At 30.4% G+C, this 70,933-nt stretch overlaps 9 protein-coding genes, 1 non-coding gene and 1 pseudogene across 15 annotated transcripts; 5 read left to right on the forward strand and 6 right to left on the reverse strand.

Annotated features, from left to right (window-relative positions):
* The first annotated feature begins 682 nt into the window (after positions 1-682).
* LOC130891849 (uncharacterized) lies at positions 683-30,000 on the forward strand. 2 transcript variants are annotated; one of them, XM_057796884.1, is made up of 5 exons: positions 683-912; positions 6,666-6,809; positions 26,683-26,939; positions 27,004-27,322; positions 27,382-30,000. In XM_057796884.1, exons 2-5 carry the CDS (start codon positions 6,666-6,668, stop codon positions 27,697-27,699), a joined length of 1,038 nt encoding a protein of 345 aa, XP_057652867.1. In that variant the 5' UTR covers positions 683-912; the 3' UTR covers positions 27,700-30,000. The 2 variants fall into 2 exon arrangements, with proteins under 2 accessions (XP_057652867.1, XP_057652868.1); XM_057796885.1 differs by having other exon boundaries at positions 700-903.
* Positions 20,450-20,521, forward strand: Trnae-cuc (transfer RNA glutamic acid (anticodon CUC)). Its single transcript has one exon. It is a non-coding gene; the product is annotated as a tRNA-Glu (tRNA).
* A 1,027-nt stretch (positions 30,001-31,027) lies between the features above and the next one.
* On the forward strand, positions 31,028-31,894 carry LOC130891851 (protein Dr1). 2 transcript variants are annotated; one of them, XM_057796888.1, is made up of 2 exons: positions 31,028-31,356; positions 31,448-31,894. In XM_057796888.1, exons 1-2 carry the CDS (start codon positions 31,110-31,112, stop codon positions 31,696-31,698), a joined length of 498 nt encoding a protein of 165 aa, XP_057652871.1. In that variant the 5' UTR covers positions 31,028-31,109; the 3' UTR covers positions 31,699-31,894. The 2 variants fall into 2 exon arrangements, with proteins under 2 accessions (XP_057652871.1, XP_057652870.1); XM_057796887.1 differs by having other exon boundaries at positions 31,036-31,356; positions 31,415-31,894.
* Positions 31,895-32,453: 559 nt separating this feature from the next.
* LOC130891532 (putative autophagy-related protein 11) lies at positions 32,454-34,010 on the reverse strand. Its single transcript, XM_057796353.1, has 3 exons — positions 33,848-34,010; positions 33,700-33,785; positions 32,454-32,750 (listed from the first exon to the last, which is right to left on the reverse strand). The coding sequence occupies exons 1-3, from the start codon at positions 34,008-34,010 to the stop codon at positions 32,454-32,456; spliced, it is 546 nt and encodes a 181-aa protein (XP_057652336.1).
* Positions 34,011-34,519: 509 nt separating this feature from the next.
* Positions 34,520-35,057, reverse strand: LOC130891853 (uncharacterized). Its single transcript, XM_057796891.1, has 2 exons — positions 34,848-35,057; positions 34,520-34,797 (listed from the first exon to the last, which is right to left on the reverse strand). The coding sequence occupies exons 1-2, from the start codon at positions 34,974-34,976 to the stop codon at positions 34,585-34,587; spliced, it is 342 nt and encodes a 113-aa protein (XP_057652874.1). The 5' UTR covers positions 34,977-35,057; the 3' UTR covers positions 34,520-34,584.
* Positions 35,058-35,255: 198 nt separating this feature from the next.
* Positions 35,256-36,284, reverse strand: LOC130891852 (uncharacterized). 2 transcript variants are annotated; one of them, XM_057796889.1, is made up of 3 exons: positions 35,991-36,284; positions 35,465-35,671; positions 35,256-35,401 (listed from the first exon to the last, which is right to left on the reverse strand). In XM_057796889.1, exons 2-3 carry the CDS (start codon positions 35,667-35,669, stop codon positions 35,256-35,258), a joined length of 351 nt encoding a protein of 116 aa, XP_057652872.1. In that variant the 5' UTR covers positions 35,670-35,671; positions 35,991-36,284. The 2 variants fall into 2 exon arrangements, with proteins under 2 accessions (XP_057652872.1, XP_057652873.1); XM_057796890.1 differs by lacking the exon at positions 35,991-36,284 and adding an exon at positions 35,742-35,832.
* A 3,653-nt stretch (positions 36,285-39,937) lies between these two features.
* LOC130891850 (uncharacterized) lies at positions 39,938-42,608 on the reverse strand. Its single transcript, XM_057796886.1, has 4 exons — positions 42,533-42,608; positions 42,230-42,419; positions 41,270-41,424; positions 39,938-41,061 (listed from the first exon to the last, which is right to left on the reverse strand). The coding sequence occupies exons 1-4, from the start codon at positions 42,572-42,574 to the stop codon at positions 40,546-40,548; spliced, it is 903 nt and encodes a 300-aa protein (XP_057652869.1). The 5' UTR covers positions 42,575-42,608; the 3' UTR covers positions 39,938-40,545.
* An 11,535-nt stretch (positions 42,609-54,143) lies between these two features.
* On the reverse strand, positions 54,144-56,936 carry LOC130891856 (uncharacterized). Of its 3 annotated transcripts, XM_057796895.1 has the most exons (6): positions 56,715-56,936; positions 56,447-56,603; positions 55,064-55,542; positions 54,708-54,882; positions 54,584-54,652; positions 54,144-54,487 (listed from the first exon to the last, which is right to left on the reverse strand). In XM_057796895.1, the coding sequence occupies exons 3-6, from the start codon at positions 55,138-55,140 to the stop codon at positions 54,254-54,256; spliced, it is 555 nt and encodes a 184-aa protein (XP_057652878.1). In that variant the 5' UTR covers positions 55,141-55,542; positions 56,447-56,603; positions 56,715-56,936; the 3' UTR covers positions 54,144-54,253. The 3 variants fall into 3 exon arrangements, with proteins under 3 accessions (XP_057652878.1, XP_057652875.1, XP_057652876.1); XM_057796892.1 differs by lacking the exon at positions 55,064-55,542; XM_057796893.1 differs by having other exon boundaries at positions 55,064-56,936.
* Positions 56,937-57,266: 330 nt separating this feature from the next.
* Positions 57,267-58,589, forward strand: LOC130891855 (protein SEC13 homolog; annotated as a pseudogene).
* Positions 58,590-61,705: 3,116 nt separating this feature from the next.
* LOC130891533 (uncharacterized) lies at positions 61,706-63,074 on the reverse strand. Its single transcript, XM_057796354.1, has 4 exons — positions 62,921-63,074; positions 62,459-62,654; positions 62,108-62,317; positions 61,706-61,881 (listed from the first exon to the last, which is right to left on the reverse strand). Exons 1-4 carry the CDS (start codon positions 62,999-63,001, stop codon positions 61,706-61,708), a joined length of 663 nt encoding a protein of 220 aa, XP_057652337.1. The 5' UTR covers positions 63,002-63,074.
* Positions 63,075-63,311: 237 nt separating this feature from the next.
* Positions 63,312-64,543, forward strand: LOC130891628 (uncharacterized). The gene is made up of 4 exons (XM_057796470.1): positions 63,312-63,623; positions 63,805-63,979; positions 64,035-64,103; positions 64,200-64,543. Exons 1-4 carry the CDS (start codon positions 63,547-63,549, stop codon positions 64,431-64,433), a joined length of 555 nt encoding a protein of 184 aa, XP_057652453.1. The 5' UTR covers positions 63,312-63,546; the 3' UTR covers positions 64,434-64,543.
* The last annotated feature ends 6,390 nt before the right edge of the window (positions 64,544-70,933 follow it).

The raw sequence follows: 70,933 nt of genomic DNA on the forward strand, positions 1-70,933 counted from the left end.
TAATTCGAAATACCAAAAACGCTTATTGTTGTAGAAGGACCCACAGTTTATATTTAAGAGTGAATTAAATATATAAACTCAACAAAAATAGTTTTTGTCGATTCCTCGTATTTTTTCGTGTTATTCATGTAATAAACATTAAAATTCTTTGCTTACTTATTCTCATATTTAGTAACGTCGCCGTCAAGAGAAACGAATAGACGTTCTTTTTTTAAGAAGATTTTATTCCGAAATTCAATACCTTGCTGCCATCTTCGCAATTTTTTTTATTAAATTTAATGAATGAATGAATGATAAAATATTTTTTTCGGTAAAAGATTTACTAAATTCTATTGAGATTACGTATATTTTATTAGCTATTTAAATATTTACAATCAAATTCGATAGAAAACTTGTTTGGGGAATTTTAAAATAAATTAGTTGGTATCACTGGAACAGTTGTGTAGATACCAACTCTAAAAGTAGTTAAGTCAATGAACATTATTTCTTGCTAATTTAATATATTCTGTTATGACACATTTATCAAATTTCCCACATAAAAATGCATTATTTAAAATAAAAATTATTATTCAAGGAAATGAAAGTGTGAGAATCACCTCCGAATCAAAACAATCCCTTCGGATAAAATAATAAAGTCGAGCATAAACCACGTTTGTTATATTCTGCAGCGTTCTTAGCTGTCATTACGTCAAAATAACCATACGCCAGCTTGATGTGTACTGCGTAACACGACAACGATTTACAGCAGTAGTTCAGTTGAGTCGACAAAGAATTGTTGTGAGAGAATGCGAGATTAAGTTTGTGCGTACTTTGATATGTTTTTTTCATTGTGAACAGTTTTTTTTGGTCTATTAGTATGAAACTTTTTTGTTCGTTTTGGATTATCGTTTTTTATTAAACAAGGTAAACAAGGTGAGTTTGTTATTTTATCATTTCTTAATTTAAAAACAATGTTAGATAAAAATATTAAATTATATCGATAAAATATTAGATTCTGAACTAAATTGAGATAAGAAACAAAAAACTGATTTATATGTATTTATTATCAATCCGTTAAAATTATTAAAAAACTTTTTTTATTATTGTTTAAAAAAAACGAACTGGAGTCAGATCTGGTAAAATAATGGGCGATTTTACACTATTTATCGAATAGAATTTGTAATTACTGGAACTACGAGGGTTGTTCGAAATTTTTTTTTATCTCTTTAAACTTCTTCCAATGCTGCTTCAGTGCCATTTGATGAACGTTTTAGATAATATCGTCTCATATAACCTTTACCATCTCTCAATTTCTCAATTATACTATTGTTAAACTGACACTGAGCAATTAAAACGACTGAAATATTAATATTGATAAATTTTGATATCTCCAAGTCAAGATTAGAAACTTTTCATACCACCCTTGTATTTATGCCAAAAATGCGACACAGCTTTTTAAATACGGGGGTAGAAATTGATTTTAGATATTTAAATTGAAAATAAAATTCATTGATAAAGTTCCGTAGAAACTATATATACGAGGGAAGTACTACAAGTATCAATCTATATATTTATTAAATAAAATTATGAGGTATAAAAGTTACAGAACACTTTATATGTCAGTTTTTAAATAATATGTGAAATATTTTTGTGATAGGAATCGTTCTGACCCAGTGGCGTTGTAATTTTTTTTTATTTTGGAAATTATTAATTTTTTGATCCCCACTGGTAAACTGCTTATTAGATAGCACATCAGTTTCATTTAACAATTTTTTTTATTTGGATAAAAGAAGAAGACGGACGTTTTTAATGATTACGTCGAAAAGAAGAGTGAAAGTACTCAATTAAATTTACAGGAGTGGTCATTAAGTCCCTATAATCTCATTAACAACGAAATTAATTAAAAATAAATGGCAACAATAAATTAGGGTTCAGTATTTTTTTATTGTAGTTTTTTCAATACGACGTAGTATACAGGGTGGACATATTGTAGTTTTTTCATTACTACGTAGTATACAGGGTGGACTTTTTGTCTATATTAATATTAATAATAAATTGAGTAATGTGTTTATAGTTCAATATACGTTACAGATCATGCGGGGATGATAAATATTTTACTTATAAGGGTGACTACCCTATGTGTTTGTTTAATTTCTATATTGTATGCAGTATCAGGCCGCTCCTTAGTTAGAATGAAAGTATCGATCACTAAATCAAATTTTTGACGCACCTATTTACGAAAAAAATGAATTTTTTACACAAATTTCGGGTTTTAATATTATTAATCTACACCTATGGTAGTTTGAATACTGTGGGTCGATTCTATTCGAATCATCGTTTGATTCGTTTTAAATTTTTTATCAGTTTTATTACTTCCTGTAGTACAACGAAGTCTTTATTTCCAATGTATACATTTCACACTGAAAATTGTGTCATTAGCCTCGAAATCTCACAAAATTCGATATATTATAAATATATACGTGGTGCATTCCATAAGTTCTTAGAAAAAAACGTCGTAAAAAAATATTTCCATACAATAAATCTTGTTCCTACATCGTTGCTAATGAATTTTACCACTCGGGGTGATTAATCTCTGTACAATAACCTTAGAAAACTAAGCAATTCGAACTGGATCATATCACGAAACAATTTCACATTTAAGTTGCTTTTCTGCCAATTTTCTAACTATTTTCGTCAAAACTAAACTGATTTACACTTTATAAAGTACCAGATTTCACTCAAGGCAAATTTCATTTTTATTCGTTGTTGGTTTGATTAATTTCAATGTGTTCGTATAGACATCGATGGTTATGGACGTTTTGTGATAGCTGAGATCTTAAAGATATCAGAAGGCAGTGTGTTTTCAATTATGCATAGACATTTGACGATGAAAATCGATCAAAAACAACAAATTATTGATGATTGATGGGTGAAACATGAATCCATCCACCGTATAATCCAGATTTGGTACCCTGTGATTATTTATCTCAAAAAAAACGCTCAACGGTCAGAAATTCGGCTTTATATCGTTTCTGAACATCACCGAAGCTCCTCTGTAAGATTCCATCTGATCATTTAGTTATTTATTCAGTTTTTTTAATGGTGAACGTTCTGGTGGTCCAATTGAGATTGCATTCATCCACCGTATACTCCAGATCTGGTCCCCTGTGATGTGATTACTAATTTCAAAAAATAGCTTCACGTCTTGTTTAGTTTTTTCTTCTTTTTCTTAACAAAAACTTTTGTTTTGGAAAAATTCGTGTTTATTAACTTACGTGTAGGTATTAATTTACATTTCTAACAACTAGAAAAACCACCTACGCGGCTTTCGATTGTTCTCTACGGAAAGGGCACGTCAGATACAGTTGAAAAAAAACTTGAATTAAATTTAAATATTTAGTAGTACGTCCCTGTTTGTTTAGACGATATTTTGATCACAATTCAAATTATTTGATGTAAATTTTGGTCATATCTTCAATCCACTTCCTACGTTTCGTATCCTACACACCTTCTATACGTAATAAATTTTAATTTGAATATACAGGATGTCTTAAAAAATTATTTCCATGCAACTGTTGACAGTATAGTAATAACTATTGATTTCAATTTCGATATTATTTATTTTGAAATAAGAAGAAAAATTACGTAAATACATAGTGGAATATAAACAATTAAAATATAATTTATTTTTAAATCGATTGGAAACTAAAAATAAAACGGGAAATTATATCTTTAATGATTTTCACCCACTGTAAACTTTTGATTTTTTTTTTTCGAATTATTTATCGTACTGACAATAAAAAATACAGGATGTTCAATTATATTTACAGTTCATTATCGATACCCGTTTGTTTTTGGACCATTTTCCGCTCTTCGCAATACGTTAATTGTCTCTAAAACAAATCAGTGTTTCCGGTGGATGCCACAGATATTAGGAAGGGTTAATTTATCTAATTGAATATACAGGGTGTTTCTAAATTAATGCGATAATAATAGTGGTGAAATTACCTCGTGAATTTTATCGTATTAATTTAGAAACACTCTGTATATGTGGAAGTCTTTTTGCTTGGAATATACAGCTCAACCGAATTATAGTGTTCCAAAAAAATAACACCAATAAATAAATTAAATTTATAATTTTCCTCAATTAATTCACGTAAATTGAATTTTGTTTTAAACATTTTTTGGTTTTGGTCTTTTTTTTATTTTCAAATAAAAAAAAATTAGCTCGTCATTTTTGTAAATATATATACAAGGTGATTACGTAAATTACGTTCCTTCGAAATAACCACCTCCCCTTCCCTTTGATGTCTTTAATAAGTCAAAATGTGTTACTTTTGGGTCGTTTCTGATTATTGAGATAGAAATAAATCGCAAGGTGATAGATCTGGCGAATAGAGTGGTTGAAATTTTTATTAGAGTTGAGCTAGTTTATAGAAGGTGAATTTGAAGTTAAAAAAGCAAAATTTACCTTCTTAAGTGGCATTTTCTTTTTCGAAGTTTTTTCTTCTATATTAAATTTCTATTTGTTTCTTATTAAATATTTCACGTTACAACAACAAAATAAAACTATAAAAGCCACGTGCCGTCTACGAGATTTATTAAATTTATTTTTATACGTCCAGAATCGTTTTTTTTCTCGATGTTTTCAGTTTTATCTATGTCGAGAGTCAAAATTGGGGTTATCTGTAGAAGAATCTCCTCGTTATTAAACTGACAGTTATCTCTTTCGACAGTTTTGTCTTTTAAATTTATTTCGTTTCTTTCATCTGCACCGAAAAACGTTAAAAATTACAATACAAAATTGGATAAATCACCTTGTAAATCATTTTGAAAATGTTTGAAATTTTATTTTTTGTTTAAACCACGTATAAATCGTTATTTTCACTTTCCTCTTATATATATATTTTTTGATTTTGGGGCTTAACGCAACGTTTCGATCTCATAGGTTTATTCAAAATACGAGGGTGGATAGAACAATATCCATAACTTAATTTACGATAATCAACTCTTTTATTAAGGTTAAATTCTCAAAAAAAAAAAACTGAAATATGGAGTTATTTTTCCAACTTCTAGCCTGAACATAAATTAGTTTTTATTTTATGCTTAACGAATTTTCATTCATGTTTTCGTCCCTTATTTGATCTTATTGGGGTTGAAAATAAATTAGCTGTTGTTGGTTCTGTCGATTTCAATCGTTTTTTATCCATTTCTGTTGATTTCAACCGATTTTTTTTCGTATTTGTCGAATTCAATCGATTTTTCAGGATTTCGGTCGATTTCAATCGATTTTTGTTTGTTTCCCCCAAGTTTTTACATCATAATTAATTTTCATACAAATTTTCGTCCCTTATTTGATCTTATTGGGGTTGAAAATCTTTTTAGTCGAAGATTTTATTATAAAATTGATCTACTGACAAAATTTGGCAATGCGTTGATGAATTCCTTTTTCATCGAATTATTTACTTGAAAGTAACATTTTATTACATATTTATTAGAAATAATCTCTAATAATTTAGACAGAAACCGATTTTTGACGATTTTTCTTTGGTTTGTGGCTGTTTTTTATTGTTTTTTCACGAATTTTCTTAAGTTTGTGTGGGTTTATATTGTTTTTTGAAGATTTTTCTTTGGTTTGTGTGGGTTTTTATTGTTTTTTGACGGTTTTTCTTTAGTTTGGTCGGTTGTTATTGTTTTTTGACGATGTTTCTTTGGTTTGTATAGGTTTTTATTGTTTTTTTTTACGATTTTTCTTTGGTTTGTGTCGGTTTTTTTCGTTTTTTGTCGATTTTAATTATTTCTTGGGTTTCAATCGATTTTTCTGGATTTTTCTCGATTTAAATTGATTTTTGTTTGTTTTCGTCAATTTTTGTTGATTTCTATGGGTTTTTGTCGATTTCAATCTATTCTTCTAGATTTTTGTGGATTTATATTATTTTTCTAGGTTTGTGTCTGTTTTCATCGATATTACTGGATTTCAAACGTTTTTCTGGATTTCAAGCGATATTTCTCGATATTTGTCGGTATCGAACGATTTTCATTGATTGTTGTCGATTTCAATCGGTTTTTGTTGATTTTTATCGGTTTTGTTGTTTTTTTTTTCGATTAAGTCAATTTACATCAATTTTTTTAATGGATTTTGTTGATTTCAATCGATTTTTTCTGATATTTTTCGTTTGCATTTTGTCGAGTTCAATTGATTTTTGTTGGTTTCTGTTGATTTCAATCGATTCTTTTTCGTATTTGTCAAATTCAATTGATTTTTCTGGATTTCTGTTGATTTCAATCGATTTTTGTTGATTTCTGTCAATTTCAATTGATTATTTTTGGTTTTTGTCGAATTCAATAGAATTTTATGGATTTTTGTCGATTTCAATCGATTTTTCTGGACTTCTGTCAATTTCAATCGATTTTTGTTTGTTTCTTTCAGTTTTTGTCGATTTTTGTTGATTTTTATCAGTTTAGGTTGGATTTGTCGTTTTTCGTTGGTTTTCTTCAATTTTTGTCCCCCCTATTAGGATGAAATTCTCAGATATTTTTCCAATTTCTAACCTCAACACAAATTAGTTTCTACATCACACTCGACGAACTCACAAATTTTCATCCCCTATTTGATCTTATTGGTAGCAAAATCCAAAATTTTTTTTCTGAGCAGGAAATTTTCGACCCTTTTTATTTTGTTCTAGATGATGAAACACGTACAACTTTCACCTTATCGGAGTAGAGCTGATACAGTGTCTCTCAGTTCAACGGTTTCTTATGGAAGCTTAAGTCCCGAACCACTAGGAAGCAGATCTTCGAGTTATTCTTCATTAAACGACTCAGTTCAGGTAAGAATTCGATACAAATATATAAATTGTACATTAATTCGAACAAATTTATAAAAAGTTAACGAAACGTTATGCTGACGAGGGTCAAGAAAAACGAAATTGGATCTTGGATTATTAAATTACTCGAAAGAATTAATTCTACGAAAATTTTGATGAATATTTTGATATCTATATGAGATTATGGTTCAATCTGACATAGAAACGACCTTGTTTGACCTTTACATCTAATTTCCCATTCTAATTTCCCATTCTAATTCAACATTTTTCGAAATTCAGTTGTGAAATTTTATATTTTTTACATTATTTTCTTCGTTGGTTGTTTTTGACGTAGTCATTACGCAATTTTGAAAAATGATCGTATTCAGAACGTGTTGATTGATTTGAATGCATTCAATCGTTTCTTCGATTATAAAAAAACGTTGACCCCGCGATTAACGATTAATTGGGTGTCGAACAAGGACTATAACGGGGATGGACCATTAATGGTCATTGGTTTTTGTCAAGTTTCGTCAGTTTCAATCGATTTTTCCGGATTTCTGGCGATTTTCAGTCGATTTTTGTTGGTTTTCATGGAACCCTACCGATTTTCATTGGTTTTTGTCAATTTTTGTCGATTTCAATTGATTTTCTGAATTTTTGCTTATTGTAATTGATTTTTGTCGATTTCAATAGATTTTTTAGGATTTTTGGGTGATTTTTGTCCCTATCGATTTTCATAAATATTTGTCAATTTTTGTCGAATACAATCGATTTTTCTGTATTTTTGCCGATTATTGTCAATTTCAATAAAATTTCGGTGGCATTTGGCGATTGAAATCGATTTTTGTTGGTTTTGTCGATCCCTATTGATTTCTTGTTAAGTTTCGTTGATTTCAATCGATTTTTCCAGATTTTAGGCGATTTTCAATCGATTTTTGTTGGTTTTCGTGGATCCCTATCGATTTTCATTAGTTTTTGTCAATTTTTATCGATTACAATAGATTTTTCTGGATTTTTAGCGACTTTTGCCAATTTCAATCAAATTTTGTTGGCATTTGGCGATTGCAACCGATTTTTATTGGTTTTCGTGGATCCCTATCGGTTTTCATCAGTTTTTGTCGATTTTTCTCCATTTTTGCCGATTGCAATAGATTTTTCTGAATTTTTGTCAATTTCAATCAAAATTTTTTGGTTTTGTTTATTTCAATCGAATTTTGTTGGTTTCCTTCAATTTTTGTCGATTTCAATAGGTTTTTGTTAATTTGAATCAACTTTTGTTGATTATTGTCGATTTCAATCGAATTTAGTTGATTTTTGTCGAATTCAATCGGTATTTCTTGGTTTCAATCAGTTTTCATTGGTTTTTGTCAAAATCATTCGATTTTTGTTGGTTTTTTCAATCAATTTTTGATGGTTTCCGTCAATTTATGTCGATTTCAAACAAATTTTGTTGGTTTTCTTCAATTTTTGTTGATTCAATAGGTTTTTGTTGATTCCAATCACCTTTTGTTGATTATTGTCGATTTCAATCGATTTTAGTTGGTTTTTGTCGATTTCAATCGATTATAGTTGGTTTTTTATCTGTTTCAAGCGATTTTCATAGGTTTTTCGTCAAATTCATTCGATTTTTCTTGATTTTTTCCAATTTTTGTCGATTTCAAACAATTTCTGTTGATTTTTATCGGTTTTTCTTGGTTTTATTTGATTTCAATAAGCTTTTGTTGATTATTGTCGATTTTTATCTGTTTCAATCGATTTTCATTGGTTTTTGTCAAATTCATTCCATTTTTGTTGATTTTTTGTCGATTTCAATCAATTTTTGTTGGTTTTTATCTATTTTTATATGTTTCAATCGAATTTAGTTGGTTTTTGTCGATGTTTATCTGTTTCAATTGATTTTGTCGGCTTTTGTCGAATTCATTCGATTTTTGTTGTTTTTTTTCCAATTGCACCAGTAATTCGATGTTTAGACTGTTCGAAAACGTTTTTTGAGAATAATTCGTCTCCTACGATCCTTATATATGAATTTGTTGCTGATAACGCGCGTTTATCGTAAAAAAAATTGACTAAATTACGTAAAAACCTTGTAAAAAATTAGAAGCCGACCTTTTGCGCACGAGTTTTTATATAATTATGTTTCAATAACGATTCGAATTGTTACATCTAGATATCTTAACTCGCATTTACTGAAAATAAATTCCCTTTAGTTGTACTATTGAAAACAATCGAAACAAAAGGTGATTCTGCCAAGGTCGAAGTCCTACGATTATTGTTGTAAGTACGTTTTGCGTCAATGGCAGCGTTACGACTATATACCAGGTTGGTTCCAGAAGTATCTGGTCCAATAAAGGGAACACAAAAATTTTGGAAAAAAATTTATTTTTCTTGTTGGGTTTTGTCGATTCCAATCGATTTTTGTTGGTTTTTATGTTGGTCTGTCGATTTCATTCAATCCATTTTTCGTTGATTTTTGTTGAATTTAATCGATTTCAGTTGTTTTTTTCCATTTTTATTGATTCTAATCGATTTCAATTGGTTTTCGACAATTTAGTGAACGTATTTAATTTCTATTGGAGATTATCACAGAGTTTTAGTTGTAAAAAGTCGAAAAATAAATATTTTTTATATTAGCTTAGCACCTTTCTTCAACGGCTTCGATAAATTTTTTGACATTCCAACATTTCAATAATTACTTTTTCATTATCACCTGTATCTGTATTTTTTTCCGTGCGCCTATGGGATTCTCTACGCTTGCGTGCTTACGAAATATTTAACTGTCTCGTAGAAAATTAGTGACGTGAGAAAAACTCGATTTTTTTTTCTTTTTATTAAATCCCTTCCAACAAATTGGTAAAAAAGGTTGAATTTAGTCAACGAAGTCTTCCTGGGAAAATTCTTAAATAACAATAGTTAATTCAACTTCGAGGTTTAAGTGTATATATCTCAGAAGAATTAGTGAGAAATGTTTTAACGACATTAATTACATCAAGACTTGTGAATACGAGGGCGGTATGAAGATATAAAAAAAGCTTTCAAAAAAATGCGATTTTACCAAGCTTAACCCTAGTTCGGAGATAAGTGAAAATAATTTTTTTTTTAGATTTTTGTCGATTTCAATCAAATTTAGTCGATTTTTTTGTTTTTGTCCCTACAATGCAATGTAATTAACTGGAAATATATAAATTTTCCAGAAATTTCACTTCCATTGAATATAATTGCCACCCGTATTTGGTCTGACCTTCATTCGTAACAATCGATCATAAATTAACATTAACCACAATTTCACTAACACCTGCTACAGTTAACTTTAAGTTTAAAGTAGATCATTCAATTATTTCGACGTTTAAAGTAAATCATTTTCAATTATAATGTAATCAAATATACCCGATGATAGATGAAAAAAAAAATCGTTGCAGTTATTCCAAGATATCCAATTAACGATATCGAATTATTTTACTTAAAAGTAACATTTTATTACATATTTATTAGAAATAATCTCAAAAAATTTAGGCAGAAAGCGGTTTTTGTCAATTTTACTTTGGTTTGTGTTGGTTTTTATTGTTTTTTGTTGATTTTCATTATATTCTGAGTTTTGTATCAATTTCAATCGGTTTTTCTGGACTTTTGTCGATTTTTGTTGGTTTTCATCAATTTTTGTAGATTTCTATTGGTTTTTGTCGATTTAAATCTATTTTTCTAGATTTTTGAGAATTTTAATTATTTTCAAATGATTTTTCTAGATATTTGTGGATATCAAACGATTTTCGTTGGTTTTTGTCGATTTTTCTGATTTTAATCAGTTCTTGTCGCTATTCATTTCAATAAGCTTTTGTTGATTGTTGTCGATTTCAATCGGTTTTTGTGAACTTTTATCGGTTTTCGTCAATTTTAATCGTTTTTTGGTTAGATTTAGTCGATTCCAATCGATTTTTTCTGATAATTTTCGATTGACTAATTTCGACAAAACGAACAAAAAGTGTCAAAAACTAAAAAAATTAAATGAAATCGATCATTATAGATTTCAATTAATTGTTTTGGTTTTTGTCGATTTTTGTATTTGTCGATATCATTCTGGATTTTTCTCAATTTAAATCAACTTTTGTTGAATTCCGTCAATTTCTTGCGGTTTTAATATATTTTTGTGGATTTTCGTCAATTTTTATCGATTTCCATAGATTTTTATTGATTTCAATCGATTTTTTTTGGTATTTTTCGATTTCAATCGATTTTTTTTGGTATTTTTCGATTTCAATCCATTACTCTGGATTTCTGCCGATTTCAATAGATTTTTGTTGGTTTTGATTGATTATTTTGGGTTTTGTCGTAATTAATCGATTTTTCAGAAATTTTATCGATTTCATCCAATTTAGTCGATCTTAATCGATTTTTGATGGTTTCTGTCGATTTTAATAGATTTTTGTTGGTTTTTGATGATTCCAATCGATTTTTCTGGATTTTTAGCGATCGCAATCGAATTATGTTGATATCCCTCAATTATTATTGTTTCCATTTTCATAAAATCACTTTTTCTACATACGCAAATTCTTCATTTTTGTTAATAAGTTAAAATATTTTGGGCTTTGTATACAACAAAAACTGTTTGTGAAATTAACAGAAGAATTTGTCTCCTACGTGAGAAACTCGATAAGATAAGCCGACTATCACATAACAATTTATACATGAAGCTGTTAGTGCTAAGTCAAGAAACGATAAATCGTGTTCGCTGTCACTGACATATCTCGTTAAATCAGCTCTTATTCGACTGAACGAAAATCGATTTCCGTTTCGCAAAATCTCATTTTCGAACATACCGTAATCGATAGTCCCGACCATCGAAAAACTGCCAAGCACCGTATGGCCAGCAGATGCTACATGATACCATGAGAACATCCTACATTCACTATGGGAATATGAATTTTACTTTTTACCATCATATAATCTCATAGTTTCTTCTTTTATTGTTTATTTGTTACCATTATTATATTTTTAACTATAAAAACCAGTGGCGTATCAAAAATAAAAGCGGTTGATATTTCGACGATAACTTGATCAATTTTTAAAGCTAGAAACTTTTTAAAAAAACATTTTGTAGGGGATTTTAAGTACTTCAACGTCGTATCAATTAAAACTTGTTTCAACCCCCGATTTCGATAAGGGTGCAGCTCAAAGTATAAGTCAAATTTGGTTACGCAATTGAAAACTTTGATTAAAAGTATCTGCTTTAATTTTTATGATACAAAAATTTTAAAAAGTTCAAAACTTTTAGGAAGAAAAACCCTACAAATAACATTTGAAATTTTTTTTAATAACTTGATTAGTTTTTGGTTTATTTAATAAAATTAATTATATAATTCAAGATTACGTAAAAATAAATTTAATCAATTATTTTTTCTAAAATAAGCATTCGAAATCGGTCAAATTACATGGATCACATGGATAATATATGAATAAAGTTAAATGCAAAAGGATTACGAATAATTTCAATTGGGGTGGTAATAGCGAGGCTGTAAATATTATTTTTTAAAAAAAGAAAAGACAAAAAAAAATTTATTTTTATTATAACTCAGTCAATTCTAATGCAAAAAACTTTTAACGATGTTCATTTTGAAGATTTTTCTGTGTACTTCGAAAACGATTTCTTGAATTTTTTCCAAAAATTTCATCAATTTCGAATTATTCGACGTTGAAGGTTAGGTTTTCCAAAAATGTTATTAATGTATTTACAGATGAATCTATTCTAATCGATTTCTATGGATTTCATTGGATTGTTGTTGGTTTTTGATGATTTCAATCTAATTTTATTGGTGTTAATTGATTTTTCGAGTGTTTGTCGTAATCAATCGATTTTTATGGATTTCAATCAATTTTTTTGTCAATTTCCATCGATTTTGTAGGTTTCGATCTATCTGTCGATTCCAATCAATTTTTATGGTTTATGTCGATTTCAATCTAATTTTATTGGTTTTAGTCGATTTCTATGGATATTTGCTGATTTTTGTCGATCTCCATAGATTTTCATCGATTTCAATTGATACTTGTTGGTTTTAATTGATTATTTTGGATTTTTGTCGTAATGAATTGATTTTTCTGGATTTTCATCCATTTTAATCAATTTTAGTCGATCTTAATCGATTTTTGTTGGTTTCCGTCTAAACATTCAAAGGTATATATATATATATATATATATATATATATATATATATATATATATATATATATATATATATATATATACGAACTGAAGCCGGTTCTGCTTTATTTGTATTCAATCCACGTTGTTTTGAATATTCAACCAAGAATTCTATAGAACCAACTTAGTATTTGTTATTATATTATGTAAATACTACAATGTATTGTCGTTATGTCTGATTATATGGAATTTGCACTAACTTTGGATCATGTCTTCTGTACAAATATAAGCTAATACGTTGTATCTAACGCCATCTAGCGTGAATCGTTTCGAATCTATGAGTTTTAAACTGAATTTTCATTAGAATAATTTTTTGGTGAAATTGTTTGAGTTTTGACCGATTTTTATTCAACTAGCTCAATTATATACAATAAATACAAAGTTGGACACTTTTTTAAGAAATTGTAGTTCAAATATGAGAGAAAACGTTATATCTAACGCCATCATCTAGCATAAATCGTTTGAATCTGTGAGTTTTCGAGTCAAATTTGAAGAAACAAACTGAATTTTCAATAAAATAATCGTTTCTGGTGGAATTGCATCACTTTTCCGTTAGAATAATCGTTTAATTTCCACCAGAAAAGTAAGAAAAAGTTGGATTTAATTTTTTTTTATCCCATTTGTCTCATAATCCCGATTTTACTCCTTGTGATTTCCTTAATACTATGAATTTTATAACAAATAAAGTCAAGCTTCCATAAATATCTTATATTAATCACTATAAAGATTTCATTTGTTTTTTTCTATTTAAATAATTTTTTTTCAATATCAAATCCTCTCTTGATTTTTTTACAATCCTCATATAAACAACAACGTTCGAAGATCATTTCTATATACAAATAATTTTATATTTGACAAATATTTTCTATTTATCTATTGATAATAAATTATCAAAACGGATCAGACGTCATCGAATTATTAAACTATCTTATATGCGGAAGGTCAAGGACCTTTAATGGTCTCAGGTTTGTCAGTATCAATAAAACAGCGGCGGCGCTAATTTCATTAAATAGAGTCAATGTTTCAAATTACGAATTTTCATTTTCATATCGAATATAAAAAGTTGAACTTATAAACACAGATAAACTGATATGATAACACCTATGTGAATATGTCAAATCGCGAGGTTAACGTTTTTCTACACCCGAAGAAACGTCAAATCACATGTTTTTGAGGTACCTCAATCGGAATCTAATGAGTTGAGACATTTTTTTCAAAATTAGGTCGATTTTGGGTAGATATTCCTTTTTTTTTTGTAAAAGGATATACGCGAAAGAAGATTCAGCAATGGACCATTGAAACTTAGATTTATCAAGACGATGTTTTATTAATATTTTTATCATTACAGATCTTTTATTTACCAGATTTAGTTTTTTGTGATTTTTTTAACAAACAGAATTACGTAGAATATGAAATTTTCCGTTTTGGTACGAGTAATTTCTAAAAATAAACTTCAAAAACAATTTTACACAGTTTATTTACTCGGATAATTAAATATAGGTTAAACATCCTTCAAATTAAATTATTTTTCCACGAGCATCCCAATTTTAGTTTTCCTCGTTGGATAAATTTCATTACTAATCCTACATTTCAATTAATTTAATTTTTGTTACTAATTCTATTATATTAGTTAAAGTTTATAACAAATATTTATAGTATTTTGACCATTTTATACGAAAAATTTTTACTTATAAAGTAAATCATACAAAAAATGATGACATAATCACAAAATGCCCTTTAAAATGATTTAAATTAGCGAAATATTGCCAAATATTTTGAAATATTTTTGGCATGACGATTGAATAAATTTCAATAAAATAGTCGTTTTTGGTGGAATTGTTCGAGTTTTTAATGATTTTCATTCAACTTTCTCAACTACTTACAACAAATACAAAGTTGGTCATTTTTTTAAGTAATTGCAGTTCAAATATGACAGTTACGTTATATCTAACGCCATCTAGCGTAAATCTTTTCGAATCTGTGAGTTTTCGAATCAAATTTAAAGAAACAAACTCAATTTTCAATAAAATAATCGTATTTAGTGGAATTGCATGAGATTTGACTGATTTTCATTCAACTAGCTTAACTATTTACATTAAATCCACTTTAAAACGATTTAAAAATATATATGGTGGTTGATTTTAATTTATTTTCAATTAAAAATTTCCAACTAAGATATTTTGAAATGTCCTTGTTTTAAAAAAAGATCACAACCAAAATTTTTAAATTATCTTTATTACGAATGCATGCATCGAGCGTATCTTCAATCCCTTTATTTAACTTTTATAAAAAAAGTTTTTTTTAGGAAAACATTTAAAAAATTCATAAAAAAAATTGTTCGAAATCAACCTCTACAGAAATTACCTGCGGTTTGTTCTAGTTTAATTTTACATTGTTTTTTTTCAAATTTCGTCCTTTTAAATTCAATTTTTTTAATTTAAATGTTTATTTATACTTTATCAACATATTATTGATTTTAACCCTCAACAAATCGACGTCTACAGATGGAACAGTCTTTGCCTTCTTTAGATCCAGTTTTTGCGTTCTTTTCGTAGCATCCTTGTAACATCATAAATTTATTTCAAATTAAAACGTGTCTTGTCGTTTCTTTCAATGCCAAATTTGATTTATTCACTTTTAATCTACACTATCTAACAAACATAAAGAAATTTTTCATGTCAAACAAATTTTTAAAAAAATGAATTTCACGAGAAAAATTTTCTATGAACCAGACACGCCTTAACAACACGCCCGTTCCAACTAACACTAAATTATCATTTTCAACTCCTACAATATACAATTTATTTCAAATTGTTTGTTTCAATGTCAAATTCTATTTATTCATTTTTATTTCTCGTAGATCATTTTCCGAAATCAGTTCAATCGTAGAGGGCTGTTCGGTAGACTGGGGTTAATTTTGGGCTCACGGTTAGGTGTTTAAAATCTTTTCCTGATTGTATTATCACAAATATCACAAACCATTGATTGAATCATAACCTCTAATGTTTATTTTGTTAAAAATACTCTTCCTGATCAAGCAGATTTATTTATTTTGCGAAAACTTTGTTTTTATGTGTATTAATACCAGATGTTTCGTTTCTTATAAAATATATTATGAAAATTGTTATAAAACATATTATTACTTCAAATAATAAATTGTTTATAAGTTAAATTTAGTAATTTTACATGTCATAAATAATCATATTTTCAAATTTTACGAGGTTTAGTCTGAAAATAAGCTTTCAAACAATTCACAAAATTTAATACACTTAATTTTTTTATATTAATGTTCACTGTTGTATAAGTATTTTTTAACGTACAACGACGAACTGAAGGTTTTACGTCCTAACCTCAACATTACAAAGAATAAAGCCACGTCTCCAATAGGAAATTTCGTATTTCTCCAAATAAAAACGCTTTTAACATTTCACAGTAAGTAGTTTAATATAAACAACTTTACAAACTACACAGAAATTTACATCAAGAGCAATCGTTTTCCCCACGGAGGCCATTTTCATACGACAATAGCTGATTTAAAAAATTTGTTCGATTGATCAATTGAATAATTCGATCACAGAAAGTTATGTCAAAAGCAATCGTTTTCCCCACGGTGGCCATTTTCACACGATCATCACCTGATTTAAACAATTTGTTCGATTGATTAATTGAGTAATTCGATTACAATTCATTAAATTATTATTTTTGTATAAATACGTTGTGTGCAATTGTTATATACCCGATCCACACTCTCCTCGAGGAAACACGACTGTGAACGCTTTCACGCGCTTCGCCCATCGCTCGCCGCCTCGGCTCGCTAATAGAAGCCTCGCAAGACACAAAACAAAATCTGCTACCTACGAAATGCCGCTTAAAGAATTTTATCGCCTAGTAATTAAATTAAAAAAAAATTGGTCCTCCACGTAACAGAATCTACAAGTTCAACGTTTTCGTTGGTGGGATGTGACAAAATAAAACACCAAAGTGTACTAACTCTAATATATTTCACAGTTTTCGTTTTTATATTAAATACATCGATTTAGAAAATCATTATTCAAATTGAGACTTGATTAATGATGATGTGATCTGCGATATCATCTCCCTTCATGCACCAACGGCACTCCGGATCGTCCGTGATGGTTAGTCCTAGATCAACTTTTTCAAACTATTTCTTGTTTTATGCTCTGAAAGGTCTGTTTTCCACTCGATTCTTCCTTTTTCGTTGCTTTTCCATGTATTTAGTTGTTTCACCATTCATCTTGAGGCCAAATCTTCTTCGTTTTTATATAAACTTTTCTCAATTTCCCCGGGATCTGACTATATCATCGTTTTTTTTATAGGTTAGATTAATTTTCGTATTTTTTTTACAAATATTTGTTGTACGAAAAATTTTTCGAGGACTTTATTGATAATGATTAATTTCCTGTCACGCGTTGGGTATTATTTTTAATGACCATGGTAGTTTGGTTTTATTTTGCCTCTTTTCGATCGAAAGCTGTGACGAATCTTAATCGAGAAAAGGATATTACGTTAAAGTAGATTACACAAAACGATAACTTCCTTTTTAATGTTTCATAAACTTAATAATCTCCATCAACTGTCTTAAACCTTTGATATAATTTCGTATACGAGGTTTTCCATCGAAATAATTTTAAAGTTAACAACGTCAAACTTCATAATGACAACGTCAGATTTGACATAATCATATCGGTGTCGCCATATCTAACAACTTGAATAGAAATCATGAAATCTTTGATTGATTGATTAGTTTCGTTTGAATCTAAATATGACAGGTGTCAATTACACGCCCACACGCATCCGCTTCCGCTTTATACATCACTTCAAACCCTTAAGCTGCGCAGCCTTTGAATCATAAACGGTGTGGTTCCGTCGTTTATAAAGTACAGAGGCGTACGAAAAGTAATTTTATTATATTCGGTCAGTTTATTCGAAAATTGTTATTTCAATAACAAATCACTGAATGCGTTATTAAAAGTGCTGATTATGCCGTTATTATATTTAAAATTTAATTTTCCAAGTAATTTTATATATAAAAAATTATTTGTTACGCTTTTGGTTGTAGTACGTCGTAAAAACACAAAACGAAATTTATAAAATAGACTTGAAGTACGTCTGGTTGTCAGGTGTGCACCAAGGGTCTTTTCCAAGTAGTATACACGTGCTACGTGCTTAAATGACTGCTTCCGGTTGTTCGGATCATATTACAACGCCTTTTCGCCCTCGTTACGTTTTTACTCCCCTTTTATTGCATTTTATACAGGATGTATCTCGATTATAACTAGAATTATGTATTATTTTAGTTTTATATTTATCAAATATAAAGACTTTTGTATATCAAAATAGCTGTAAACACACAAAACAAAAAAATACTGCCTGCTAGTGTGTTGATAATCATTATAAGCGAGTTACATACACGATTTTTTCTACGACTAATAATAACTTTATTTTCGAAATTTATCAAACTTGTTGATTATAATTGTAATTTTTCATGTAAATTATGCATCAGATTATTTACTAACTGAATCGTTATTTATACAAAACGGATTTTTCTCGATAATTCGGTTCTAGAAAATAAATAAAGGGAAAGGCCTTCTTAAACATAGATTATCCCTAGCTAGGGGATGGTAATTTTTTTGTTGAATCTAACCATTTAAATCGATAGAAAAAAACATTCTGAGCGCTAATTAATCTATGGATTTTTTTCGAAAAATCAATACTTTTCAAGTTATTCGTGTTTAAAATTTTTGTCACCAAAACTTTGGATTTTATTGAAAAACTGTAAGGGAATTGAATGTAGGTTTAAAAAAAAATAAAGAGAATTTTTTATTTGGTTACAGACCTAATACAAACCGAGTAACGATTAATTGAAGGTGGGGTGATTTTGAAAAATCATTTAAGTGGAAAAAGCTCAATTTTACGAAAAAAATGTATTGAATATTTTTTAAAGAATTTGAAAAAATCATTCAAATGAGACTTTACTAGATTTTGTATTACGTAAAATAAGGGAGTTATGACGAAAATAAAATAGAAAACGTCAATTCTACACTTTATATTGCCACTCTAATTGGAATAAATAGTAAAAGTTTCAATAAAAACTTGTTTTTTAAATTTTCTTAATTTTTGGAATTCTGACATAATCGAACAGGACTGGCATCACGGTCAAATCGTGGACGCATTCGTAATAATAACCACAATTTTTGAAGATTTTAATTTCTTTTCTATATAAGGGGTAATTTTTAAGGGTTGAAAATATGTAAAATAATCAAGCACTACAAAAAATGTCAGTTGATTTTTAAATTTTATAAATAAGATCATAAATGCTTTTGTTTCAACTTTTTTGAAATAAGGGATGGATTTTAATAGTGATTAAGAAACATTTTGATTGATTACAATAGAAAAGGCACTTTTAATATGAATTAAGTAAAATAAAAAAATTATTTTATATATTTTATAAAAGGGGTTGGTTTTATGGGTTGAACACATTATCCTACAAATGTTTCTTCAACTTTTATTTTATAGAATTTTGACAATAAGGGCTAGTTTTGCAAATTATAACACATATTGTAGATTTCGAAGTGAAGCTTAATTAAAAAATTTCACGCAAATCCATGCATCTTAATGGAATTTTGAGGTTGAACCATATTTTTACCGTTATTTACTGGACTATGACATAATCGAACAGGACCGACTTCACTGTTATATCGTGGACGTGCTCGTATCAACATAAAGAGATCCAAAAAATGAGAAAAGTTTATTTTATCTTTTATCTGCCTTCATTTAGTTTATTTTCTACTACTAAAAGTATTTTGGCAACCCTGTATATTCGAATAAATTAAATATAATATTTTAGCGTTTTAAATCGTTTCTTATTGCTTACACCCGGTATAAAAATAGCCAGTAAACAATTCATCTACTAATCATCATAGTTCTAGAGGTATTCATATTTTTATTTTTATTCTTTTTTTTATATTTTCGAACTAAACAGGAAGACGTAATGCGCCTCGATGCTTTCAAAATCTATTCTAGTAACTTCTTTTACTAAAAATTTTAGTCTATGGGAAGTTTTAGAAGATACACAATACTTAAATTTTAAATATGTACGCCATGAATTTTGGCAAATTTACTCAAATTTTAGTCGCTGCCGAAAACATACACGTAAGTTGTCGAATTTCATAGAAAAACAATTACCATGTGCATTTAAGACATTTTTGTATTTTGTATAAATTCATCTCGTTTTAAAAACCGGATATATTTAAATTTATTTATCAAACTGACAGTTTAATTTTAGAATGTGATTAATATAGTATTATTCATACAATAAAATCGTGGTTCTTCCACGTAAATCAATCGATTATTACTATTCACAATTTAAAAATAAATTATTATTTATTTAAGAATAAACAAAATAATGTATTACGTATTTATCACGAAAAAATGCTTTCTGAATAATAGATCCGGTATGGTCTAGTGGCTAGGATACCTGGCTCTCACCCAGGAGGCTCGGGTTCGATTCCCGGTACCGGAAGTTTTTTTTGATTTTTATTTGTTGTTACGAAGGTTGTTTTGAAATATAGCAACACTGATATGCATATGTCAAAAACGTTTTATGATACGAGGGTTATTTGATATTAATATTTATTTATGTAAAAACTTAAGTAGCAACCCTCGTATCTAGATAACCGTCTATACGATTTCAAAAAATTTAAAAAAATGTATGTGGATTAATTATGTATTTCAAAAATAGAAAATAACTCACGTAAATAAAATTATTATGACAATTACCTAGAGTTGTATACTATATTTTATCTACGACCAATAATATAGATACATACATACAAAATACGTTTCATATTTATGTCAAAGTTTATCGAGAAAATGTTGTATTCACAATAAATATTACAAAAAATCGATATGTGTTTTAAAATACAGGGTGTTCCATTTGAAAGTATTAACAACATTAATTTTTTCATTTACCCTGTATAGAAACGAGAAAATAATTGAAATTTAATCATTTTTCTCTATATTTTTCGTTAGTTATTACATTTAAAAAACGCGAACACGTTTCGTTGGAACCGCCAGAGTTATGAGCGTTGCTCGACTTATATTGATTTCTGTAAAAGGAAAAAATGTTTTAACAAAGTTTTTTATCTCGCAGTTGATTTGAAAAATTTTTCATTTAAAAAAAATTGATTAACCAAAGACATGTTCTCATTGATATATTCTAGCATTTTAGTTAAATATATATGTATAAGACAATTTCCAATATATCTGTGGTTTTGGTGACACAGTCAATCAAACACAATTGTGTTTCTCTGTAAGAAAAGCGATTTATTGTTATTAACATGTAAACTAAAAATTACATGAAACAAAAGTATGCACCTATTTAGTACTAAACAAATATTTCATACCTGTAAGAAAAGAAACGACATTTAATGTTATTATTAACAATGTCTGTTCCAAAATCACAAATTAAAATAAACTTAAAAATGAAATTGTTTTCCAGCACACAATCACACAACCCGACATTCGAGGTTATGCCCTGCTTCCCATCGATGATAGTGACAGATCATCTGTCACAAACGGACTTTATGTGACGTACGGCAAAATAACACGCAAAAGAAAATTATATTTTTCTTTACATCTCCCCTCCCAGCGAAGATAGGAGACTATATTTTCACATGCATGCCTTCAAAAGTAGGCAGGAGCTGGCGTTAGCTTCGAGATGTGGAAAAAGTTTGACTCTGATCTTCTATGGTCAGTGCTTATCTTGAAGATTGAGTTTGAAATTTTTTCTATGATTTTGTAGGGTCCAAGTCTCAATTCATCTAGCTTCTTCCTATTGAGTTTGTTTCCATTTTCTACAAAAACAGTATCACCAACTTTGAAGTCTATATTTTTTCTGTTTTTGTCATAAATTGTCTTGTTGTAATTATGTGATTTGATTGTATTTTTTAGTGCCTTTTCTCTGGCCTGGATTAAATCGTAGTCAGACTTCTTTTGTTTCAGCTCATTTGGCAAAATCGTGACATCTGTGCCATAAAGTAGGTACTTTGGAGCATATCCAGTAACAGTGTGTTCCGTTTCATTGTATTTTTGTACACAACTGTGAGCTACAGATATCCATGCTTTTTTCTTGTCATGTTCGTTCATCCTGCACCTTATTTTATTGACCAATGTTTGATTTAATCTCTCGTTTAAGCCGTTTGAGAAAGGAGAGTTCACTGCTGTAAAAATTATGGGAATATTATTTTCATCCAAAAATCTCTTGAATTCCTTAGAGTTGATACCTGGGTATTGGTCTGATAATATCAATTCAATGTTATCACTCTCTGCACAATTCTTTATCAGCTTTATGAAGTCATTTGCATTTTGGGTACTTGATGTTAGAATATATGCATATCGGGTGAAATGATCTGATAAAAGGTGTAAATATCTCTTCGTTGATCTGGAACCTCCGAAACCTCCTATGGTGTCAATAGAGCATATCTGAGAAGGTTTTGTAGCAGGACCCAAATGAGACATCAGTCCATATTTATTATGTCTTCTTGATTTATTCTTTAAACATACTATACAACCCTCACAGATTAATTTTATGTTTTTAGTCATATTTTCTGCTGCATACACTGAGCTAATCATTTTCTGCATCTGTTTAATTCCTATGTGGCCTAGATCTGTATGTACATTTTTCATGAGTTCTATGCTCAATTCCTCTGATATAATGATTTTTTCCTTTTTCTTTACTTGCTTGTAGTAAACATTATTTCTTTTTACTAACTTTCCTTTTCTGCATTGTATATATTCATTTTTAATTTGATCTTTTAAGATATCTTCTAGTGTTATTGTATTCACTACTTTCAACCGATCCTCTAGGTTTTCATTTGGATCAAGCACTGGGTTCCTGCTCAGGCAATCAGCTTCAGTGTTGTATCTTCCTGGAGAATATTTAATTTGGAAATCATATTGTGATAAGTAATATGTTAAATCGCCTAGTTCTTCGTCAGTTCTAGACCTTATGTTCATGTTCTCTAATGGCTTGTGATCTGAAAAGACAATGAATTTCCTACCCATTAATAGATGTTGCCAATACTTTACACATTCTTTGACTGCCAGGCATTCCAGATATATAGCTTTCTTTCTTTTTTGGACTTCATTTAACTTTTTAGAAAAATATGCTACTGGTTTTTCTTCATTATTTCCTTGTGGCTGTTTTAGTATTGCTCCTACTCCTAGTATACTGGCATCTGTGTATATGTGAATAGGTAGGTTTGGATCAAAGATTGTCAATACCGGTTGAGAACATAATATTTGTTTCATTTCATCAAATGACTCTTGGCATGCTTCGGTCCAGTTAAAGGTTTGTCCTTTTCTTAAAAGGTTATGTAATGGTTCCAACTTTATTGCTATATTTGGCACATACTTATGATAAAAGTTTATCTTTCCCAGGAATTGCCTCACATTTTTCTGATTCTTTGGAATCGGGAAATTTTTTATTGATATTAAATTGTCTTTCAACGGTCTAACTGAATTATTTTGTATCACATGACCCAAGTATTTGACTGTATCCGCTGCAAATGTGCATTTAGAGAATTTTAGTTTCAAACCTTCACTTTTAATTGCTTGAAAGAGTTGTTCTAGATGCCTTACATGATCCGAAAATGATTTTGAAAATAGCAAAATATCATCGATAAAACATACCGTAAACTCTTCCAGCTTGTGCTTCCGTATGATATTGCACATTATTCTCTGGAATATAGCTGGAGATGTTTTTAATCCAAATGGTAAGCAGGTCCATTGGTAGTGCCCCTCCTGTGTCACAAATGCAGTTTTGTATCTGTCAGTTACACGCAAAGGTATAGACCAAAACGCTGAATTTAGGTCTAGTGTTGAGAAAAACTTGCAGTCCCTTGTCTTTAATATTAGGTCTTCAATAAGAGGGAATGGCTGTGACTGAGGCACAACTATTTTATTTAAGTCTCGAAAATCAATGCACAATCTTGATTTTTTATCTTCTTCTCTTTTATATGCTAATGTGACCGGTGCTGCGAATGGGCTATATGATTCTTCTATTATATTTTTTTCCAATAATTTTGCAATTTGATTCTCAATTTCTTTCTTGTCTTCAATTGTGCAACGATATGGACGTTTACTACAATATTTTTCTGTTAACAGGTTTATGTGTGCTTCATAATCCGTTACCTTTCCTATGTCAAATTTGTCCTTTGCAAATACTGACTTATTTTTTGATATTAATTCATCAATCAATGCCTGTTTTTCAAAGTCTAGATGATTAATACAAATTTGAAAGTCTTTTCCACATATGCCTTCATTGAAATTTATTAAATTATCAGATTTTATTTTTATAGAAATTATATCTGGATCTGTTTCCTTAGAAACTGTTCCACTTCTTTGTATGGGTATTTTCTGACTAATTTCTAAGTTTGCATTTTGAACTAGGTAAAACTCTTTTATACAATCTAGTCCCACTAAGAAGTCATAATCGAAATTTTCCTTGTCTATTACAAAAACATTCTTTTCCACATCAAAAATGGCTATATCTATTGTAATTATGCCATTTGCCTTTTTAACGCCATTAATCATTTTCAAATTAGTATTGTTGTAGTGACTGGTTTCCTTATTATTTATTTTTAACAATCTTGAATTTATCAATGAGACATTAGAGCCTGAGTCATAGATCCCAAAAACTTCAACATTCTTATTGAGTACTAATTTGACTTTGATCAATGGCGGCACTATTAGTTTTTTTGATCTTCACACTGCAATTCACATTCCAATTCTGAATTGTTAACGAGCTTTATTTGCTTTTTATCCTTTTCTGTATCTGATTTTGTTCTAAACCAACAGGAATCTTCTGAATGATAGCGTGCACCCTTTTTTAATTTTTCACAAATACTACATTTTTCTTTTACTTGCTTGGTATCGTCTTTTTTTTAATATTTTTTTTCTTTGCAACCAAATGTTCTAATTTTCCAAGTCCACTAAACAAGTCTTTAGTGTGTAAAATTTCTTCCTTGTTGATTCGATCAGTTATAAAATCTGGTAAGCCGGCGGCAATTATATCAATAAGTGTCCCTTCATCTATTGTTTTTCTTACTTCTAGTAAAAGTTTTTCTTTTTTAACTGCATATTCTAATAAAGATCCATATTGATATTTGAACGATAAAGCATACTTGCTAGTAGTCCAACCTTTATTTGCATAAGTCTGTATAAAGCTCGATTTCCATTGTAACCACTCGGAATGTAAGGTAAGTTTGATTATCATGGAAGAATACCAATCAGTGCACGATTTTTCAAGAAATAATCTAAAGATTTCAATTCTTTCTTCGTCTTTTAATATATTGAACCTTTCACATTCTTTTTCAAATACTTCCATCCACTGATTTGCATTTGAATTCTTTCCATCAAATTTTTCAATTACAAACTTGTCAGCTAGCTTCTTTATGCTTTGTTTTTCTTTTTTCTCCTGGTTTTCTATTAATTTCTCTAAAATTTTGGCTATAGGATCTTCTGAACACGTTTTGCTTACGACAGTCAATTGTTCTTTGGTAGTTTCCTCTAGAAATTGGTTCTGAAAAATCATATTGCCATCCTCATCAACATATGTTTTTAATATATCCTCTGTTGTTTTTATCCAAACACTTCTAGTTTGATGTCTTTTTTTTAATGTATTTTTCACTGTGACAAAGGTTTTCGAAGATTGAATATATGTGTGCTGTGAAATAGCTTGGAATTCTTCAGGAATAAGGAAATATTTTTCATCTTCAGTCACAATTGCGGTTATGGCGATATAGTTTGACTTCCGTCTGTTGTTGGTTTCACTTGAAAAGTAAACTTCAACTTTTCCATTTTGTTGACAATAAATGTCGTTTTATAAGACAATTTCCAATATATCTGTGGTTTTGGTGACACAGTCAATCAAACACAATTGTGTTTCTCTGTAAGAAAAGCGATTTATTGTTATTAACATGTAAACTAAAAATTACATGAAACAAAAGTATGCACCTATTTAGTACTAAACAAATATTTCATACCTGTAAGAAAAGAAACGACATTTAATGTTATTATTAACAATGTCTGTTCCAAAATCACAAATTAAAATAAACTTAAAAATGAAATTGTTTTCCAGCACACAATCACACAACCCGACATTCGAGGTTATGCCCTGCTTCCCATCGATGACAGTGACAGATCATCTGTCACAAACGGACTTTATGTGACGTACGGCAAAATAACACGCAAAAGAAAATTATATTTTTCTTTACATATGTATAGTTATATACAGAGGTCGGCATAAGTTAGGCAAAATATTTCTAAAATGATCTCGTCCTCGTCCAAAATCAATTTTCTCACGGAAATTTCCAGATAACTGTGGCCCGTCACGTGACTTTCAAAAATATCTGCCCATACACACATCCCGGGCGGGTTTAATTCTTAATTCTCAACGTCATCGTTATTTTTTTCTATATGTTTCGTTAGTTATTACAGATATTTATCGTTAAGAACGCGACGCGTCGTCAACAGAGCCCGTTTTTAAGAATTTAAGAAACGCGAACACGTTTCGTTGTAATTGACAGCGTTGCCTGACTTATGAGCGTTGCTTGACTTATACCGATTTCTGTAGAAGGGATTTTACGTTCTTGTAACAAAAATTTAATATTTTCCTTACAGACTACAATAAAAGTGTACGCTAGATGCCTCCGACCCGATATCGAATATAAAACTCTAAGTATAACTTTCCAAACGACTTGTAAAGAAGTTGTCGGAACCCTGTTGGGTAAATACAAGATGAAACACAGAGATCCGAAACTTTTTTACCTTTCAATGGAAGTGACCGTTAGAAAGGCGGGCGTGAAGACGCATCTGGCGTTGGACGAGGAAGCTCGACCGGCAGTTTTGCAAAGCTGTCACCCGAAAGGTGATTCCAAGTAAGTTAATCCCGTTTTCCACATATTTTTCGTTGTTTTCACGACATTTCCGTTATATTTGAAGATTTTCTTTACAAACTCGACGTGGCGGTCTGGTAAAGATCTACGATTCGGCTCTAAATAACAATTCTCAATACAAAAGTCTTTTAATAAGCGCAAGAACAACGGCAGATGAAGTCATATCGTTGTTACTGAATTGTAGTAATAGTAAAGAACGCGTTGAACAATTTTCCATATACGAGGTGAATACTGATAGAGAACAACAGAGAAAACTACATCCGGACGACAGACCATTGCTAGTTCAACAAACTTGGTTACCAACCCATCAATGTCATTTTCTAATAAGGAGAAATCTCGATTATTTACCTTTATCCAGAAGGAAGGTTAGTTTACGAAATATCCGGTGGAAAACTCACTTTTAACGAGAAATTTTTTTTAATAGATATTTTGGGTATCGGAACCGCCTCTACCAGTTTCGAGAACATTTAGAACTTCGCAACCGATTTCTTTTTCCCAACGAAATGATAACAATTCTTGTAATAATTTATTACCTATGTCGGGGTCTCATCAACCGACTTCTTTCTTAGACGATCGTCAGGACGAAGAAAATGTTAAAAGAAACGAGAAAATTAAACAAAAAGACGCGACGACTGTAGCAAAAAAGAAAACTAACCTAAAAATTTGGAATAGCAGCTCGCTGTTATCGAAAACTGATAACGAACAAACGTACGCCGATTACGAGAATTATTTTTATATATAAAATCGAATTTAAGTAAAAACATTTATAAAAAAGTTTTAACTTATCGATAAACCCTTGTATTAATAAAAAAAATTGATAATTTTCATACCTTTATCTAAAAATCATTACACCCTGTATTAATACTTTATGAAAAAAATCAATTTACATATCCATCCACCCCTATATTATTGAAAGTTTATACAAAAAAAAATATATTTCGATTTACCCCTGTATGTTCTAAAAAAATTAACGATGCACCCTTAATAATTACAAAAAATATCATTTATTTCAAATATCTATCCACCTCTGTAATAAACAAATTTAAAAAAAAATCATAATTTTCACGTACCGACCCACCCTCGTATCATTCGCCAAAATCTATCCACCCTATATTATTAACAGTTTATACAGAACAAATGTTACATATCGATCTACCCCTGTATGTTCTAAAAAAATTAACGATTCTCACACTTCGATGCACCCTGTATTAATAATTAGGAAAATATCATTTATTTCACATATCTATCCACCCTTGTAATAAAGAAATTTAAAAAAAATTCATAATTTTCACGTACCGATCTAATCTCGTCTAATTCAACGCCAAAATCGATGCACTCTGTATTAATAATTCGTTGCGAATACATTCATTCTACATATCTATCCATCCCTGTATTATTGACAGTTTATACGTAAAATGGAATAATGTTACATATCGATCAACCCTATATTAATGATTATTAAAAATATCATTTATTTTACATATCTATTGACCCCTTTTCTAAATAAAATTCATAATTTTCACGTACCGATCCACCCCACTCAACGCTTAAATCGATGCACCCTGTATTAATAATTCGTTTCAAAAAAAACATTCACTTTATATATCTATCCACCCCTGTAATAAAAAATTTAAAAAAAATTCATAATTTTTACGTATCGACACACCCTCGTATCATTCAACTCCAAAATTGATCCACCTGTATTAATAATTCGTTACAAAAAAGCCATTTACTTTACATATCTATCCACCCCTCTAATAAGAAATTAACAATCTAAGTACTGACCCACCCTCGTATCATTCACCGCTAAATTCGATTCACCCTGTATTAATAGTTCGTTACGAAAAAACCACTTATTGTACTTAACTATTCACCCCTGTAACAATAAATTTTTTCTAAAAAAATTTATAATTTTCACGTACCAAGCCACCCTCGTATCATTCAACGCTAAAATCGATGCTTCCTGTATTAATAAAGCGTTATGAAAAAACCATTCAATATTAACATCTGTTTATTATTGATGTTTTTCACAGAACATGAATAATTTTTACACTTCAATCAGTCCCTGTATTAATTAACATTTTTGAAAAATATTCGATAATTTCCTAATATCAACCCACCCCCCTATCATAAAAGCTATCAAGGAAAAAATTATCCAAACACATCGATGCGCCCTGTATTAATAATTATTTCTGGAAAATATTGATCGACCCCTGTATTAATTTATTTTAGAAAATCATTTCTTTCCACATATTGTTGATTTATACAGAAAGTGGATAATTTTTATATATTGATTTAAACCCTGTATCTGGCTTCTAAAAAAATTATACTTACTCATCGATGCACCCCTATTTTCTAAAGATGTACATAGAAAAGTGATGATTGCAATTCAAAATATTTATCGTATTAATAAACTTTTAAAAAAAATTAAACATCTTTGTACCCCCGTATTAATAAAGTTTTAAGCATATACAATAAATTATTTCTACTCACATATCCGGTCGTTTATAAATGTTTTTATGTGGAATTGTTTTTTTTTTTGTATATATATATATATATATTTTTTTTGTGTGTCGTCTATTTTTTTTAAATGTGATATGCAGCTTTGGATGCCAAAGAAAATTATTTTACTAAAAAAGGCAACTATCAAATTTTATACTATAAATAATGAAATTCACAAAATTCTTCATTTACCCTCGTAACACAAAATAAACATAATTCACTTTACATGTTTGTTGTTTTCAAGTGTTCCTCGTACTAAATACTTATCTGAACCAGAACCGGCTTTAACGCTTTTGTCTATAAATATCTTTGATATTCGTTACTTAGATGGCATGTTTGTAGTCAAGGTTCCATTTGAAAAAATACAAATTCATTTCTGGTATATCTTTTAAAATGTTTGTGTGTTAAGTTGTGTATCAATGAGTTTTTCTATCGTATACCAAAGAATTCTCTATTTTGTACATAAATTATAATAAAATTGTATTTCCGATGTCTAATAATTGTATATTATTTTAAAATAAAAAAATATATTTATGAAATCTAACCATTATTTCATTTCGTTCCTGTACCTAGCAAATAATCCCTATCAAAAATGGCGTCCGTGGAACTTTAACGACATCTATAGGAATTATTATCAAGCTCCAGAATAACAGTTTACATTCATAATAACGAAATATGTAGAAAAAAATATGCCCCGGGTGAGGATCGAACTCACGACCTTAAGAATATGAAACTTACGCGCTACCGAGGCTTAATTATTTGCAAATAAGTTGAAATCAAGCAACTAAATCATGAATCAATCACAAAAATGTGACTAATGATATTTGAAACTAATCGTCAAGTTGTTTTTTTTAATATTAAGATAGATGCTTTTTAAAATTTACAAGACGAAAATATGAATCAAAATACATTGGAATCTCCAAGAATCAAAACACACTAATCAGGTTAATAAATAGACAATACCTTTAAATGTAGATCGCGAAAGCACGACTATATATATTTGACAGTAAACATCGAACTACAAATAATATTATACCTATCTAAGCTTACAATAAGAAAATATCTAATCCAAATTCAATACTGCTTCTTATAATTGTAAATAAAAAATAATATAAATTCACGTGACGTAATCAGCTAGCAAATCTACATCAATAAAAAAGGTATTTCCAAATTTAGTACGCAAAAACATGACTATTAACAGTAAACATCGAACTATAAAGGTAATATATTTGCAGTATTTCATTAATCATTGACTTATAATGAAAAAATATCTCAATCAAATTCAACGTTACTTACTGGAATTGAAAATATAGATAAATATAAACTCACTTATTACTTAATCAGTTGATTGCGAGAGCATGACTATTGACATCTGACAGTAAACATCAAACAATGAAGATAATTAATCTTTCATTATTTCACCAATCTTAATTTACTATAAGAAAATATCTGATCTAAATTCAATACTAGCTCTAGAAATAGAAAAACAGAACAATATATATTTATTAGTAACAAAGTTATATCAATAGACAATAGGTATCTTCGTATTTAGTTCGCGAAAACATGCCTACTGACATTTGACAGTAAATATCAAACTAAAAAGCTAATTATTTTTTCAATATTCTACCAATCTAAGTTTACAATAAGATTATGTCTAATCCAAATTCAACGCCACCTCTTGGAACTGCAAATACAGAAGAAGATGAACTTACTCTACCTAGAGCTAGTATTAACAAAATGATAAAAGAACTAGTACCTTCTGTCAGAATAGCGAACGAAGCTAGAGAATTAATCTTAAATTGTTGCACTGAATTCATACATTTACTTAGTTCGGAAGCAAATGAAATTTGTAACCAATTACATAAAAAAACTATAAATGCAGAACACGTTCTTATGGGTAAGTTCAAAATTTTGTTCATCTAATTATTGAAAAACGTGAAAAAAAATTATTGTAGCCTTGAATAGACTCGGTTTCTCTGATTATACAGCAGAGGCAGAAGCAGTTTTAAAAGATTGTAAAGCAGTAGCAGCTAAACGTAGACGTCAAAGTACTAGATTAGAAAACTTAGGTATTCCAGAAGAGGAATTATTGAGACAACAACAAGAATTATTTGCCAAAGCTAGACAAGAACAAGCTCAAGCTGATCAACAACAATGGGAACAATTACAAGCTGCAGCTGCCAGACAAGCTTTGCAACAACAACAGCAACAAGGAGGAGAGGATATGGACGATTTTTAGGATAAAAGTAAAAATATTTCTTTATTTTTCGCCTTACTCTAGTTTTATATAAAATAATTTGTATATATTTCGATTAGAAGATTAGATTGATATTAAATTAAGAACTATTCGAAATTAGACGTTTAAAAGGTGAATTTGTTCAAAAATATGGACAATAAGAGTGTTAATTTGGAAAAAATAAATTTATTTTCATATATATTGTTATTTTTTTCAAAATAAATAATAATTATCCACATTTTCGGGTGTTTAATTTGTATTAATACTCCAAAGGTTTGGTTCTCTTCAGTATATTTCATTGTTTTTCTTGAAACTATTGGTAGAGTTTCAAAATTTTCGATATTATTTTATAAAAAATATTTTTTTGAGACGTGGCGAGCATTTTTTAACAAACGGTCTTTAAGTGGGAGGAAAATTCTACCAAAAAACGTGATTTTTGGTAACAACATGAACAAATCGACTTTTTTCATTAGTTTTTTGTTATTTTATGTCGATATAATCATAAATCTTTCGAAAAATCCCTTTTCCATATTCGACAAAACTACCCTGACATATTAAATTCCGGCAGCTATTTGCTTGACCTTCAGATTAGAATTCATTGGTGAAACGAACTTAATTTCACTTTGAGGGATAAAAAACCAAAAAAAAACTCAAAATATCTTTATTTCTTTTCCAAAAATCAACGTAAAGTAGTAAATACAAAAATTACAATGCCCGAAAAATAGTTTTTGAAAGTATCCTCGTAAAATGAACAATATCTAATCAATAATTTCTATTGATTCATCTTTAATCTGTACAATTTCTGTTTTATCATCAGTATCTTTATGTTCCATCTCGGTTATCTTTTGTTGTAGCTTCTCTAATTCCTCTTTGTGTAATTTTTTCATAGTTTCCATTTCTGCTTTTATCCTATCACGTTCTTGGGAAACTTCTTTGCTATTTTTTATAAGTTGTATATTTGTTTCTCTTTCTTTGTTGTAGCAATCGGTTAATTTATCGAGTATTTCGTTGGTTTTTTGAATTTGTGTCTCGTAGTGGGATCTACTGGATTTCCACTGAAACGCGTTTTTATTTTGGAAATAAATTGAAGAAATTTTCAAATTTAAAAAAAAATTGAGGTTTGACCCAATTTTTAACGATCAGTAGTAGTATTGGGACAAATTTTTGGAAATTGCGGATTGTTTTTATTAGTAGAACATAGATTCTCAAAAGTGTAACAAATTTATTGGGAAGTAAATTTGATTTTCATGAAATCGCAGCGAGTGAAATGCAATTTTCATTGATTAGAACGCAGTATTTAAACAGTCATACGTAATTTTCATTGAGTCAAATGCAATTTTAATTTAATGGAACGCAATTTTCAAACAATCATAACTAATTTTTAACGAGTGAACTGCAATTTTCAAACAAAAGAAACAAAATTTTAACGAGTGAAACGGAATTGTAATTTTCATTGAGTTAAGCGTAATTTTCATTGAGTGAAACGCAATTTTCATTGAGTGAAACGCAATTTCCATTGAGTGGAACGCAATTTTCATTTAATGGAACGCAATTTTCAAACAATCATAACTAATTTTTAACGAGTGAAACGCAATTTTCAAACAAAAAAAACAAAATTTTAACAAGTGAAACGGAATTGTAATTTTCATTGAGTGAAGCGTAATTTTCATTGAGTGAAACGCAATTTTCAGCGAGTTAAATGCAATTTTCATTGAGTAGAACGCAATTTTTAAACAATCAACCAATTTTCAGCGAGTGAAACGCAATTTTAATTGAGTGGATCGCAATTTTCATTGAGTGAAACGCAATTGTCATTGAGTGGAACGCAATTTTCATTGAGTGAAATGCAATTTTCAGCGAGTAAAACACAATTTTAGTTGAGTGAAACGCAATTTTCAAACTATCAACCAATTTTAAGCGAGTGAAATGCAATTTTCATTGAGTGAAAATTGAAAAATTTCATAAAAACTTATAACAAGTGCAATTTAACTTTTATTTACTCACCCGATTAAACAACACTTTGTTCAATAAATTCGGCTCCTGAATATTTTTATTAAAAGTCAAAAGTTGTTCCAGCATTTCGTATTTGGCTAAAAAAACACGTTTCAAAAATAAATAAAGAAAAAAATCGATCAAATGAAGAAATCTTTACCATTAATTCTCACGTAAAGTTCTTCGAAATGATCTTTTTCTTTTTTTAAATTTTCGTAACCATTAATCCGCTGTTGGTACTTCACTATAGACTCTTCAGCTATTTTCGTTTGTTTTCCCATTTTCGTTACTTCGTTTTGTTCCAAACTCAACTTTTTCACCATTCTACAATTACATTTAACGACAAAAAACGATTATCAAAGTTTTGAAACTATCTAAAACTGTTAAAAAAATTGTAAAATTATCTAACAGCCCTCGTATTATTCACCATTCCAAAATTACATTTACGATAAAAAATAATTGCAAAATTTGTAAAACTATCTAACGTCCCTCGTATTAACAGCCATTTTAAAATTTCTAATTAAAACAATAATTGCAGCTCTGAAAATCTCAATCATCCCTCGTATAAACGATATAGGACTTACTCCTCTAAATTTTCGATTGTACTTCTTAAATTATTTTCTCTTTTCAATATCTGATTGTGATAAATGAAATTTTGTCTCTGCTTTGTTTCAAAAATTTCCAATTTTCGAGATAATTCCGTTTTTTCGATTTCACTTTTATGCAAATGCTCTTTCATATTTTCTACTTCAGTTACCTAAAGTAGGAAACATTTTCATATATACGTCAATCAAACAAACAAAGTTGAAAAATCGAATCGAACAACTACAAATTCCAGTAAAATAAATATTTATTTTTCACATTATTAATCAAATTACCCTCTAATAGACATAAACGTCATACCATTAAATTATGCTGCATTTGAATGGTATTTAATGAATCGATCTTTTTCAAAAGTTCATCTTCGGTTATACGAAATTTTTTTGTAATAATATTCAAATTAAAATTTTTTTCATCCAATCCTTTAGTAGCAACATCGAGGGCTTTTTTTAATTCTACAATTTCTTCAGTAGCCATCTCTAAATCCGATCTCAACTGCTTTACCTGATCCTAAAAGATGCGTCGAGATAAAATATTATAAGATGAAATTCACTACTTACTCGTTTAACATAAAGTTCAGTTTTAAATTCCCTCAAACACTTCTCCATATCGACAGAATCGAAAGAAACGTCTTCATTTTGGAATTTCTGATTCAAATTTTTTAAATTATTTTCGATGTGAGTTTCCATCTTCACTAAAATATTGAATTCCACTTATATGTCAAAACTTGATTTCCCCAGCCAACTATTCTACTCGTGTATCAAACATGGCGGAATCGGTAAGCTGTGTTGCCAAAACTATCGAGTTAATAAAAGAAAAATTATAATTTGCAAAAATTTATTTTCCAGCCTTCTTATTATAAAATTGAACTATATATATATATATATATATATATATATATATATATATATATATATATATATATATATATATATATATATATATATATATCAATGAAATAATATCGTTTATTTCCGGTCGGAATCGCTTCTCCCAAATCTCATATGTCCGTAATCATCTGAAATGTCTTCGCCATTTTTTCTTCCAAATCTAAGATGACCATAATCATCTGAGCTTTGACGTTTCGGAAATTCCAAAAACTCATCATCATCCACTAAAATAAATTTTTAACAATGAATCGAAGTATTATTAGTTTATATATTCAGTGATAACTTACGAATAAAACCATTTATGAACGGGTCTGCCTTTATTCTGTTGTATCGTGGGTATTTGGAGTATCTATCAATATTGTTATGTCGAGATACACGTCTCTGGTGTACATCTTTATTTGTGGCAGCCGAGGATACGCTGAATTTATGAGAAAATAGTAGATAAACGCTTGTAAGTAAAAAGATAGCTGTACAGAACGATCTTAAAACCATACCTGTCAAATTTTTAGATAAAAAAATCAGTATAATACGTGATTTTTCATAGTTTTATTACACATCACTTACTTTAGCTAAAAGTAATTAACAAATTTTGCTTTAAAATATTCATCAATAGCATCCTTAAACTTTTTTTCGTTCAAACTTTTAATCTAATAACTCTAATAATTAAAAAATTCAAATTAAAACTACTACTGGTTCGTATATTCCATATTTGAAACAATAGAAATAACGATTTAATAAATAAAATAGTTTAAACCTACTAGATTGCCTTAAATACGATAAATTTTTCAACATAGATAAATAATTTTTACTTACCTATCTTTTACAGAGACACCATCGAACTGTGTGATCAACCACATCTCTACTTCTCTTTTATAAGTTAAGCTTAAGAAATAGTTTATATTCAAACGGCGTTTATCCAAAAGAATTTTCGTATTATCTTGCCAATAATAATTTAACGATGTTAAAAACTGTCAAGAAATAAGTTTGAAACGATTTGAAATATTGGAATTTGTTGTAACAGGCCAGTTAACAGTATTTTATTATGAATGTTAATGTTCGAAAAATATTAACATTAACTTGATCAGTTTCCGAACAACATTGAACGTGATCCGGGTTGGTTCTGAACATTTACATCATGATCGTAGTAGATAAATTACAATCTAGAATACCACTTTTATTCGTTTATCTATGAAATTGTATATCTATCATAATTATCACTGATGTTCTATAAATCGATTTTTATTGATATATAAATCAAAATCCGTATTAAAAGTAGAATTTTATGTGTAATGTTTTATTCGTGTTATATCTTTGATAAATCTAGTGATTAAAATTAAATAGTTGTTTTTATTTCGGTTTATTTTAAATGTTCGATTTTCGTTCTGTGTATAGTATTAGCTGGACACGAAATCTAATCAACCATTTTGGTAAGTAATTAATAATTATCAAATTTGTTTAGAAATGTTGTTAATTTAGTTCCAAATTTTATTTATAGTTGGTATAATAAGGTTTGTTATTTTAATACTGGCATCTATTATGTCAACTGTCAATTATTTTATGAAAATATTTTCAATTACTTCATACAAAATCCAATAATTTCAAAAGATTTAGTTGAAATGGTTATTTACATTGAACAGGCCTATTATGGAAAATAGCTTTATCAAATTTCTTTTATATATACATCGGCGCATGCAAAATGAGTAGATGTCAAGAAACCAATTACAAGGGATATTAAAAAAATAATTTTATCTTAAATAATGTTTTATTTATATTTAAAAATTTGTACTAAGTTGTTTCTTTAATTAAACACTGTTCGAATAGAAATTTACTAGACTTGATAATACAAACAAAAAAGAAGGTTTTAGCAAATTTTTAATCCAAAAAAAATCATACCGCATATTTTAACACTACAATTATTTTAAAGCCATATTAAATTTTCTCGTTTCACTATTGGTCTTTTATCATAAGTTCTTAATACCGCTGCTATTATTGGTTTCTTTTGTTCTTCTTGTCTTTTTTGCTTCCTTTGTTTATAACTCTGCAGACTCATTCTTCTCCATAAAGTTTCTCCTTTTTTTTCATTACGTTCTTTCTTCTTTTGATTAGATAGTAATTGATTATCGTCTATGCCGTCAACGTTGTTCGTATTAAATAGAATTTTTATTTTGTTTGTTATTTTTAATGATTTATTTTTGTAATAAAAAATATCGTATCTGCTTTTCAACCACTGCTCCATTTCGAATGTGTATAACTGAATGTAGTTCGTTGAGGATTTTGTACATTTTAACTTAATTAGGATGGTTATTTTAAAGGTTTCACTTGGAAAGTTTTATTATTATATAAATAACGCAGAGCCGTATCCATACACTTTTTGAAAACATTCACAAATAAAACGAAATATTTTGGGAAATCAAGATTCTATTTTTATAAAAATATGTTTGGTTATTTTCAAAATTATATCGTTTAAATGGAATTTTACACTACTATTGATTTAAAAATGAAATTTGATTACCGCATTACCAATAAACCTATTATTTCAATTTGGTTTAATAATAATTAGTTACATAGGTAATTTGAAATTAGGTAATACTGACAATGCGCGACATCTAATGGTCGATAGTAAAAGATTTTTATTTACGTATCATTTTTTGTTTCTCGGTTTCAATCAACCAAAAATTACTTTTAATGCCGATAGATGACGATCGGCACAAAAATTCTGATGTTTAGTAGCGTTTTTATTTAGAAATATCCATATAAATAGAAATCCTATTGCAAAAATTAATCGTCAATAATTCAGTTTAATCTAATATGAGTTGAAAAAAAATTCAAAGAGATGAAGTCATTCGCCATCTATGTACATTCCGATAAACTATGATTTTGTTAATATTGTTTCTGAAAGCCAAAGTGGCGTCATTACTATCTATATTTTATGGAAAACTATAATTAATGATTATTAGGATGCATTATTTTCAATTGCGAATCGAGTCCAAATAATGAAGGAATCTTTACAGAACCGGTTATAGACTTATTAACCACGGAAAAAATCTTTTTTCGTAACTTCGTTTTTACTACAAATAAATAAATATTTTAGCGTTCCTTTTGCATAAAATATCAGATAATTTGTTCTAATTTAAGTGTAACTAGTTTCCACGTCCCATTTAATTTTACTCAAATCCCCCTCTGACCGATTCAGCACTAACCTTTGTTTAAGGAAATAACTATGGAGTGTAGAGAAGGAGGAACATCTCTTATGGACGGTACGTTTAAAATATGGTCTGAATTCTGTAGGGATAATACGTGGCGCTGATTGTACTATGGGATTGAGATCTGAAGTTAAACACTTACTATATCTGAAACTAGCTTCAGATTCTATAAACTAACGAAAACAGAATATTATGTAGGTGGTGAAAAGAATTAAACAACGTTTAAGAATATTAAAAGAATACAAAAAATCATGGTGAAAACTTGTTGTATTTCTGGATGTATAAGTGGTTCTTTAAAAGATCGTGGAATTCGTTCATCTCAAAATATAAAACAAGCAAGTCTCTTTGGAATACCAAAGGTAAGTCATGTTTGAATCTGTTAGAAAGCAAAATTCATTAGAGGAAAATCAATAATTATTTATCCATGTTCCCAAAATATTTGTTGATTAACATTGATTTCTCATTAAATTTGAAAAATAATAAGTAACACAGTGACGTTAATTCAAAATCATTAAATTTATTTTATAGGACGCTACGCTGCTAGCACAATGGTCTTCTATTTTGAACATGACTTTAACGAAACATCATTGTATCTGCGATTATCATTTTAAAGAAGAAGATATTGTGAAATCGCGGAAGATTGATTATTCAGGTGGAATCATCAAAGAATATGAATTGAAACGATGGACCCTATTGCCAAATGCTGTACCAGTTAACCTACAGCCAAGACAATATGATATTGAAGTAAAGTTTTATAGAAAATTTCATTGACTTTCAAAGATATTACAAAATTTGTACTAACTTTAAATGTATACTAAAAGCTATAGCTTTCAGAAAATCAATCAACTATTATATTAGTTGCTAATGAAGTTCAATATTTTATTTTTATGAACCGAAATATTTTTTTTTTATTATTCTATTATTTTTATTGATCTAATTATATCGCTATAATTATTATATTAGTTACGGATAAAATTCAATATTTTATTTTAATCAACCAAAATATTTTTTTTATACTATTTCATTATTGTTACACGATTCTACTTTTTTTTCATATTAGAATATATGTATTATCTAAACCAAATAAATAGCTAAATAATAAAGTTAATTTAACGAGATTCTGTTTTGTTAATCGTTTCATTATTTTAATACTACTAATTTCATTATCACGGTGCATTATTTAAAGCATTACTATACAGTTATTTTCAAATCAGCACGAAAAATTCAAGCGAATACCCTCTATAATCAGCGCCACCTATTTTCCCATCAAAAATCAGCTCACATTTTTTAACCCAGAGATGTTCCTCCTTCTCTACACTCCATAACTCTTTTTGACAGATGACTGAAAAGTTTGAATTTCACTTTGTATTGACAAGTGAATTTAAGCTTAGAATACAATGCACGTCTCAGTTTGTAATTCCATTTGATGCATCGTATCAGTAAGAGCAAATAAGCTGATAATATTTGAATTAAATTAAATAACTTGCGAAAGGGAGTTATTACTATCGTAAATCAAATATGGTGGCTCTAACAGCTGTTCGAATATCTAGAACGATATATGGAAGCGAATTTATTTAACACTGATACAATATCCATTTAATCTTTTATACTAACATTGATTTTGAAATTTAAAAAAAATACATCAAGGTTTGATTACATAAATTTAAATAAACTTATTATTTCATATCGTTTAATTGTTTAGTTGTGTGAGAATTACGAAATAAAGACGTTGCGTGACATCTAGCTGTCAATAGCTCAAGGTAAATAGTTTACAAATAGTTACCTTCAACTTATTACCTGCTCAAATTAAAAGAACGTAAATTACTTTAAACACCGATAGATGTCGTAGACTATGAAATTTTATGTTTGTAGTAGTTTTATATATTAGAAATATAACAAACAAAAAAATAATTAGTTAACGTGTATTTTGATAAGAGAGTTGTTATAAAAAATTTATTTTATTAATATCTTCTGTTTTCTGATTATCATTCAAATGTTTTGTTACCAGTTTTATTTCGTATTTTTTTTGTTTACACTATAATTTTTAGAAAATAAAATTATTATGTTTACATTATAATTTTTAGCAAATAAAATTTTTAAACGGTGTTGCCAGAAGTAGACTAGAAAAATAGATAATTCATAAGTTTTAATAGGAAGATTAATTCTTATACGTCGATACTTGGATTGAAAGGTGGGTGATTACAATAAGGATCCGGTTGATTATCGTCGTATAATTCTGTATTTACACTGGTGGTAGTTGATGAGGGTCTAGTGGTTGTAGTAGTACGAGTGGTTGTAGTCAACCATGGGGTACTGGTAGTAGTAGACGTATCATCGTCCGTTTCGTCATCGAAACTCGTCAAACAAGTCAACATGATATCGGCATTATTACAAGCGTAATCCTCATTTATATAAACGGTATTTTCGACGTCTCTGATTGCTTGGTTGATGATCTGTTTCGGTACTTTGTTAATATTCACCAGGATATCGTTGAAGCTGTTTATAAATTCCGTGTTGTATTCAACGGCCTCTTCAGATATCTTCACGACGCAATCGTAATCGTCTCCGCAGGCTATCAGCGATTGACTTAGAGCGTTCAAAAGAAGAAATTTGTTGTCCATCAAATTTATGTCTTCGCGCACCGTACTGTTACCTATTCTAACGGCGGTAGCTAAAGATAACTGAAAATATTATAATACTGAAAAATAATCATTATGTCCTTCGAGGTGTGCAGCCTTAGTTTTGAGATATGGTAACACCGTCAAATCTGACATTGACTTTTAGATTTATCGAAATCCCATATCCCAATTAAGGCCAATTTTCTGTTTATATAAGTTAAATTAACGACCTAAATAGTTGCAGATAAATGATCAATTTAAAATATTTTACCTCAATTCTTGGTTGGAATGATCCAGGAAGTCCTACAAGGTATTCGATTAGAGTTAAACAAGTTGTTTTAGCCTGTTCTGGGTATTTTGCAGACGTTTTGTCTACTTTATCAGCTAAATGTATAGATAGGTTGTTTGTTCTTGCAACCGAATATGCTAGAAATATGAAAAAGATGACGAAACCACATAATAAATTCTTGAAATAAAGTTCATTTTTATCGATCTGGCAACACGGATAGCACCTATCAGATAGGGCGTAATTTGACATAAAACTCGTCGATTAGTATTTCCAAACCCAATTCTAGAAAAAATGTTTTAGAATAAAAAAATGGACACAAGAAAAATTAATAGCCCTTGTAACAAACGAAAGTTTTTTCTGCGCATGCCACAACTTCCGCCATATTTCGCGAGCACTTTATTTATAAACTTAACAGCAGTGCGTATGTTTATAAAGAAATTAGTAATAAAATAAGTTATAATTAACAATTTTCGGTAAAAATAGTAATAATTAATTCCCCACGATCCAATGGTGAAAACTTTTATACTGACGGGTAAATAAAATCAAAATATAGGTTAAAATCTAAAAAGTGCATTTTACGTTGGCATATGTGGTTAAGGTGTAGTTTCGCTTGCGTTGGTGATTCAATTTACATATCTTTGTCTCGTTACCTTAAGGATTATGTTCCAGTAACAAGTGCTAAATTTACGTGTACAACTGTACACAATTCATGGTTGCCGTTTTTTCATCGATTTCGCACTAAGATTTTAATAAAAATTTTATCGGTTTTTATGAAAATTGTGTCTATAGCTCCCGGTTAAAAGGATTATTGATAAGATTTTACTCATGCTTCATAACATTTTAACATAATGGACGCGCTTGCGCTAATCATATTACAATTATTGTCACCAAAAGAAAGGAGGGAAAACCGTCTTTTATTGAAGATTTTTATTTAAAACTTACCCAAAATGATATCAACGTTTTTGTTGATATTTTCTACTGATTTAAGGATATTACTTTCGGCCAAATTTCTCAACAAAGTCATTTCAGTTTCTGTCGTTTCTATTAAAGTTTGAGTATCTTTACGTAGTGTATCTGTATCGGCATTATGTAGTTCGATAAGTTTTTCTAATACATCTGATGGATGAGACGCCTTAAATCATCATTTAAAACCGTTTTCCAATTAAAACTTCATAAAATCGATTTTATTTTATTATTTTATTGGTAGTTGATTACTTACTTATAAAAATTGGAAACAAAACTTACCGCGATAGTAAAACACAATAATATAATTGTTGGGAAGTTCATTTTTGAATTTTTAATGTTGGATGAATGCGGTTTCATTTGTTTATATACCTACATTATTCAATTTTTATTATCTTATCTGCACTCTCCCAAGAAATCAAGTATTCAATGAAATATAGGGATAAATATATTTCAAGTATTCAATTGTTAATTCCAGATTAGTATTTTTTTTAAATGGCATATTTACCATAACTGTTGAGACTTCACTTATACTTTCTTTTTATAAACGAATAATTTACTCAATAGTTTTTCTCACAAAAATAATAAAATACACAAGAATGTTTTTTTATTCAACCACTTCAGTCCCGTATAATGCATTTTTTCTTTCTTAGTTAGATGCTTCATCTTTTTATAAAATCAAGAATTGTCTTATTGTAAAACATAGAGAAATATAAAATATAGAAGTATATCTATTATAATTATTACTTGAATTCGTATTATATAAAATAATTAATTTATATAAAATGGAAATAAACAGAAAATGCCAGTAAATAATTATTGAATTAGAATTATTCAATCGATTTTTAAGACAAAATTAAATAATCGTAAATCAACATATTAAATGAAATATTCTGTTTTAAATTTTTCTATGGTTTTATTGGGTCTCAAAAGAATATTGAAATTTAAAATAACAATTTTAAGAAAATTAATGAGTTTATTGAAAAAAATGTTTGTCACATATTAAAATACGTTGTTTCGGAATTTATTTCTTACAAATAACATCGTCCAAATATTCACTTAATCAACTCAACGGGCATTCTGCGTGATGGCTTCAATTTCGTGACGGATGCTTGCTGTTAATTGGGCCTTTTAAATTCGATATAACCCCACAAGAAAAGTTTATAGATATAAAATGGGGACTGCGTGGAAGCCAACTTATAGAGATCAATTTACCGGGAAAAATTTCGCGAACTCGTGCTAGAAATTGCTCAGTTCTGTTGGAACCGTGTTCTTTAGTCATAATGGTTAAAGTTTATCTGTTTAGGCACGAAAAAGTCGTCTAATTGCATCCCCTTTCATTCTCAAAAAGAAGAGTTTATACGAAGCCAGTCCTGCAGACAAGCCAGTGCTGGCCTGGCCCCTGATATTTAGACGATGAATTCTCTTGAGACACCTTGTATATCACGTCTTTAAAAAATTGAAATGGAAAATTAAGAGAAAGTAGAAAAAGAGTATTCATATATATACAGAGTATTGAAAACATTTCGTTTAATTAAGTAAATATTTTGTATAAATAGATTTTATTTCGTAAAAACATCAAAAAATAAACGATATCGTACAACTTTTGTAAAGATTATTTGTTTTATATATCCCCAAATTTACTTTATACGAAATATATGTTTTTAATTCATTAATAAAATATTGTTTCATCATATAATATTCAAAGAACCTATTGAATAATTATTGTTAAAGACAACAAAATAAAAATATCAATCAATTTAATGGTATCACTAGATTAAAGTAGTATCGTTAACAATAAAACTTGAAATGAAAAATTGGATGAGTAATTTCAAGATTAAATAATTGAAATAAGGATTAAAAATATCGGTCAAGGTTGTAATCAATTTATTGATTGATGATTCTTATTAGTTTCACAGAAAATAATAGTGGAAAACAAAAATCGAGCATATGTTGTAAATATATACAGGGTGAAAGTACGGAAACGAGAGTAGAAAGAGTCAAGTGGCAATGCCAAATTTTGAAAAACTTTGCCTAAACCTATTCCTTTTCGCCTAGGGTACCTTCGGAAATTTCAAGTATAAACTCGATAATTGGATTGTCTTGACGTAATTTTAGTTGTACCTTTCGAAAACCCTGTATAAACAACTGCGATTTAATTTTTCAAGTATATGAATAAATTTAATTGCGTCAAATTGGTTTTAACTAGAATTATTCAATAAAAAATTAAGTGCTTAAACATGTATGAAACAATTATCTATGGAAATAATCAAAATATGGCTTGATACATCAACTTTTCCAGACACAATTTGAAAAATTGATAATGATTGCATTAATCAATAAATTTGAGTTTATACATCAACACTCATAGATACCGCCTAAAATAAATAAAAGACCATGCATACCGTGCATGCTTTCGATTATTGTTATATTTAAAATTTCATTTATTCTTTCAAACTTCTAACCTTTGTTTAAGGTTACTAAGGTAACTAAGGTTACGTTTTTAATACAAATAAATAAATACTTTAGCGTTCCTTTTGCATAAAATATCAGATAATTTGTTCTAATTTAAGTGTAACTAGTTTCCATTTAATTTTACTCAAATCCCCCTCTGATCGATTCAGCACTAACCTTTGTTTAAGGAAATAACTCTTTTTCACAGATGACTGAAAAGTTTGAATTTCACTTTGTATTGACAAGTGAATTTAAGCTTAGAATATAATGCACGTCTCTAACGGCGTTAGCTAAAGATAACTGAAAATATTATAATACTGAAAAATAATCATTAATTCCTACGAGGTATGCCGCCTTAGTTTTGAGATATGGCAACACCGTCAAATCTGACATTGTTTTTAGATTTATGGAAATCCCATATCCCAGTTAAGGCCAATTTTCTGTTTATATAAGTTAAATTAACGACCTAAATAGTTGCAAAGGAGAAAAATTCCATCAAATAAATGATCAATTTAAAATATTTTACCTCAATTCTTGGTTGGAATGATCCAGGAAGTCCTACAAGGTATTCGATTAGAGTTAAACAAGTTATTTTAGCCTGTTCTGGGTATATTGCAGACGTTTTGTCTACTTTATCAGTTAAATGTATAGATGTGTTGTTTGTTCTTGCAACCGAAATGCTAGAAATATGAAAAAGATGAGGAAACCACATAATAAAATTCTTGAAATAAAGTTTATTTTTATCGATCTGGCAACACTGATAGCACCTTATCTTATCTTATTACTATTGTTCTTATCAATTTGTTTGTTAAGTATTTCACAATTAATAACCATTTTCTCATTTTCATTATTCATGTCTCTTTTATTAATCATATTATTTTGATTTTGTATATTCAATATATTTGTATTTAATTCAGGTTTTATAACATAATATTCTTTTTCTAATATATCATCATCAGTTATATCTTTTTCTTCCATTGTCATATCATTATTTATTTCATTTATTTCTCTGTTGAATTCTATTACATTTTCTTTTACTTCAATTTCATTATCATTTTCATTCATTTTTAATTCATCTAATTCCGTATATTGTAATTCTACATTTAATTCCACCTTATCAAATAATTCTACTTCTAATTTTAATTTTGTATCATTATTCGTTTCTCCTACCATTATAATATTTTCTTCTGAATTCTTTTCCCTTACATTTAATTTATCTTTTTCTTCTTCATCAAATAATTTACTGAGATCTAGTTCTACTTGTTTATTTATTTCTTTAAAATGATTTAATTCCGATTCTTTCATTTTGGTTATATATTGGTTATTTCTATTATTTCTTATTTGGTTCGTTTGAACATTGTTATTATTATTGTTATTATTATATTTGACTTTGGGCTCATAAAATTGGCCATAGAGTTTTTCAAAATTTTCGAACTCATCAACATAAACCATAGCATCCTCTAGGATACAGGCTTTTTTAAATACATGTTATTGCGTATGGTACCTGAACATCCTGCTATAAAGGTGTTCAAAGCTGTTTTTTTAATTTAAATTAAATTATTACTGATTCTTTGGATTGTTTGACATTTCAGCAATTGAAGTCTATTTCCAAAGGCTATCAACTCTCATTTTTAAATGGTCGTGTTCTTGTTAGTTCTTGTAATATGCAGTCTAAATCACGTCTGCCTGCAAAGCATTGTATCAAAGCTTCTTTTAATTTGAACCAAGTATTTAGTTCAATCCTATTTCCTACCATCATTTCTGCTTTATCAATTAATTTTTCTTGGATACATTCCAAAACATGATTATTGATATCTTGATCATTATAGACCGAATACGTCTCTATTAAATTTTCACATCTGTTTATGAATTTATTTAAAGTATTTATATTTTCGTCGTACGGTTTGATATTTTCTAGTTTTAATTTAAACAATTCCCAATTTAGGGTTTTTGGACTTAAAGTTACCATTTTTTCTGAATTATCTTTTAAGTTTAATTTACAAAATGTATTTAATAAGTTATCTAAAACGTTCATAAAAATTATATGTTCAAAATTATTAATTTTCGGTTTTCGAAAATTTATTTTACACTAAATTACAATAAGTTGAATGAATACAATTAATCTCACAAGCGAACTAAATAATATTCATTGAATGAACTATATATTCAAGAACGATACATATATTCATTGCCAAGTTGTTTACAATCATTTGTATTTATAATAAAATAATTGCTGATAAAGTGTTTATGATATTTAATACAATTGTGTTTTATATAAATGTCCTTCTAGAATTTTCTCTATGAAATTAAAGGTAATTCCAGAAACTAATTTTTTCTACGACCGTGCGTTTTAACCCACTTTCCCGCACGCATTTTAGTTTTGAAAGTGTCACTTTCCCGCACTAGTGCGGGAAAGTAAAATTATACAAATTTTGACCTTATTAGATAGTTTTTTACTTCTGAGATTATAACTATTGTTACTACAGGTAAATAAATATTTACGAAATAGTCCATCAAATAAAATTTAAACTTTTTCTAGCTTTTTGCAGCATTTTTAATTTTTTGAAAATATAAAATAATACAGATATTTTTTATATAACCATGTATTTGTTACTAAAACGTCAAAGTTGTTCAAAACGTCTTGAAAGTGACCGAATATGTGGAATCTTCTTCTAAATTAAACCACATTAAACCGAATCCGATACAATAATATTAATGGATTCATCCGACGAAGAACTTCCCGAAGCCATTTTGAAGGCTGCAAATGAAACTAATTCCGAGCTGTTACCTGCCAAATGACTTAAAACCGTTGCCATCATCGTCATCTTTCTGCGACCTGCAACTGATGCCATCCTCATCGACGTCATCTACCTTCCAGTTGAAACCAAATAACTCCACTGGCCCGGCAATTCTTACTAGTCTACAGAATACAACAAATTGTGTTTTCAATATTAATATTTATAATAATTAGTAGTTTTTAGTTAAAGTTTTGTATATTATTATGTTTGTAGGAATAAAATAATTTTTAAAAAATGGGTTGGTATACTTTTTTTGTATATACGGTCGTAGAAAAAATAATGTTCCTAACTCATGCGTAAAGTGTCTTTCCCGCACTTGACCGCTTGCCCGAACTCCGCTCCGCGTCGTTCGGGACAACTGCAGTCGCGTGCGGGAAAGTATCACTTTCCGCACTTGTTAGGAAAATAACTATTTCTTAACTGTCATAACTTTTTGTTGTCATTCTTATGAAACGGACGGAAGACTGAACGGAAAAATAACAATGAAGTGGTTTTACACTCAAACAGTATAAACCTCAAGCAAAGTGTACCCCCTCATAATTATTACTATTCAATATTATAGTTAATCTATTGGTCTAATTGAAAACCTACGCATAGATTTACTAAGTCTACCTTCGCCCCCCATCACGGGGACTACACCGTACCCCACCGAGTATACACGAAGGTTGAGGGAAAAAATACAAAAACTTAATGTGCAAAAACCAGAAATATTCTCTAGCGAAAATCTCAATATTGATAAAAATGTGCGTGTTAATAGAACAATAGTGTCAGTGAAAACGTCACCGAAAAGAAGATATAAAGGTACGTTAAAACATAAGACAATAACAAAAACTAATAAAATAAAAAGACTTACAAAAACCAACACACATAAAACGGTTCCTAAGATAAGTGTACGGGAATCTAGTCGTAGTTTTGATCCCGACGTTCCACGTCGCAGTGCCGATACTACAGATGAAAATTCACTGTCAAAATACTCTTCAGAAATCAATAGAATAAAAAAGAAAACTTCAGAATTAAAATTAAAAAACAAAAATTTTCTAAAACTAGTTTATATTGATGAAGATTTTTTGACTGAAGATAAAACAAATAAAACTGATAGTTTGGAAACGATAATTATTCCAAAACAGTGTTTAGAAACAATCGACGTATCGTCGCTATCTAAATGTATTGAGTTGACCAACAACCAACCATCTAAAGCAAAGTGTTCAGAAGTTAACATCGAAAAGTGTCCAGAACAAATAAACAAAAACATTAACAAGTGTTCAGAAAACAAAAATATCACTTGCGATAGTGATATAATAGGACTAAAGTCTTTCAACTCTGAGTTGTCAATTCCTGTGTGTAGAGGCAGTTCGGCCAATAATACCTCCACACCGGATAGATCATTAAACAAAGTTACACAAACAAAAGTACAAATGGAAGAAGATACTATAGGATCACAGCGCAGTGACTCATCAGAGGAAGACATAAGCTCAAAGAGATCGACAAACGTCCCTGAAACAACAACAATTCAAGCACAAATACATAAACCTGCTAATCTCTCATGGGGGCAGGAAGTTGAAGACGCTGAAAATACTGGCGTTGGAATAACAACCGACAATTTCACGTCGCAATACGAGAAAATTGTTAAGAAAAATTCTAAAATAACTGCTAGAAAACTAAATATGTCTAGTGCGAATCAACAAAAAGTAGACATAAACGCAATCCAGACAATCACCACAAATGAACCCATGGACACTAGAGACGTCACACCACCGGGATTCGAAAAACCCAAAAAATGTGTATCTTTCAATAAAATACTGAGTCAGACAAACAAACAAGCCACAATCGAAACACACAACAATTACGATACGCTATCTGAACTCTCTGAAGACGAGAAACAAACTACATTCAAAACACAAAAGAAAAGGAAGAAAACTCACTTCAGAAAGTTCAATAACTCCGGTGTTTCCAGCGATGATGACGACACAGGCATCCAAGAGAATAAACGTACAAAAGCAGCCTCCAAAATCTCTAAGAAACTCACCGCATGCCCACCAATAGTAATTGACGGAAACGTTTCACACCACAGGCATATGGTAAACAGAATAACAGAAGAAGTCAAAAACCCATTCGAACTTAAGTACACAAACAATTCAACAATCGTATTCACCAAAGATGCTAGCGACTTTGAGAATTTGAAAAAAACACTGAAACGGGAAAAAATTCAATTTCACACTTACTCCAGACGAGAAGACAAAACACACGCATTCGTACTAAGAGGCCTAGCAGAAGGGCTACACATCATTGACATCCGAGAAGAGCTTGAAAAAATTCATAAAATTCAAATTAAGGACATTTATCGTATGACAACGAAGGGTCGCCCCCTTTATTTAGTTATTACAGACTCCAAAATTACTCTGGACTACCTGAATAAAACGGTAAGAGTAATCGAACACACAAGGGTTGTATGGGAACATAGAAGACAAAACAAACCAATCATACAATGCCACATCTGTCAGCTCTGGGGCCACGCTACCTCAAATTGCGGTAGAACGCCGAGATGCCTAAAATGCGCGGGGCAACATCTTACACCAGAATGTGTTAAAGAAAGATCGCTTCCTGCCCGGTGCGCCAACTGCAGAGGAGATCACCCTGCAAACGCAGAAATTTGTCCAGAATTCATAAAAAGGAAAATATGGCTTGAAGAAAAGAAATCAATCAATCTAAAATCCAAAACCACCACCACCACCACCACAAAATATATCCCAGCTCCTATTCCAACAAACAACCCATGGACAAAAAGAAACAACAATGAAGATTTTCCCAGCCTCCCATCCAAAAACATCCCCCAAACGACCCCCCAAAATGAACAGCCTCAAATACAATCAAAAACAACAAACGCTCAACCCAGACCACCCAACAACGATATAACCAAATTCACCGAGCTGAACAACATGTTCAAAGAACTTCACTCCTTGGTAAACTTGGACGAACTTAGCAGAGCCGTTGCTGATCTACTAGAGGAAATGAAGAAGGCAAACAATAAAATGGAGAAATTCACGATCTACAATAACTTTGTTACAAATATAGACAACTATGACATCTAGGCAGGTAGGTGGTAGAACAGTATTTCAAAAACGATTTAATCTTAAAATTATATTCTGTAATGTACGTGGAGTTTATAGCAAACTCCATCTCATTAGACATTCTCTCGACATTCACAAACCAGATATTTTCTTTCTTATCGAGACACTTCTTAAACCAAATAAATCAATTAACTTTGGAAACCCAGAATATCGTCTCATTAGACAAGACCGCTCCGCCGATGCCAACGGTGGTGGTATCGCATTGTTAATCAAAAAAGGCACAAATTTCCAACTCTTGCAACAAAATAATACATCAATTGAGCATATCCCAATACTCTTAGATAATAAAATTAAAATAGTCGGTGTCTATAATCCTCCCGGTAATACGTTAAAAGAATTGGACTTTCACAATATCACAAAAACACACAACAAAGTTCTGATAGTAGGTGATCTCAATTGTCGACATCCACTGTGGGATCATTACGCTAAACTCCCTAATAAAAACGGAAATACTCTTTTGAAATTTTGTGACAATTCTGATTGTATTATATTCAATACTGATGAACCAACGCATTTTCCATACGCAAACTTCACTCCCAGCACACTCGACATAGCCATAGGGAAAAACATTAACAACATACACAAAATAAAAACACTAACAGACTTCAACTCCGATCACGATCCTGTCCTTATCCATCTGAAACTTTCACACAATATACATAACCCTGTCATTACAAAAACATACGATTACAACACTACAAGCTGGGTAAAATTTAGAAAACACATAAATGAAAACATCACAATAACAGACAAAATAGAAAATACACAACACTTAACAAAGATAATCGGAAATCTTCAAAATATTATCATCACAGCAAGAAATCAATCAACTATATTAAAACCAAAAACCCAATTCCATAATACTCTCCCAGATCACATCATACAAACAATACACGAGAAAAACAAAATAAGGAGAAAATGGCAACAAACTAGGCGCGATAACGATCATTCACTACTAAAACACTATCAACACACAATAAACAACTTGATAAAAGAACACAAAAACAACGAATGGTCCAATTTGTTGAACACCTTACAACCAGAAAACAACTCGCTATGGAAAATCGCGAAACGTCTCAGATTCAAACAAAATAAATTTAATAAAATTATTAGTAACGGACATACGTTTACTAATGAAATCGAAATAGCGGAAAAGTTCGGAGAGTATTTTCAAAACAACTTTATAAATTATTCACAACACACACAATACCATCAAAATATCACACAATCAGTTCATCAATACCTGAATTCATTAAACACTTTAAATACACAAAACTTAACAACTTGTACAGAAGTTTACAACACAATACAACAATTAAAAAATAAAACAGCCCCGGGATCAGACAGGATACCTAACATTTTACTCAAAAATATACCAAAAAAAGCAATAGTACAACTTACATACATAATAAATTTCATTATTAAAACTGGTCAATACCCGGATATGCTCAAGATTGCCAACATCATACCAATAATCAAAGCTAACAAACAACCATGTTATGTGGATAGCTACAGACCAATTTCCCTACTGAATAATATAGCAAAGGTAATTGATAAAATAATCCTTAAAAGATTACAAAATTTCATAGATAAACATAACACTATACCTTCCGAGCAATACGGATTCAGAAGCGGTCACAGCACAGTGGCTCAAATCATCAGAGTTTTAAATTATATTAGAGAAGGCTTCCAAAACAAAGAAAAAGCAATTATGGTCACTATCGACATACAGAAAGCATTTGACTCCGTATGGCCCGAGGGATTAGTTCACAAATTAATCAAATTAGGTATACCAAGCTATTTGATTAAAATTTTAAATTCATACCTAACGAATCGTAAATTCTTTACTAAAATAGAAAATCACACAGCTGGACCATTTTCAATACAAGCTGGAGTACCACAAGGCTCTGTGTTATCTCCTTTGCTATATTCCATATTTATCCATGATCTACCAACTTCCCCGCAACTTCTTACCGCCATATATGCCGACGACACCTGTTTTGTATCGACAGCAAAGAATCCAGATCACGCATTAGACATCGCACAAAATCACATCAACACAAAAATTATACCATATTTACACGAACACAAATTAGCCATTAATGCATCCAAAACAGAGTATTTATTACTCAGGAGAATAGCTAGAAAAAACTGCTCACTGCAATCTCAGCTATATGTAGATGGACACCTCATTACACCTAGTAACACCCTGAAATATTTGGGGTATACCGTACAAGGCAACACAAATGCAAAAGCACATATCACGCAACAAATACATAAAGCCAAGATTGCAATGGTCAAACTGTACCCACTCATATGCCGACACAGTAATCTCACAAGCCAAAACAAAATACTTATATACAAACAAATCATACGTCCAATACTCACATACGCAGCCCCAGTTTATTATAACGGCTCCAAACACAATTTCAAATCCCTGCAAGTGATACAGAACAAGTGTTTACGGATGGCGATAAAATATAATTGCTATCCCAAACTACCCAGAAACACGTGGTTACATAACAAAGCCGATATACCCACTATTAAAGACTTTATAACAAAAATCTCTACAAATTTTTACAATTATTGTCTGCCAAACGATCTTCGTAAGAGCCTCAAAGACGCAAATCGCGCAGAAGACATCCGAGATAGTGGATGTAGGCTTCTGCATGGATCGCTAACCATATAACAAGGTTGTTCAACTCCAAACGTTTATTCATCACAAATGTATAGAATATTTCAAAATAATAATAATAATAATTAATATCAAATAAAACAACGTCAGTCATGTTGCCTTCTCGAAAAATATTCCCCCAGTCGATTTTGAAACTCTGTTTTTCAGCTGCTTTTCAGAGATAACCCAGTCGAAAGATGCTAGGAATCATAAACATATATTAGGGACAAAGTTATTTTTAGAGCGAAAATGTATGGATAATGTTGAAGAAACAAGGAGCCAGCTTAATACTTCAGACGCACTCAATACATGTAAAGATCGCCAGACCATCGGCATACACATTTTATATTGTTATTTTTATATGTATTGTTAATTTGGGAATCATAAACAGAATAAAGAACCTTTTTAATTAAAAATTACACTCAAAGTTTTATGGTGATCATAAATTTTAGTGTTATCGAAAGACTGAACGAACGAATAGAAATAAAGTTGATATCACATCATCATAGTCTATGGTAGCAATTCCTATAAAGGGCCAAATCTAACGAACTGATATATATCGATGATAGCCATAGAATTTTTTGCTGTCAATAAAATGAAACGGACGGAAGACTGAACGAACAAGTAGAAGTGGTATGAAACCACAGACCACACCAGACACGCAACTCAATAATCTGGAAGTGGCAGACGAGAGAAACAGTTGTTGTTCTTCTCTCTCATCGCGATATAAAACGTACCTAGGTGGCGCTCTTGGCCGACGAATAGCGGGATTTTTAATTTTGAATTAAAATTTAATTTAAAATGTTTTTAAACATGTAGAAAAATAATTGAAACAAAAATTGAGCTTTGTCAAATTGTATTTGCATAAGTACAACAAAGATTCACAATAATAATAATGCTATGCCACATCTTTTCATAACAAACACAGACTGAATGAGAACTAGTAACATTAGATCATAGATAGACCCTGCTTCCTCTTCACAATAACCATCAACTTTTGCTTTCTTGGTGTTATCTGTGTTGAACACAAGCCTTCAACGTCCTTAAAAAGAGTCCTTCTACATCTAACTGTACTTGAAATTGGTGTGGCAGCCCGTTGGGATGGTGACTGCGAGGAATTTGTTTTATCATGTTCAGTAACTTCACTGTTTGCATTACTTAATGATTTGGTATCCAAAAGAGTCTAAGAAATTGAATTTCAATTAACACCTAAGTTATGTTTTATTGCATAAAGCAAGATAAAAGCAAATCATCTAGAATAATATGTAAAATTCAGTACCTGTGGTTCTGGCTTTATTATATATTGGGATATAATGTTTACTTTTTTATTTGCTATCTGGTCCAGTCCCTAAAATTATTATTTTCATTGTAAAATACAAACCTAATTAATATTAGAATACAACCTTCATAACATGGTCCTTCTGGACTTCCAGAATTGTGGGCACTGCATCAGCTTTCAAACGTAAAACTGAGGTACACGGCACAAATCTATCTTTTGTGAAATGCTCATTGCAGATTCTAACATGGCCACATAGTGGTCTATATTTCATTCCCATAGCTTCCTGCCATATTTGCGAGCTGTAACACACATGTAATTATTGTACATTGTAAAATAGCAACCTGTTTTTTAGTTTCATCTGGTACAGCTCGATTTTAATCTTTGCAGTAAGGAAACCTCAGTAATAAAAAACCAAACATTCATCTAACATGCATAAACGTATGGGTACTTACACAACAAGATAATAAATTTTCTGTTTACCTGTCTGCGCTACGGGGAAAGCAAAATAAATGCTTTACGTCGTCTTCAGAATTACCGCACACAATACAAAATCTCATTTTCCGGTGAATGATGATTATTGAAACCACACAAACCCACAAATAGAATCCAAGTGCATGTAGCGTGATGAACAAAACAGAACGGCGTGTGCAAATAATGTAACTTTCAAAAGATTTCTGTAAATACAAAAGCGCCTCTACAAACGTTTTGTAGTAAGTGTGATAAAGACAGATAAATACGATTTGTAATGTACTGAACAATGATGAAAAAAACTGCCTTCTTTTTGGATCTACTTTCCCGTTTGGTGTGGTCTGTGTATGAAACTATCTAAGTTCTAAGCAGTGCCTGTGCACTGGAATAGGAGTTCCACTGATTTTTAACGCCATACGTGTATGTTGCCGGTTTACATCTAAAAGCTTACTTTTTGGTGTTTTATTTCTGAATGTTTGTCAATCTGGATTCTGAAATTAAGCTGCAATCATGCATTGAGAAACAACCAAGATTATTGAATGAACAACGTACATCTTGCAAAGGTGTTTGATATTGTTTGTTTATTAGCTATTTGCATTTTTGTGCATTTGAAAGTTATTTTTTGTTGCGAATTGTGCTGTTGTGTTTACTTAGTCAATATGAGTAAACAAGTAGGCCTGCTGTGTATTAGAATGCACGAATAAGCAAGCGATAAGGTGAGAGTAATATTTACTACATATTTATCAACATAAAAATATTCAAATTGAAATCAAGTTCATATCTATACGAGAATAACTCTTTTTCCTAACTTCATTAATTTGTATTTAGGAAATCATTTTGTTGAATGGTTAAATATGTTGAATGATTTTATAGACATTCCATTCCTACAAATGAAGACGTTTGCAGAATTTGGTTGCAAAGAATAAATAACCCCAAGTTAATGCGTGCAGATACAGTATTATCATCACAGAATATGTGGTATTCATTTTGAATAAATTTGTAGAAACCCCATTGGCAGGTTAAAAAAACTTTCCCTGCCAACTCTACATGTACCTGGTAAGTACTTATATTTACTGTGACAATAAACCTCTTATGAATCCTAGTGAAAAGCTATGCAGAAGAAAAGAATTGCCATTTTTGTTTGTAGGTTACTAAAAAGGTGAAAATGATATTTTTTGGGTATTAACTTGACGTTTTTGAACTGTGAAGAATTGAACAATTGAAAACTGTTAATTCTTTTCCCATTTACACATGTCGAGAAGCTCAAAGATATATTGTTCTCAAAAACATTTATATATTTATAAATTTCAAAAGAATTTTGTATAAAATAAATTTTCCGAAAAATATCAGGTGATATTGTAAATCCATACTTTGAATTTTACAAGACGAACTTACCTGTTACTTTTTTGTCTATATTCTCTAATTTTATCAATAAAAAGCTGTTGAATTGGGTTGCTTTCTGTAAGCAAGGTGCTAGGATTCCAATATTTTGGCTGCATACTCTTGCCCTCACGGAATTCTTGACCTTGTTCAATAATTGAGAAGATAGCATCTATAAACGATTATGTAGTTGATTGATAAAGGTTCTATACTCACCAGAAAATAATATTATATGAAGTAAATTAACCTCACGAAAAGAAAATAAATTTTAAATATAACAAACCTTTTAGATATAAATTAATGTATAATTTGTCGCAATAGCACTTTTTTCTCAAAGGTAGAGATTTTTACCCTAAATATAAGCTAAAAATGTCTTTCAAATGTGGAATACAGTGTTACAAATATTACAAATAACAATTTTACTTATAGCTCGTTTTTCGTTAAATATAATCTAAAAATTGCCACAAATGATTATTGGATTAATCGAATTTTCTACTGAATTAGATTCTAGCTCTATGGAATTTGCTCATTACTGTCACAGATCACTGGTTTCTGATTATTGCTCGGAAGCTGCAGTTACTTACACTCTAATGTATTATTTTTGTGTATTGCACTGATCTTCAATCTTGGAATTTTTAAAAAACTAAATGCAATTTTCATAAATTATAGCTAATAAACTTTAAAAATGACATATACATTATTTATTGATGATTACACTACGATGTAGGGTGTATCAGGGCAGTGTTAAAGCACAGCTAAATTTTTTGACGTGTTATTTTTTGGTACACGTCAAAAATAAATTGGGTTATAAATTTGGTTTTTGAAAAATTTGAAAATGGTTTCAATTTTAAATTCAATAAGACACTGGTCATGAAGATATGATACATGATGCTGAAGTAGATTATTATGGTTTACGTCTGGCTACTTGTTCTTCAGATAATAGTGTTAAAGTATACGATATAAAAAGTGGTGCATCGACCCTTCTGGATGATCTAAAGGTCCAGTCTGGGAAATAGATTGGAGTCACCCAAAATTTGGTAACTTGTTAGCTTCATATTCTTATGATAGAAAAGTCATCATTTGGAAAGAACAACAAAGGAAATGGATGAAATATTATGAATACGCTAACCATGATTCTAGTGTTAATTCTGTACAATTCGCTCCAGCCGAGCTAGGTTTGATTCTTGCTTGTGGTAGTAGTGATGGTTCAATTTCTATACTAAATTATAACGTTGGAAGTAATACATGGGACGCCAAGAAAATTCAGAATGCTCATGCTATAGGATGCAATGCAGTTAGTTGGGCACCTGCTATTACTCCCGTCTTTGGTGGTGGTGAACAAGAAACTTCACCAGTTAAGCGGTTAGTTTCAGGTGGATGTGACAATTGAGTTAAAATGTGGAGAGAAGATGGCGATAGGTAAGATTTTAATAAAAACAGTAACATTGTCAAGCTTTTTCATAAAGTTGTAATTCAGTTCAAACAAGATGGACGTCCCAGGCGCATAGTTAAAACTTTATTTTAAATAGGGCATATTTTCAAATTACAAGAAACAGATTGTAATAAAAAAATGAAATTATATAATTTAACATATAACAAATTTTTTTAGGTGGGTTGAAGAATCAAAATTGGAAGTTCATTCTGATTGGGTAAGATATGTAGCTTGGGCTTCACAGATACACCATTGCAAGCTGTTCTCAAGATAGAAGGGTAGTCATTTGGACAAGCAGTGACTGTATTAACTGGAATTCAACAGTGTTACATACATTTGATGATGTTGTTGGGAATGTAAGCTGGTCACTAAATGGAAACATTCTAGCTGTATCAGGAGGTGATAACAAAATACACTTTGGGATCAAAACTCTGAAGGAAATTGGCAGTATATTAGTGATATTTCAAAAGGACGCTCAGTAATTATCGTTTAGTTTAGGCTAATATAATTTATAAGCTACATTCAGTTAACTTCATAAGATACAGTTCTTTTCTTTTCTTAATTTGTTCAATTAATATATAGCTATTAAAAAATTTTAATTAACAATTACTACACACTTTCAGCTCAAATTTTGATGTAAATATTGAAAAAAAAAAACAATTTCTATCAGTGATCCCTATACATAACTGTCAATATAGCAATAAAGTTTTTTCAAAAAACAGCTAATAAGCTATTTTTTTAAAGAAACTGGAACTCCTCTAAGTAAATAAATTTTATTATTAGCCCAGCCCTCTTTAGTCGTGTAGGAAAATACTTCTATGGGAAAGTTTTGGTAGAAGGAAGCAACCAAAAGAGAAGCACTCTAGAAGAACGTTTACCACTAGATCTTGTAAGTATATAGATCTCAAACAAGCTTTAGTGACTCACTGCTTTCTTCACTTCACTTCCGCCTCCAGGAATCCTCCAGATGGACAGGTCAAGTTCACTAAAACTTACAAACATGTGAGGATGTGAGAGGATGGGGAACTTTGGTGAAGAACTGACCAGCTTGGAGGCGAATTGTCTAGGAGGTCGACTCAAAATGAGCACTGTAGAATTCCTAGCTGTAGCTCCTCGAGTATCCTGTATGAACCATCAATATTGACTAATACGGAAACAGATAAACTTGAAGGGCACTCGATTGTAACAGGTGAGTATAGTCATATCCTTTCAAATCAAAATCAACCAAGGAAACTTAAAAGACGTAGCCCCTATCCCGGGAACATTAATATTTTACGACGCAAGTCAGTTGGTGGAAGTCAGCTGCTAAGAAAGCGCAAAAATATTGTCCAAAAACAATAATAAAACACTTAGAAAGAAATCTGGAATATTTAAAATGGCTTAAAAATGTAAATATAACCACTCACAATTTTTTTTATGCAACAGCAAAGGAATCAAAAATTAAAATCTAGAGGAAGATTTACCTTAGATGACAAGATATTTTCACTATCCTGTTACAAGAATAGTGGAAAAGGTTACAGGTTTCTTTCTAAAATATTTTTTTTTGCCGAGTCGAAGAACATTAATTAGGTTATTAAATCGTATAACTTTCAGTTGTGAATAAACGAAAATATTTTTAATCACTTAAAAGGGGTTGTAGAGAAAATGGTCAGTCTTGATAAATATTGCATATTAATATTTGATGAAATGTCATTAGATACTGGGCTCACATATAATCGGGTGGCAGATTGTTTTGAAGGGTTAATTGATTTTGGAAAAGGGAATAGGAGAAGAACTGGTGCTGATCATGCTCTACTTTTTATGGTTAAAGGTTTACGTAGAATCTGGAAACAACCAATAGCATTTTATTTTTGTAAGCACTCCACAAAAACTGGATTTAGTAAGAATTATAAGGAAGTTGTATGTACTACATGTAGTACTGGCTTGAAAATAGTTGAGTCAGTTTGTGATTTGGGATCTACTAATGCTAGCGCTGTTAATAAACTGTTGGATGATACAAAAGCGTACTGTATCAGTAATAATATAGATAATAAATTTCAGGGGTATTTAATAGATGGGGAAGAAATGGTCCATTTGTTTCATTATCCTTATTTATTTAAATGTTTGACAAATGGATTAATAAATAAAAATCTACAATTTTTTCAGAATGGGGTTTCAAAAGTAGCTTCTTGGGAACACATTATATAATTATATAGTATGAATAAATAACATATTTTTAAAGACAAAATTAAGAAAATGAGGGTGGAAAATTGTACGCAAGTATTAAGTCGGACAGTAGCAACAACAATGAAAACTCGTGCTGAGGTAAGCAATGAGTTTCAGCCAAAATCTCGCTTTTATTTGTGTACATTTGGCAAAAGTTGAGGTTCAAATATTTGAGTGCCAGAAACTTAATCAAGATGCTATTGAAAATTTCTTTGGCATGGTAAAAAGTCATGGCATTAGGAATACGAATCCTTCATGTGCTGCATTTGTTCCGTCCACAAAGTCTTTAATTGTAAATAATTTCATGTCTAAACATTCGCCAGGATTTAATTGTGAAGACGACTTTTCAACGGGGGCATTGGATACTAAAAATTTCCTCAGTGAAACACCTATTGAACAAATAACTCCAATAGTAAATGTTCCAATTTATAAACCATTCATAGAAGCTCAAAATATACAGGATTAGATCTTGTCGCTCCGTATGTAGCAGGTTCAGTAGCGAAGAAATTATTTAAAAGTCTCAAATGCCACTTTTGTAAATATATAATATTGTCAAACGAATCAATAAAGGCAAATTCATTAATATATTCTAGGGAACATAAAAAAATGTTTTATGTGCGCCTTCAGCAAAATTCTGTGATTTTTTTAAAAGTTTTTCTGATAAAATTTTCGAAAGATTGCCCCAGTTAATCAATTCGTTAGGCATAAAAAACAAATATTTCGTTTGGAGGATTTGACAGGATTATGTAAATATTAGTTTTAACATATGCATCTTTCATTACATTAGGTATTATTAATAAAATTTTGAAGGGCAAAGATCAACAATATAAAGATATCATTGTATGTACCATGTACAAACAGAAACATTTTTTAAACACACCAACATCTCACTGTTGACAGTCCTAAGCCTGCTAAAGTGTGAAGGAAAATTTTTGTTTGTGGATATAGTTATAAAATGTCAAAAACAAAATAAAAATTATTATAATCATCCTGTGTTTCAATATTACATCTACCTATATCTTATATAAACCATTTAATTGTGGAATTTAGATGGTCGGATCTGGTTGTCACATAAATTGTAAATGAAACCAAAATATATTACAAAATACTTCATTTAAACAGAATTTTAATTTCAGGTATTTATATTTTCTTGTAAACAACAATATTTGAAATGTTAGCAAAATGAAAGTATTTTGCATAATACATTTGTTTCATTCACAATTTGATGCAACCACTAGCAATGAGCATTTAAAATTACTCGAGTTATCTTTAATTTCCCGCGAAATGAGCAAGGATATGACCCTTAGATAAAATCATTGATTATAGAAATCTATTTTCTTGGTACAAAGCCAGTTCGAGAGATGTCGCTATGATCGAACTTTGTTGTCAAATTTTTATACCTAGTGGCAGATCTATCGAGTATATAATCTTAGGTGGCAGATCTATTCAGTACATAGATAAAGGATAGTGGGATAGATAGGAAACTGTTCACATTATATTTGAACATTGCGACTAGCGCCACCTTGCGGGTTTAGGAAACAGCAACGACTAAAGATTTGGCGGAATGTTTAAAATTTTCAGTTCAAATCAATGTTCAGGTTAATTGGATTACGAAAAGCAAAAATAAAATACTTTCCCTACAATATATTTTTATTAACACTAAGTATATAACTAGATAGGTACTTAAAGTTAGATTTCTTTGAAATTTTTCGAAGACTGGAAGCTACCCTATAGAGCTTTTTTGCTTTTGGTGTTAGTTCTGAAGCTTTTCTTACACTGATGCTAGAAAGCAATCTTGTGGATTTGTTTAAACCTGAAAATAAAAAAATATTAAACTCACATATTACAAACACAGTATATAATGGACTAAAAATTACATACTGAAACATAAAAAAACTAACCATTTTTAAAATCTGATTATGCCAAAAGTAAGGTATTTTATGAAGCATTATTTATTAAAAATCAAATTTCCTAAAAATTAAAAATGGTTTTTGTTTAATCTATATATCTTTTATCATTTATTTTACAAAAAAACTTACTTGAAATTTTTGTTGGAGTACACATCATGACCTGGGATTGCATATTTTGTTCTGGTGTAATAAGTTTAGATGAAGAAACTGGTAAAACTTCTTCACAAATCAATTTTGAAGTTGATGGTATGGAGATGTTAACTGTTTCTACTTCAGGTGAACCTATTTGCTCTGATAAACTATGCTTTGAGCGTAGTTTAACCATTTTGGCAGAAGAAACTGTAAAAAGACATATTTCTTTCATTTATCGTAAATACTTATAGTTATTATTAGTATTACTGCTTCACTGATATCCATGAGAAAGAGAAAAGAAAAGAGAAAAATTTATAATTAATAGATTTGGAAATTGATTAAACTCACCTTCTTTCCTGTTAGAAGCATTAAGAAATAGAGAAGGAATTGCATCCTGTTTTAAGGTCGATTTATTTCTGGTTCCAACATAGCGGGCTTCTGCACTAAAGTGAATAGTACAAATACGGTACGACTTTCGGACTCTTTCCATAGGCTTCACCTTTAAGTCTTCTCGGCCAATTGCATTAATCCAAATATCATACAGCTACAACAAAATTTTATTTGTTAGTTTTCCTGTCTTCTGTGAACTATTATTACTATATATACCTATATAACATTATGTTGACTTAATTTTTCACACCTTTAAATATAAGCAAAAATAGGCATGCCAGATGTTATGCCGTTTTTGTTAACCATTGTTATTGTTAACTCCAGGCCACATAAAATTTCTCCAAAATATAAACCCTGACATGGGCAAGAATGTATGACATACACGTTAGGATAAAGTTAATTGCATATTTTTTTACTTACTATTTGATCTTTTGGAAAAATATGCATTTGGGCATCCTTGTTATAATTGTTACAGCCATTAACGCAACAGTTAAAAACCATGTTGAAAAAGTTCTTAATCAATAAGCTTAAAATCACAAAAAAATGGCGGAATCCGAATAATGAGAGAATAACACAAAACTATAAACGCACAAATCAAACTATCCAATTTAATAAACACCAATAATAACCACAATAGTAATAACGAAATAATAAACTTGTTGCTGTACCTCTCAGCTGATAGATCGATAAATAATTGTATACCATGCACCCACTATCCTTTATCAATGATACCATGCGCAATCGCGGAGCTGTGTTGCGCCCTCTGATGAGTTTAGGAAATAAGAATATCACAGATCACACCAGACGGGAAAGTAGATCCAAAAAGAAGGCAGTTTTTTTCATCATTGTTCAGTACATTACAAATCGTATTTATCTGTCTTTATCACACTTACTACAAAACGTTTGTAGAGGCGCTTTTGTATTTACAGAAATCTTTTGAAAGTTACATTATTTGCACACGCCGTTCTGTTTTGTTCATCACGCTACATGCACTTGGATTCTATTTGTGGGTTTGTGTGGTTTCAATAATCATCATTCACCGGAAAATGAGATTTTGTATTGTGTGCGGTAATTCTGAAGACGACGTAAAGCATTTATTTTGCTTTCCCCGTAGCGCAGACAGGTAAACAGAAAATTTATTATCTTGTTGTGTAAGTACCCATACGTTTATGCATGTTAGATGAATGTTTGGTTTTTTATTACTGAGGTTTCCTTACTGCAAAGATTAAAATCGAGCTGTACCAGATGAAACTAAAAAACAGGTTGCTATTTTACAATGTACAATAATTACATGTGTGTTACAGCTCGCAAATATGGCAGGAAGCTATGGGAATGAAATATAGACCACTATGTGGCCATGTTAGAATCTGCAATGAGCATTTCACAAAAGATAGATTTGTGCCGTGTACCTCAGTTTTACGTTTGAAAGCTGATGCAGTGCCCACAATTCTGGAAGTCCAGAAGGACCATGTTATGAAGGTTGTATTCTAATATTAATTAGGTTTGTATTTTACAATGAAAATAATAATTTTAGGGACTGGACCAGATAGCAAATAAAAAAGTAAACATTATATCCCAATATATAATAAAGCCAGAACCACAGGTACTGAATTTTACATATTATTCTAGATGATTTGCTTTTATCTTGCTTTATGCAATAAAACATAACTTAGGTGTTAATTGAAATTCAATTTCTTAGACTCTTTTGGATACCAAATCATTAAGTAATGCAAACAGTGAAGTTACTGAACATGATAAAACAAATTCCTCGCAGTCACCATCCCAACGGGCTGCCACACCAATTTCAAGTACAGTTAGATGTAGAAGGACTCTTTTTAAGGACGTTGAAGGCTTGTGTTCAACACAGATAACACCAAGAAAGCAAAAGTTGATGGTTATTGTGAAGAGGAAGCAGGGTCTATCTATGATCTAATGTTACTAGTTCTCATTCAGTCTGTGTTTGTTATGAAAAGATGTGGCATAGCATTATTATTATTGTGAATCTTTGTTGTACTTATGCAAATACAATTTGACAAAGCTCAATTTTTGTTTCAATTATTTTTCTACATGTTTAAAAACATTTTAAATTAAATTTTAATTCAAAATTAAAAATCCCGCTATTCGTCGGCCAAGAGCGCCACCTAGGTACGTTTTATATCGCGATGAGAGAGAAGAACAACAACTGTTTCTCTCGTCTGCCACTTCCAGATTATTGAGTTGCGTGTCTGGTGTGGTCTGTGAAGAATATGTAGTGAACTTTCACGCTCATTAAAGTTACCAGAGCATGATTCAGTATCAGTTAGCTGAGTTACGTCGAGACTTCATCGAGTAAAAATCTGTGACAGTGAAGTGTAGTGAAAGCGGACTCGGGTAAGACCCTGATAAAACTTTCTATTTCAGGTTGTATCATTTAGGTACATCCTTTATTTTATATGTTTTAAGATTTTTCTTCGCATGAAGAGAGTTTGTTAATAAAGCAAATTTAATTGTGCGGAGAATTCAGTTATTTAAAGTGGCCGTACACTTAGTACGGCTCAATATTTAACTGTTAAATTACAGGTAAATTTAGGTAAAAACAGATAAAGATCAAGACAAAAGTTACAGGCATGGAGCATGAAAACTCCAAAAGTAGGGAAAAATCCTGCGATAGAGGAACGTCGAAGGATAGAATGATGAAACTTCTTGAAGCCACAATAAAGAGACTTGAGGAAGATAACAAAAAAAAGACAACAAGCTCCTGAGGAAAACAGTTGAAACACAACTGGCAAGAATACAGAACTTGATGGAAACAATAGATGAAATAAACGCCAAAGTAACAAAACTCATCGAACAAAACCAAAAAAGAGCAAACCAAAATTGAAGACAAAAACTGGGAAAAGAGATGCGAGAGCTCGACACATGGAAGAATCTACAGCAGAAGACTGTCAAATGGAAGACGAGGAATTCACGCAAGTGAAAAATAGAAGGAAAGAAAAAAAAGCGAAAAGTAAAACCACAGACGAAAACAAAAACGACAGTAATGAAAGTGAAAAACAAGAAGAATTAAAAAAAATAAAGAGAAGCGAGGAACAAAAATAGAAAAAACCAGAGAGGATGCCACCTCCAATCATACTGAAATCTCCACTGATGTGGACCGTTATCAGGAAACAACTGATACAAATATATATCAACGCCCAATGCAAAATGGGCACTTACACAGGAAAGATTACCACGCATATAGTGGAAGATTTTAATAAAATGAAGATGCTCCTGAGCGAGCACAAGGAAATAGAGTGGTATACGTACGCACTCAAAGAAGAGAAAGAACGAAAGCTAGTGATAAAAGGACTAGCAGTATCGGAAGTAGAAATTGAGCTAAGGGAAAACGGACTGAAGCCCAAAATTGCTACCTATATACATGGTAGCCAACCCAGCAAACTACAGGGGGTTTCCCAAAAATCCAAAAAAAGAGGTATTAAAAAAACAAACACTGAAAACGACCCAAGGAGTCAGCTACGCCCCAAACGGTCAAGAAAACGCCAGCTCCACCGCCACAAGGAACGCCCGAGCTACTGAGTATGCTACAAAACATGCAGACATATATTTGAGTGAGTTTGCAGCTAACTTGGTCAGATATCATGGATTTACAACCATTGCTGCCAGTTTAGGTCGATGTCACTTTGTGTTGATTGAAAATTGTCAAAGTCTATCTTCCTAAATTGAACTCTAATATGATCAATTCTTATATATTTTAGTGAGTTTGCATCTAACTTGGTCAGATATCGTCGATTGACAACCTTTGATGCTAGTTTAAGTCGATTGTCACTTTGTGTTGATTGAAAATTGTCAAAGTCTATCTTCCTAAATTGAACTCGAATATCATCAATTCTTATATATTTTAGTGAGTTTGCATCTAACTTGGTCAGATATCGTCGATTGACAACCTTTGATGCTAGTTTAAGTCGATTGTCACTTTGTGTTGATTGAAAATTGTCAAAGTCTATCTTCCTAATTTGAAGTCGAATATAATCAATTATCATATATTTTAGTGAGTTTGCATCTAACTTGGTCAGATATCGTCGATTGACAACCTTTGATGCTAGTTTAAGTCGATTGTCACTTTGTGTTGATTGAAAATTGTCAAAGTCTATCTTCCTAATTTGAAGTCGAATATAATCAATTATCATATATTTTAGTGAGTTTGCATCTAACTTGGTCAGATATCGTTGATTAACAACCATTGCTGCCAGTTTAGGTCGATGTCACTTTGTGTTGATTGAATATTGTCAAAGTCTATCTTCCTAAATTGAACTCGAATATCATTAATTCTTATATATTTTAGTGAGTTTGCATCTAACTTGGTCAGATATCGTCGATTGACAACCTTTGATGCTAGTTTAAGTCGATTGTCACTTTGTGTTGATTGAAAATTGTCAAAGTCTATCTTCCTAAATTGAACTCGAATATCATCAATTCTTATATATTTTAGTGAGTTTGCATCTAACTTTGTCAGATATCGTTGATTGACAACCATTGATGCTAGTTTAAGTCGATTGTCACTTTGTGTTGATTGAAAATTGTCAAATTATTTCTTCCTAATTTGAAGTCGAATATAATCTCTCATATATTTGAGTGAGTTCGCATCTAACTTGGTCAGATATCGTTAACAACCATTTATGCCAGTAATTCTATCTTCTCGTCATAAATACTAGGAAGTGTTAATTGGCAAAGAAAATCTGTTAGAAAAAATGTTCAATATTATCTAAAATTTCATGTTAAAAATATTACTCACTTGTGGTAATACTAAAAAGTATTTATGGATCTATGGTAAATCTGACACAAAGAATATTCATTATTATCTAAAATTTCATGTGTGGGGACCGCAGGTAGGAAATTCAGGATGTATAATTTGAATAAAACATGTCTTTCACCTTCTGTTCTCCTGATACTACTTTTTCGGAGATTTTTGTCTCCGTGGGTTGAGACATGAGTACTATTCGTCGATTTACCACCATTTATGCCAGTTTAGGTCGATTGTCACTTTATGTTGATTGAAAATTGTCAAATTTTATCTTTCTAATATGAAGTCGAATATAATCAATTATCATATATTTTAGTGAGTTTGCATCTAACTTGGTCAGATATCTTCGATTAACAACCTTGATGCCAGTTTAGGTCGATTGTCACTTTGTGTTGATTGAAAATTGTTAAATTCTATCTTCCTAATTTGAAGTCGAATATAATCAATTCTCATATATTTGAGTGAGTTTGCATTAAACTTGGTCGGATATCGTCGATTGACAACCATTGATGCTAGTTTAAGTCGATTGTCACTTTGTGTTGATTGAAAATTGTCAAATTCTATCTTCCTAATTTGAAGTCGAACTCATCTATTCTTATATATTTTAGTGAGTTTGCATCTAACTTGGTCAGATATCGTCGATTTACCACCATTGATGCTAGTTTAAGTCGATTGTCACTTTGTGTTGATTGAAAATTGTCAAAGTCTATCTTCCTAATTTGAAGTCGAATATAATCAATTCTCATATATTTTAGTGAGTTTGCATCTAACTTGGTCAGATATCGTCGATTGACAACCTTTGATGCTAGTTTAAGTCGATTGTCACTTTGTGTTGATTGAAAATTGTCAAAGTCTATCTTCCTAAATTGAACTCGAATATCATCAATTCTTATATATTTTAGAGAGTTTGCATCTAACTTGGTCAGATATCGTCGATTGACAACCATTGATGCTAGTTTAAGTCGATTGTCACTTTGTGTTGATTGAAAATTGTCAAAGTCTATCTTCCTAAATTGAACTCGAATATCATCAATTCTTATATATTTTAGAGAGTTTGCATCTAACTTGGTCAGATATCGTCGATTGACAACCATTGATGCTAGTTCAAGTCGATTGTCACTTTGTGTTGATTGAAAATTGTCAAATTCTATCTTCTTAATTTGAAGTCGAATATCATCAATTCTCATATATTTGAGTGAGTTTGCATCTAACTTGCTCAGATATCTTCGATTGACAACCATTGATGCTAGTTTAAGTCGATTGTCACTTTGTGTTGATTGAAAATTGTCAAAGTCTAACTTCCTAATTTGAAGTCGAATATAATCAATTCTCATATATTTGAGTGATTTCGCATCTAACTTGGTCAGATATCGTTAACAACCATTGATGCCAGTAATTCTATCTTCTCGTCATAAATACTAGAAAGTGTTAATTGGCAAAGAAAATCTGTTAAAAAAATGTTCAATATTATCTAAAATTTCATGTTAAAAATATTACTCACTTGTGGTAATACTAAAAAGTATTTATGGACCTATGGTAAATCTGACACAAAGAATATTCATTATGATCTAAAATTTCATGTGTGGGGACCGCAGGTAGGAAATTCAGGATGTATAATTTGAATAAAACATGTCTTTCACTTTCTGTTCTCCTGATACTACTTTTTCGGAGATTTTTGTCTCCGTGGGTTGAGACATGAGTACTATTCGTCGATTTACCACCATTTATGCCAGTTTAGGTCGATTGTCACTTTGTGTTGATTGAAAATTGTCAAAGTCTATCTTCCTAAATTGAACTCGAATATCATCAAAGTAGATGAACAACGTATGTCTGACTATAGAAATAGGGAAAACCGTGTGTTAGAGAGAGAGCAGCGAGACAATGTGTAAGAGAGAGAGAGAGAGATTTCGTTTTTGCGCATGCGTAAAGTTATATATTCGTTGCGATGATAACAGCGGGAGCGCTGATATACCAGGTCGGTTAAAAGTATTTGGGTTTTAAAAAATTATATATACCATTATTATTCGCTAATCTTGTAACATAAAAGTATAACGTATAAATAAAAAGAGATTTTTTGTCAATGTAAGGTATCACGCACGTAATCGAGACAGATTCGTTGCGATGATATACCAGGTCGGTTAAAAGTCTTTGGGTTTTTAAAAATTATATATTCCGTTATTAATGTGATTGGAAATTAGTTTTTTGAGGATAGCAGAAGAGTGAAGATCATGTTAATCATTATATTAGCTGCAGTACTATGTCCAGTACTATGCGTTGTCGACCAACAGTATGCTATGAAGTATTTACACCGGTTCGGGTACGCAAATGAAAATGATTTGACTAAACTTGAGGATTATTTGTTGAGTTTTCAAGAAAGATATAATATCCCTGCAACGGGAGAATTAGATGAAAATACAATTCAACTTCTAAATAGACCAAGATGTAATGTGAGTGAAGCAGCTTCCGACGATGATCATTCTTTGTGAAGTTCAATAGGTAGTTTATTGATGAGAGAATTCAAAATACCCTCTCATTCAAACACCAACATTAAGACTGACACGCTTAATTGGTGACACCTATATTTAAAGAGTAGTACTACGAAAAACGACACACCCAATGAAAATAATTCAACAAGAGCAGACTATACCCATTGAAAATCTGGATTTCACCTCAACACCAACTGTTGGCAAACATGGTAAATTGTTGCCAAATTCTTTCCGTGCCATTATATGTGGCCCCAGTGGGTGTGGTAAGACGAACGTCGTGCTGGCGCTCCTATTCAATCCAAATGGCGCGAAATTCAAAAATGTTTATGTCTATTCAAAATCGTTATTTCAACCAAAGTATCAATTGCTACAAGAAGTTATAGCGCAAGTCAAGGGTGTTGGGTATTTCCCATTTAAAGACAATGAGGAAATAATTAGTCCAGATAAAGCTCGACCAAATTCCATCTTTTTATTCGATGACGTAGCCTGTGACGGTCAGCAGAAAATTCGTGAATACTACTCCATGTGTAGACATAAAGATATTGATGCTGCATATCTTTGTCAAACATACTCAAAAATACCGAAACAGCTTATTCGCGACAATTGTAATGTTATTGTGTTATTCAAGCAGGATGAGGTGAACTTGAAACATATATTCGACGAACACGTATCTCCAGACATGACGTTTGACACATTCAAAAATGTGTGTTCAAAGTGTTGGTGTGATCGCTATGGTACTTTGGTAATTATGAAGGATTTTACCCTTAATGGTGGTAGGTATCGCAAAGGATTCGCTAAATATATAAAATTGTAAGCTGCATCTTTAGTCCATACCAAAATGTCTGACGATAAGGTTGCTAATGCATTGCGCAAGAAAAAAGTGTCCGAACTTGCCAGATCGATTCGCAAAAAATACTTGTCGTTGAAATTAGGTAAATCAGAGCAAGATGAGTCTATTAATAAACTATTCAAGCCGATATCTAAACCACTTGAAGAAATTGTGCAATCCTCAAAGACATTACAAAAAACGATTACAAATTTAAATCCAAAAGAGGAAATAAAGAAGAAGGAAGAACCTGATGATGTGTTTACACCTTTTCTCGAAACGGAACCGGTGGCCGAAACCGATGAATTCGGAAATATTACACGTTCTGAATCTCCAGAAGA

This window comes from Diorhabda carinulata, chromosome 3 (genome assembly GCF_026250575.1).
Source record: "Diorhabda carinulata isolate Delta chromosome 3, icDioCari1.1, whole genome shotgun sequence".
In the NCBI taxonomy this organism is placed as follows: Eukaryota; Metazoa; Arthropoda; class Insecta; order Coleoptera; family Chrysomelidae; genus Diorhabda; species Diorhabda carinulata.

Bases quoted from the DNA above. Each gene is read 5' to 3' on its own strand.
- LOC130891849 (XM_057796884.1), top strand. From the start codon at position 6,666: ATGATGAAACACGTACAACTTTCACCTTATCGGAGTAGAGCTGATACA. The intron at 6,810-26,682 runs GTAAGAATTCGA...TTTTCCTTACAG, and splicing joins CATTAAACGACTCAGTTCAG to ACTACAATAAAAGTGTACGC. The intron at 27,323-27,381 runs GTTAGTTTACGA...TTTTTTTAATAG, and splicing joins TACCTTTATCCAGAAGGAAG to ATATTTTGGGTATCGGAACC.
- LOC130891853 (XM_057796891.1), bottom strand. From the start codon at position 34,976: ATGGAAACTCACATCGAAAATAATTTAAAAAATTTGAATCAGAAATTC. The intron at 34,798-34,847 runs GTAAGTAGTGAA...CGCATCTTTTAG, and splicing joins CTGAACTTTATGTTAAACGA to GATCAGGTAAAGCAGTTGAG.
- LOC130891850 (XM_057796886.1), bottom strand. From the start codon at position 42,574: ATGAACTTCCCAACAATTATATTATTGTGTTTTACTATCGCG. The intron at 42,420-42,532 runs GTAAGTTTTGTT...TGATGATTTAAG, and splicing joins TATTGTGTTTTACTATCGCG to GCGTCTCATCCATCAGATGT. The intron at 41,425-42,229 runs GTAAGTTTTAAA...TCATATTTCTAG, and splicing joins AAACGTTGATATCATTTTGG to CATATTCGGTTGCAAGAACA.
- LOC130891628 (XM_057796470.1), top strand. From the start codon at position 63,547: ATGAGATTTTGTATTGTGTGCGGTAATTCTGAAGACGACGTAAAGCAT. The intron at 63,980-64,034 runs GTTGTATTCTAA...TAATAATTTTAG, and splicing joins AGAAGGACCATGTTATGAAG to GGACTGGACCAGATAGCAAA. The intron at 64,104-64,199 runs GTACTGAATTTT...TCAATTTCTTAG, and splicing joins TAATAAAGCCAGAACCACAG to ACTCTTTTGGATACCAAATC.
- LOC130891856 (XM_057796892.1), bottom strand. From the start codon at position 56,550: ATGCAGCCAAAATATTGGAATCCTAGCACCTTGCTTACAGAAAGCAAC. The intron at 54,883-56,446 runs GTAAGTTCGTCT...TGTGTGTTACAG, and splicing joins TATAGACAAAAAAGTAACAG to CTCGCAAATATGGCAGGAAG. The intron at 54,488-54,583 runs GTACTGAATTTT...TCAATTTCTTAG, and splicing joins TAATAAAGCCAGAACCACAG to ACTCTTTTGGATACCAAATC.
- LOC130891851 (XM_057796887.1), top strand. From the start codon at position 31,110: ATGTCTAATCCAAATTCAACGCCACCTCTTGGAACTGCAAATACAGAA. The intron at 31,357-31,414 runs GTAAGTTCAAAA...AAATTATTGTAG, and splicing joins TGCAGAACACGTTCTTATGG to CCTTGAATAGACTCGGTTTC.
- LOC130891852 (XM_057796889.1), bottom strand. From the start codon at position 35,669: ATGGTTTTAAGATCGTTCTGTACAGCTATCTTTTTACTTACAAGCGTT. The intron at 35,402-35,464 runs GTAAGTTATCAC...AATTTATTTTAG, and splicing joins GTTCATAAATGGTTTTATTC to TGGATGATGATGAGTTTTTG.
- LOC130891532 (XM_057796353.1), bottom strand. From the start codon at position 34,010: ATGGTGAAAAAGTTGAGTTTGGAACAAAACGAAGTAACGAAAATGGGA. The intron at 33,786-33,847 runs GTAAAGATTTCT...GTGTTTTTTTAG, and splicing joins ACTTTACGTGAGAATTAATG to CCAAATACGAAATGCTGGAA. The intron at 32,751-33,699 runs GTGAGTAAATAA...AACGCGTTTCAG, and splicing joins ACAAAGTGTTGTTTAATCGG to TGGAAATCCAGTAGATCCCA.
- LOC130891533 (XM_057796354.1), bottom strand. From the start codon at position 63,001: ATGGTTTTTAACTGTTGCGTTAATGGCTGTAACAATTATAACAAGGAT. The intron at 62,655-62,920 runs GTAAGTAAAAAA...ATTTTGTTGTAG, and splicing joins TTTTTCCAAAAGATCAAATA to CTGTATGATATTTGGATTAA. The intron at 62,318-62,458 runs GTGAGTTTAATC...GTCTTTTTACAG, and splicing joins TGCTTCTAACAGGAAAGAAG to TTTCTTCTGCCAAAATGGTT.